A 72089-nucleotide genomic window follows, 5' to 3' on the forward strand; every position below is an offset into this window, starting at 1 on the left:
GGATTGGGAGTCTGGGACTAGAAGATGCAAACTATTATATATAGAATGGCTAAACAACAAGGTCTTACTCTATAGCACAGGCAATTATATTCAATAGCCTATAATAAATCATAATGGGAAAAAAACCCCAAGAATATTCCTAATTCAGAAAGAGGTCAAAATATCAACATTAATAGGAACTTGGAAGAAGCTGACTCCAGCTCTCCTGGAGGACTTTGAGGGGTTCAAGGCTTCAGTAGACGAAGTGCGTGCAGGTGTGGTGGAAGTAGCAAAAGAACGGGCACTAGACGCAGAGCCTGAAGATGTGACGGAACTGTTGCAATCTCACACTAAAATGGCAACAAAGGATTTAGAATATTACGTAAACTTACTAGATAATGCAACAGCAGGGTTTGAGATGACTGACCCCAATTTTGAAAGAAACTCTCCTGTGGGTTAAATACTACCAAACAGCACTGCATGCTACAGATAAGGTGTTCATGAAGGGAAGAGCTGACCCATGCGGCAAACCTCACTGTTGCCTTATTTTAAGAAACTGCCACAGCCGTTCTAGCTTTCAGAAAGTACTCCCCTGATCCATCAGCAGCCATTAACACCGAGGCAAGACTCCCCACCACCCAAAATATTAGGATACGAAGAAGGCTTGAATGATGATTAGCATCTTTTAGTAATAAAGTACTTTAACATGAGGTTTGTAGGTTTTTTTTTCCTTAAGATACGTTGTTGTACACTTAGTACACTACAGTACAGTACAATTTTTACATGCATTGGGAAACTAAATAACCCGTTGACTTCCATTACTGCAATATTCACTTTATTGCAATGGTCTGAATTAAACCTGCCAGTAACTCTGAAGTGCGCCTGTAGCTGCTGCAGACATACATGGACCTGATACTAAGATGGTATTTCCAAAACTATCCTATCATTTCCTTAGATCAGTAGCTAATTCCCCACCAAGTAGTATATGAAGAGACAAATATAAATTATGATACATCTAGAGAATGAATTACTGCTGGTCTATGAATGTGAGAGTTGGACTATAAAGAAAGCTGAGTGCTGAAGAATTGATGCTTCTGAACTGTGGTGCTGGAGAAGATTCTAAGAGTCCCCTGGACTGCAAAGAGATCCAACCAGTCCATCCTAAAGGAGATCAGTCCTGGGTGTTCACTGGAAGAACTGATGTTGAAGCTGAAACTCCAATACTTTGGCCACCTGATGCGAAGAGCGGACTCATTTGAAAAGACCCTGATGCTGGGAAAGATTGAGGGCAGGAGGAGAAGGGGATGACAGAGGATGAGATGGTTGGATGGCATCACCGACTCAATGGGCATGGGTTTGGGTGGACTCCCACAGTTGGTGATGGACAGGGAAGCCTGGCGTGCTGCAGTTCATGGGGTTGCAAAGAGTCACATGACTGAGTGACTGAACTGAACAGTGCCAAGACAAATAGTGGGGTCACAGTCTTACTATTTTGCCATCGAAGATGCTGTATTCTCTGGCTATAGAAGGCTATTTGCTGCCTTCTCTGCCCTTATCTTTTTAAGAGCAATCCTTTGCTCTCCAATCCTTCTCTTCCCCACCCCATTTAGACCAGGTTTTCTTGTATTTCTCTATACTTACTCCTTATAATTTCATTCACTATGGTTTCAGTTGCCTCTTGTACACCAATGACTTCAAAGTCTGTTAAAATCATCTCTCCTCATAAGATACTCTTTAATTAAAAACATCTCACTTAAACTTGGTCATACCAAAAAGTTCTTTACTCATGCACTAAAAACAGAAATTCCTTGCTGGCTTCTGTATTTTATCACCATTGATGTTCATCTCCTCGAAACCGGCTAATATAATCCACTATGTCTGTCTTTCCTTCAGCCCCCACACCTAAGCCACTAACCAATTCTCCAATTATTCCTTTTAAAAACTTTTTGGGCTCCCTTTCTCACCACAGCTCCAGCGAATCACTTCATGCTTACAGATTCAAGCAGCATACACACTGGGTGGGTTGGCCCCAGCTCTAACATCACACTTCCTGAGCTATCTTTCACACAGCTGTCAAAATTTGTTCTTTAACCTAGATGTCCATTATCACGCAGACAGATAAAGGAACTGTAGTACATATACACAGTGGAATATTACTCAGCCATTAAAAAGGAATCCATGAGTCAGTTCTAATGATACGGATGAACCCAGAATCCATTATAGAGTGAAGTCAGTCAGAAAGAGCAATATTGCATAGGAACCTGGAATGTTAGGTCCATGAATCAAGGAAAATTGGAAGTGATCAAACAGGAGATGGCAAATTTTAGCAATCAGTGAACTAAAATAGACTGGAATGGGTGAATTTAACTTAGAGGACCATTATATCTACTACTGTGGGCAAGAATCCCTTAGAAGAAATGGAGTAGCCATCAGAGTTAACAAGAGTCTGAAATGCAGTACTTGGATGCAATCTCAAAAACGAGAGAACTCTGTTCGTTTACAACGCAAACCATTCACTATCACAGAAATCCAAGTCTATGCCCTGAGCAGTAATGCTAAAGAACCTGAATGGTTCTACAAAGACCTACAAGACCTTCTAGAACTAACACTCCAAAATGATGTCCTTTTCACTTTAAGGGACTGGAATGCAAAAGTAGGGAGTTAAGAAATACCTGGAGTAACAGGCAAATTTGGCCTTGGAGTACAGAATAAAGCAGGGCAAAGGCTAATACAGTTTTGCCAAGAGAACGCACTGGTCATAACAAACACCCTCTTCCAACAACACAAGAGAAGATTCTACACATGGACATCACTAGATGATCAATACCGAAATAAGATTGATTATATCCTTTGCACCCAAAGATGGAGCAGCTCTATACAGTCAGCAAAAGCAAGACCGGGAGCTGACTGTGGCTCAGATTATGAACTCCTTATTGCCAAATTCAGACTTAAATTGAAGAAAGTACGGAAAAATCACTAGATCATTGTTATGATGTAAATCAAATCCTTTATGATTATACAGTGGAAGTGACAAATAGATTCAAGGGATTAGATCTGATAGAGTATCTGAAGAACTATGGATGGAAGTTCGTGACATTGTACAGGAGACCATCCCCAAAAAAAGAAATGCAAAAAGCCAAAATGGTTGTCTGAGGAGGCCTTACAAATAGCTGAGAAAAGAGAGAAGTGAAAGGCAAAGGAGAAGAGGAAAGATATACCCATTTGAAAGCAGAGTTCCAAAGAACAGCAAAGAAGATAAAGCCTTCCTCAGTGATCAATGCAAAGAAATAAAGGAAAACAATAGAATGGGAAACTCTAGAGATCTCTTCAAGAAAATTAGAGATACCACAGGAACTCTTCATGCAAAGACAGGCACAATAAAGGATAGAAACGGTATGGACCTAACAGAAGCAGAAGATATTATGAAGAGGTGGCAAGAATACACAGAAGAACCATAAAAATAGATCTTCATGACCCAGATAATCACGATGGTGTGATCACTCACCTAGAGCCAGACATCTTGGAATGCAAAGTCAAGTGGGCTTTGGAAAACATTACTACAAAGCTAGTGGAGGTGATGGAATTCCAGTTGAGCTATTTCAAATCCTAAAAGATGATGCTGTGCAAGTGCTGCACTCAACATGCCAGCAAATCTGGAAAACTCAGCAGTGGCCACAGGACCGCAAAGGTCAGTTTTCATTCCAACCTCAAAGAAAGGCAATGCCAAAGAATGCTCAAACTACCACACAATTGCACTCATCTCACAAGTTAGTAAAATAATACTTAAAATTCCTCCGAGCCAGGCTTCAACAGTACGTGAACCGTGAACTCCCTGATGTTCAAGCTGGATTAAGAAAAGGCAGAGGAACCAGAGATCAAATTGCCAACATCCGCTGGCTCATCGAAAAAGAGAGCTCCAGAAAAATATTTACTTCTAATTTATTGACTATGCCAAAGCCTTTGACTGTGTGGACAACAAACTGTGGAAAATTCTTTGAGAGATGGGACTACCAGATGACCTGACCTGCCTCCTGAGAAACCTGTATGCAGGTCAGGAAGTAACAGTTAGAACTGGACATGAAACAACAGACTGGTTCCAAATTGGGAAAGGAGTACAACAAGGCTGTATGTTGTCACCATGCTTATTTAACTTATATGCAGAGTACATCATGAGAAACGCTGGGCTGGATGAAGCACAAGCTGGAATCAAGAATTCTGCAAGAAATATTAATAACCTCAGAAATGCAGATGACACCACCCTTATGACAGAAAAGCGAAGAAGAACTAACTAGTCTCTTGATGAAAGTGAAAGAGAGTGAAAAAGTTGGCTTAAAAGTCAACATTCAGGAAACTAAGATCATGACATCTGATCCCATCACTTCATGGCAAATACATGGGGAAGCACTGGCAAAAGTGACACTTTATTTTCCTGGGCTCCAAAATCACTGCAGATGGTCACTGCAGCCATGAAATTAAGACGCTTGCTCCTTGGAAGAAAAGTTATGACCAACCCAGACAGCATATTAAAAAGCAGAGACATTACTTTGCCAACAAAGGTCCGTCTAGTCAAGGCTATGGTTTTTCCAGTGGTCATGTATGGATGTGAGAGTTTGACTATAGGGAAAACCGAGCGCCAAAGAACCGATGCTTTTGAACTGTGGTGTTGGAGAAGACTCTTGAGAGTCCCAAGGACTGCAAGGAGATCCAACCAGCCAATCATAAAGGAAGTCAGTCCTGAATATTCATTGGAAGGACTTATGCTGAAGCGGAAACTCCAATATGTTGGCCATCTAATGTGAAGAACTGACTCAGTCAGGCCCTGATGCAGGGCAAGACTGAAGGCGGGAAGAGAAGGGGACGACAGAGGATGAGATGGTTGGGTGGCATCACCGACTCAATGGACATGAGCTTGAATAAACTCTGGGAGTTGGTGATGGACAGGGAGGCCTCATGTGCTGCAGCCCATGGGGTCACAAAGAGTCGGACACGACTGAGTGACTGAACTGAACTGAGTCAGAATGAGAAAAACAAATATTGTGTATTAATGTATATATATAGAATCTGCAAAGATGGTACTGGTGAACCTATTTACAGGGCAAAAATGGCAATGCAGACATAGAGAACAGACTTACGGACATGAGCTAGCAGAAGGGTGGGCTGAATGAAGAGAGTAATGGAAGGATATATACCACCATGTGTAAAACAGATAACCAATGAGACTCTGCTGTACGACTCAGGGATTCAAACCAGGACTCTCAAAACCTAGAAGGGTAAGACATGGGAGGGACATTAAAAAGGGAGAGGACATATACACCTATGGCTGACTCATGTTGATATACGGCAAAGGCCAACACAATATTAATACTGTGAGGTGATTTTCCTTCAATTAAGTTTGAAAAAAGATACACTGCTTTCCTTTACTCCCATTTAGAACAGCAGAGCAGCTCTCTAGTAACTACCCACTCTGTACTGTACCTACTTTATCTCTCCCATTTCCAGTATGTAAAGACACTTATTTCTGTCTAGTTTTCCATCACTGGTTGATCTGCTCTGAGAATCTAATTAACACTGACCTGAATAAAAGAGAAATATAAATCAACAGTCCATACATTTTAAAGCAAAATATAATTTTTTTTTACTGTTAGTCACTTGGATTAGTATGGATAATGGAGCATGAACTCTGTGGTTAGAAGTGAGGTACTGGATTTTTGCTTATTCTGACTGGCCTTCCCCACCACTGAAACATTAAGAACCTTGGCAACAGGGACTGGGTTTATTCTCTCATTTACTTTTTGCTACTCCACTCTCCTCCAAGCACAGTACCTTTCTTATTCAGAAGTTTGACAGTAACAGAATTTCCCATTATGAACTTAGTTCTCCCAGGGGACATAATAACACACTATAAATAGAAATTTGAATGAATAATAATGACAGATGACAAAAACACTGAAGGCTTTTGAAAACTCCTGTAACCTTTTGATGTAACTGAATACATTATTCATATTCAAATTTTGTAGAATCTACATTATTTAGTTTTCAGGAAAAAAACCTGTGTTCTGACTCAAAACACTAAATATGGATAATTTTGCATTGAAGACATTGCATAAGGAAGATCAGGTTAAACTAAGTTTAACCTGCTTTTGTAAGGTGAAAAATCAGATTTACTGTTTTGTAACACAACAAAAGAACAGTAAAAATTCCATACCCTTTCAGACAATTCTGCCAATAAATAATAAAACCTTTATACATATTAAATGATACTACACTTTCCTAAATCATTCAATTGTCCCAAATGAAAGTTCTGAGATAGTTTAACAGATTACCAACTGACCTTTGCTCATTTGATGACTCCCCCTCCCCCAGCAGAATCTAGGCTCTGTGAGGGCAGAACATCCCTGCTCTATCCACGCTAGCATAGTAAACCGTGCTTGGAACATAGTAAATATACCAAATGTGTTTGTTGATGCTTTTGATACAAAATTTGCATAGATAGCCCTAATTTTGGAAAAAACAAATCATTTGTAAGGTCAGTAATCTATAGGTGACCCAAAGGGTTTTAAGGGACCAAGTTCAGAGTATGTGCAATATATGGAATGCTTCTGCAGCATTTAGAAAACTGACCTGTTTAGCAGTATTTTATTTCTACCTTTCAAAGATAAACTAATGTTAAGCCTACAAACTTAGTTGTTCCATTAACAAGTTTAGAGTTTTGACAATTATCATCAATATCATAACAAGGACTCATACATTCTTCTTTTAATGGTCAGTTAAAGGAACAGAAGTTTAGTTCTGTTTTCAATTTATTTCACTTCTCTCATGCAGTCGTAAAATACCAGATGTATGGATGCACTGTAACAAATCACAGAATAGATTAAAATTTTTTGAGTCTTATAAGTCACAATTTAAGGCTCATTGTTAGTTTGAGAGATAAAACTGCAAATACTGGTTTCCAAGACAAGGTCATAGGAGTATTTATAAAATACTAACAAACTCTACACTTCATGATTTTAAAGAGGCAGAATAATAGATGAGGATTAAATTCAATGAAAACAGATAAACTAGAATAAAAAATGTTGCAGTAAAAAGTACTGATTCTAAGTTTGCTGCCCCACATCTAAAGATGAGATGACTTTAAAAAAGGAAACATTTTCATAAATAGAGACTTTAAAACTTCCTACTCATAATATCCACATGTGGTAAAGACTATACATTTAAGAAAAAGAACTGAATCAACATGAGAGTTAAAACAGGGTTTTTACACTTTTCAGAAAAAAGTAAAATACCACTGTTTTCTCTAAAAACTTAAACCTTTCTCCAAGTATCCTTGGGGACATGAAAAAGAACTCAAATTTTTTGACTTATTTTAGTAACCCCGCCCCTCCGCTACACACCATTTAAGCACCAGAAAAGTCCATGATTTGCATTCCTAAGCTGCAGTTATTTTGTATGGGAGACAAATGGTGCATTTGCCAAACCCCAGCCCTATTTCTGTTAGCAAGATGCAAAATAAGAAACAACACAAATACTGACTTGGAGGATGACACTGGCCAAGTACTTCACTCTCTCTGTGCACGCATGCTAAGTTGCCTCAGTTGTGTCCGACTGTGAACCCATGGACTGTGGCCCACCAGGCTCCTCTGTCCATGGCTTTCTCCAGGTAAGAATACTGGAGTCGGTTGCCATGTCCTTCTCCAGGGGATCTTCCCAACCCAGGGATCGAACCCGCATCTCTTATGTTGCAGGGTTTTTACCACTAGCACCACCTGGGAAGCCCCTTTAAAGCCTATGAAATAGATGTTACTAACATTCTGTTTTACAGATAAAGCAACTGAGGAACCTACCCAGGCTTACATGCTAGGAGGTGGCAGAGCAGGGATTAGAAATCCAGGAAATATGGTTCCAGAGCCCATGTTCTTATTCACTACAGTAAACTGTCCACTCTGTATCCCTAATCCTTATCTATAATTAATGTACTGGTTCCCATCAGATCGACAGTTCTCAACTGGGGCAATCTTGCCCTTCAATACCCCTCTCCCTCTTCCCTGAATCTAACTTAAGGACACCTGGCAATATCTGGAGATAATTCTGATTGTTGTCAACTTGGGGGTGGTATTACATTCAGTGGGTAGAGTCTAGAGATGGTGCTAAAAATCCCATAATATGAGAGGAAAACTCATTATCTAGCACACAACATTTAGAGTGCTGAGGCTGAAAAACCCTAAATGGAGTATAAATTCTAGGAGGGCAGGGTTCTAAGTTGATCTTGGTTGCTGTTCTATCATCAGATATAGAAATTACTTAAGTTTATCTGTTGACTATTTATCTGTTTTTAAGAGCCTAGAATTCAGCCTGGCACATAGCTGGTAGGCAACAAACATTTATTAAGGTACCTGAATTAATGGTGGTGCCCCCCAAAAGGACCAAAGAGATATAACAGGACATAACAAATTGAAGTGATTTCAATGCTCCACAATGCCACTTTTTTCAGATTTAATTTTCTCCCAACGACTATAAATAAAAACAATTCTGCCAAAACAAGTGGGTTAAGTGGGATTTCTGAGAGAACAACATTTTTTTCTTTAGATACATTGAACCTTTAAATACATGGAACTCTGCGAGTTAAATAGGTAAGGAATAAGATTTCTTTCTTTTTAAAATAAAAGCTTCTAAATGTCTCATTCAAATACCAAGTATCTAAGGGATTAACAGACATCCCTAAATTAGATGGTATTACTAATTAACTGCTGATATTCTCCAGCGGCTGGAAAATATTTTGAGAAAGTTTAAGATTCATTTACAGATTTCAAAAAAGAACGGAAATTACAGCACATCTGAGACAAAGACCCATTATATAAAAAGTAGTACTTGAGTCCACTTGATTAAAAGACTTTTATGACCGTAAGTGTAACTGCATCCTCTAGTTTAAAAAAATCTGTTAAGTGTAACACCTGCTGAACTATTTTCAATTCTTCCTCCTATACCTCAAAGAGCTACTGAACACTACCCAGAAGGCATACGTTCGTAAGTAATATTGCTTGATTTACAGAACTCTTTCCAAAGGAAAAATTCAAAAGATGGTTATTGGATATTCAAACAATACTAAGAAAAATACCTGACATTTTTCTCTCATCATTTCTGTAATTAATAAATGAGTCTGGCTTGCCCAAACGTTAAATTATGAAACCACACTATGCAAAACGCACCTATCACATTTAAAAAGAAGTTAAACCCATATTTATTTAACTAGCACTGTTAAACATTACACAAAACACATTCAAGTGGCAAGTAATTATAATGCAAGCCCTTGCATGGCAATCCAAATTTATTGAACTACTGATGCTAAGTTATACAAAATTGCACCACTTTAATTAAGGCTTTTAGTTTACATTTGGCCACCTCAGAAGTAGTTGTAACATTAGGTTGGTCAATTTAAATACTGTGGCTCCCTGTTGGATAGACACACAATCTTTACACCCAAACGTTAATGCATACAAAGCAACAAGGCATTGTTAAATAAAACAGCAATAGTTACTGCAACTTAGGCCTTGTGACCAATTACACATGATTAAAATTACTTCCCACATTCACATCCACAGTACTCTTCCACCATTTAACATCTCAACCAAAACGTTACACATGGGAAACAATCACTAACAGGCAAAAATACTAAACCTGTATATTTGGTATTGCAAATACACTTATGCATGAGCAAGCAGGGGATTCACAGTGAGAATCTACAGCTGCAGAAGCCTGAAAATGATTTACAAAAATTGTTAAATCATTAAAAAATTGTTTGAAAATATACACTTCTTGTTGTAGACCCCCACTGTACACACAACTATAAACATTGTTCCCTATGTAAACAAAAAAGGAAACATATAATAAAAGATTTGAAAAGTCTGGACATTTCCTTCCCAACAGATATTAAAGGCAACGTCTTTAATCTAAGACATTATACCGAAAGGACTATCATATTTTAAAGACAAGATCACTGTCTCCACAGGTTTTTTAAAAATTAAAAAACTATATAGCTGTGTTAATCAAAGCGCTTATTTGTACAATACAATGATAATGACCTTGAATTTCTTAAAAAAATTACAATAAGCTACAAGTATCAAAGAAGCAAAGTTATCTGGAGTAGTCTATATAGGAGCTCTTTGGACTTTCTTTTATTATGCTAAAATAGTGGTGCTTTTAGGATTTACATTATTGTACTCTCCAATACAAAGTATGGGGTGTGTTAAAGTATACAGTACACCATTTTCATACATGTACAACATTGGTGGATGAAAAATGTCTCTTAGCAGTAATACTGGATTGTAGCCTCTGGTTTTACCAGCTGCATACTCTAGGACTATTATATAAGTAAAAATCTCTCTGTGATACTGGAAAGTGATTAGAATGTGCAAACTGATGTAGTAGGTTTCATCCGCCTCTTACAGGGTACCACCACAGAAAGTCCATTTAAGATGTTGGTAGGTTTAACAAAGTTGGAATGCTGGCACTGTTGAATTGGGCAACAGTTCTTCAGACCTGTCAAAAGGAGAAAATTAATTGAAAACACAGGTTGTAAACAGCACACTAAAGATCAAAACGACATATTAATACAACAGTGCTAAAGTATCAGAAATAAATATAATACAGGTTCCTATCCTCATCATTACATTATGACCATGTACTATGATTCACAGCAAAGCACGGGCAGACATATTCTGCTGCCTTCCTGAAAGGCACTCAAGTGAAAGCTGAATGTACTTAAATGCAAATTTCTTTGTATTACCTCCCAAAGATTAAAAGCAGGAAAACTAAAAACAAAACCAAAACCCCATATTAAAATTTTACATCAAGTCGACTTGACTAGAATCAAACAGGCAGCAATACTACCAACATGGCTGGCCTATGAGAGTGTTTATAATCCCAGAATTACATCGTTGAGTACAGAATGCACATCTGACCAAGCTTTCCAAGACTTCTCTTTCCTACTCTTCCAGCAAGTGGCTAAAAAGCTGGTGTAGAGAAGTCAATAAAACAAATTTATTTCATGAAGGCTCTCTACAGTTGACAGTTATATAGATTTTTAATTCTATAAAACAGATCCTACTTACTTTAAGAGAAATGTCAGAAAAGGCTGTTATTACACTAAAATCTTATCTAAACTTAAAAGGGTAAAATCAGAATTCATCAGTCTGTCATTTATTTATTTACTTTGGATGATTTTCTGTACATACGCCTGGGCTAAAAAAATACTTCCTTTTTATATTGGTTTTCTGGGAATCAGACTTGCTCCAGAATGTTCATATAGATATGGCTGATGAAATAATTTCCTCAAATGCTTTGAACTTTAAGCCCTCGTTTACAGACTGAACGAGTTTCCTAAGTTTTCTAAATCTTAGCAGACTGAATGGAGCAAACTGGAAAGGACAGATGGCAGAGTGAGCTCAGGCACAAGTGTGCTGTTAAGAATGGCCAAGTGGTTGGAAAGGAGAGGATATAAAAAATGAGAAGTTGTATCTCTAAGCACTAAGTCGTAAGTGGAGAGTAGGGACAAAACTCTAGAAAACTACAGAATCAGAGTACTATGGTTGTACAGGGTCATTTAACATGGGAAGAAGCAGAGCTAGTCCAAAGTTCCCAACGGTAAGAATACAGTAGAAAAATATGGCTTAATGATACTTGGCAAACAGCAGCTAACAGATGAGGGTTTACCATGTGCCAGGTACTGAACTAACTGCTTTGAAAGTATTAACTCATTTGACATAACTGTTTCAAAAACTATGTTATAGTGATGTCTGCTCAATTTTCCTTTGTGGTCTCATCTCAAGATTGCATCCATGGTTCTCTCTGCCCAGGAACTCTTTACCCTCTAATTTCTACTTATCCATCAGATTTCAACTTAGATGCTCTCACTCTGAGACTTTCTCTGAATCCATAGTTCACATCTGACTGGTTTGGTGCCCCAATTAAATACTCTTGATAGTACCCATAACAGCATAGTGACTAATTATGGACTTTGGCAATCAGTTCAGAGTTCAAATTCTGAGCCATGTACTCAGATCATTAGATTCAATTCTGACTCTGCTATTCACTAACTATAGGGATTGAACAATCTTTCTGTGCTTCAGTTCACTCATCTGTAATATGGGAATTATAATAATTCTGCCACACAGAATTGTTCTGAGAATTCAACTAACATATAGGCAGTACTTTGTCTGCTACATGATGTCAGGGGTTTTAATTATCAGTATCATGCTGCATTTATTCCGCCAACAGCATTTATAATATTTTGCAATGGTTTGTTTGACTTTTACACTAGACCTTTATTAGCTTAAGGCAACAAAGAAGAGAGCAGAGAATATTGATTTTGATCATCACTATGTTGCCAGCACAAACCAGTGACCCACTGAGACGTGAGTGTATACTGGATAAACTCATTTAGAATACTTAAGTGGAATACCTTACTTCTCATGATCATATATAAGTGAAATAATTATTTCAATTACTAGGATATCATATTAACTCGTAAGAAGTAACCATTTGTTTTCTACAACAGAAAACTCTATACTTGCTTTTTTGACCTTTAATAAAGTTGAGGTTAAAAATTAGAGGAAACAAACAGAACAGAAGAAAGGATAAATTAACATACCTGGCTCAGAGCTACAATGCATTTAGTATATTAAAGCAGCTGACATGACGACTTTTTGCGGGCCTTCCCAGGCACTGGAGTTTTTCTGTTAATTTGTCGCACTAGGTCATAAAAGATCTGCAAACATTTATTAGTTTTTTATTTTAAATTGCAGGGAAACCACCCCCCCCCACCCAAACTACAAGTGAAAGAGTACAATGAAAAAATTGAACTTTCCATAACTCTTCTCCAGAAAGCAAATATTCTGTTCATTTAAGGAACGAGAGTAAAGCCAGGTATTCTTATAATTGTCAAGTGCTTTTCTGTTTATTTTTTGGGAGGGCTAACATCATCCTCCTTAAAGTAAATATTGAGTAGCTACAGAAACCTTAGTTTAGTCAGAACATTTATCATCATCCAGAGAGAACAATCCTTTACTCTTCTTTGACTCTATGTATTCTTATTCTACAACATAATTTTAAGTTCCTCTTGAATTTGTCATCTTTTATGTAACATTGTTCATACATCTGAGGATTAAATCTGTCTTCCCCACCCCTATTCTTTTCCATCTAATTTCCATCTTCATTTTATGGTAAATTCTACTGTACCACCAGTGTTTAATAAAAGAGGCTCAAATAGTATTATTGCTTGTTAGCATGCTAATTAACATATTTAATTAACTTGGGGTTGTGTTAATACACACTCATTATTTTCCATTAATTCTGAAAGCTAAATTCCAAATCAAGAGTTCTATTATACCATACCTCATTAACATTTATTTTTGATTTTGCAGAGGATTCTAAGAATGCACAGTTGTTCCACTGTCGTGCTAGATTTTGACCTTGTTCCTTTCCTACAACTCTTTCATCTTCCAAGTCACACTTATTACCAACCAGAATCATTGGAACCTAAACGGGTAAAAACAAATAAGTAAATAAATATGCTACATAAATTCAAATCAAAATTCTAAGAGTCAACCATAAGGATTAGTTTTTATTTTATGCCAGAGAAAAACACTAAATTAATAAGGTGTGCTAAAACTGACAGTTAAATATAAAAGCATTAGCAATTAACTTAAGAACTTGTCACATAAATTTTTTAAAAAACTAGCTATGATCTACTTATAAAAGAGGGAGGAAAAACCATGAAAATTGTATCAAAACAGACTTTTATTTTAGGCATCCTGAGCAGCATGCAGGATCTTAGCTCCCTGATCAGGGACTGAAGCCATGCCCTTGCAGTGGAAGCACAGACATAATCACTGGACTGCCAGGGAAGTTCCTCATAATGAACTAATTATAGCTTATAGTAAGAAAACACAAAACCTTTTTAAAAAGAAAATGCAAAAGGAAATTTCATAAAAAGTCAACATATTCCAAAATTTTAAAGTGTTTCTCCAAGGGACATAAATAAATTTCAGATTTTCTGGTTTCTTAACAAGTATTTATCAAATAAGTCATTCTCAATTTCATAACACAAAAAAGGAGAAATTTAGAAGGTAGATAAAATTTAAGGTAGAATTTTTAGCTTTTCATATAGTCTATGTTAAAAACCAAAAATTAAAATCATCTTAATTTACTAAACATCTAGACCATATGAAGCATGTTTTTGGACACTACAGGAAAAATAATCCTTATTCTGTAAAACTCCTACTAATCCTTTAGAGATTGGCTCTCTAAAGAAGTTTTGGAAAAAATCCAAACTAGAAAATCAAGATTTGTGGCTTTTTAAGGAACAGATATATAGTATTATATTAGTAAATACCTGTTTAATGTAACTGATCGAAAACCTACAGTAGTTACCAGAGACACTGGTAAACAGCTTTACCAACTAAAGCTGCTAAACTAAAGTATGTTAAAGAAAGAAAATGAAGTCTCTTAGTCGTACCCAACTCTTTGCAATCCCATGAACACTAGCCTGCATCAAGCTCCTCTGTCCATGGGATTTTCCAGGCAAGAGTACTGGAGTGGATTGCCATACCCTTCTCCAGGGAATCTTCCCGACCCAGGGATCGAACCCAAGTCTCCCGCATTGTAGATAGACGCTTTACCGTCTGAGCCACCAGGGAAGCCCTAAGTATGTTAAGGTCCCCCCAAAGGCGTCCTGCTTCAGAAGGCGAGGAAATGAGGATATTTCTAATTGGTGCTCTCAAGCTCTTGAAATAGTTGCTATAATTAAACTATACATAGTACAGTGCTTCTTAAAAGTATGATGCCCAGACCAGCAGCACCAATACCATCTGGAAATATGTTACAAATGCAAATTTCTGAGCCCTATTCCAGACCTACTGAATCAGAAACTCTCAGAGTGGGACCTGGCAATCTGTTTTAACTAGCTTTACAGGTGATTCTGATGCAAGATGAATTTATATACATAGCGTGACGAGGAATTTAAAAAATCCTTTTGTAGTTTCCTACAGGGTTAAACTCCATTATGGTGTACTTGGAAGGGGCGTGTTACTTAACATTAGAATTGAATATATTTGTTGGCTTTCTTGCTTCTTCTGTCATAATTGCTTGAGATGTGTTCATGTGTTGTTCTGATTCCTATTAAAAAGGCTCTTAAATCTACCAGAACGTCATCTGCTCTATTAGTAATATTTGCCACCGACACCTCTCCCCCTTCTCCACCAAACACAAGATTCAAAAATATGAAGGGAAAAAAACAGGAAGGGTATAAATTTTATTTTACACAGGAGGAAGATATTTCTCACTTTTTACATTTTATACAGTGTTAAAGGTATGTTTTTCGGTTTCAAAGAAAAAGCTTTTGAAAAACAAACTCCTCAAAATAGATGAAGTTTAAATTGGATTTAAATTCAAACTTTTAAATCGGATATCAGCACAATAAGTGTTTGAAAGAAAATGTAGTTATTATGAAGCCAGCTTACATCATCCGTGTCTTTAACTCGAAGAATCTGTTCTCTCAGATCTTGTAAATCATTAAATGTGGACTGTGCTGTGATGGAATAAACTAATGCAAAGCCTTGTCCATTTTTCATGTACAAATCCCTCATTGCTGTGAATTGTTCCTACAGTTGAAAGAAAGAATCATTAAAAAAAAAATAATGTTTTGACAGTTAATTTGACAATTTTCAAAGTCTATATTTAGAGCTCAAAGAAGAATGTAGTAGTGTTATGTAACATCTCTTAAAACTGTAGTCCGTGGCTATTTGAAAAATTGGTATTTCAAGAAATAAGTGTTTTATTTAAAAATAATACACCAGAGCAGGCTTATGTGCAGTAAATGCACTGAAGTGGAAATGTCCCATCTTCAAATGCTGCTTGAAGGCAGCTTTTCAAGCCACCATATGGAAGGCACCCAATCGAATCACCATTACTCACAGCTAGCTCACAATGCTCCAGCTCTCCGAGGTCCACCAGCAAGTTACCTACATGGTGCCATTTTCCCACACTTCCTCCTTCACTAGACTGTAAGCTTTTGAGTGTAAGAATACAAGCCACGACACATATCAGGTACTCAAACATTAGATGAATGAATACCACACATCCAGAGTAAATCTTCCCTTCACCTTCAGATACCATCAGATCTAGCTGTTCTGTAAATATATTGAAGGATGAAAGGTACTATTCAAAATACTTCACACAGTCACTGAGGAATCTCAGGTATTTCCCACATAATTTAATATATGGATATATAGCCTAACTTTCTTTAAAAGTACTAGTGAAGCTATGAAAATTTTCATACAAATTTTCTACTTATTTCTTCAGTAAATAACCCATGCACACAAGAAAATAATTCAAGGGGATAAGGAAGACAGCTTTAAGACTTAATGCAAGCCTTACTGTTAAATAATGTTTATCTGTAAGTATACCAGCATTTATAAGGCCAACACTGCACAAGCTGTGCATACACTTGGGTAGTGCTTTACATACCGTTCCTGCAGTATCCAAGATTTCAAGCATACACTGCTGTGCATCTACTTCAACTTGCTAGGGGGGAAATTAAGGTAGATCTTCATTTTTTTTCCTGTATATAAGACTACTTTAATATGTATAATATTAATATGATATTTAAAACAGACACAGATTACAGCAACTTTGATACTAATCTCAAGTAATACATGCTCTAACGAAACAGGAGAAAAAAATAGCTGGATAACTAACGTTTACTGACCCTCAAACTGCACTTAGTGTAAAAACCATGAGTTCTCAATTTAATATAAAGATATCTACAAGATATACAAGCTCCAATCTCAATGTGAATCACTCAGCACTTAATTCTGCAGAGGAAGTAATTTCAAATCAGCTCAAAAAATTTTTATTTAATGCAGTAATAGTTCCAATAATGTCAGAAGTAACCATCTTTATCAATTCTGCCATACTTTAGATATACTTTCCTTTTGCTTATAACTACATCCCCTTCACTATATTGGAACAAAATTTTTGGTAGCAAGGAAGAAGAGCTATCAAATAAATTATATATCCCTGTACCCTTTAAACCTAACATTTCCTAGGAAAAAAAGATACAGATGCAGAAAAAAGAGTAATGCTGCCTCAGAGCTGGGGTCCAGAAAGGGTTCCTAGTTTTGGCAGACTGTGGACACAGAAGAGGAATGGAAACAGTGTCTGCACCGCAGCAAGGGCCAGGCTGGCTGCTTTAAGGCGGCGGGTAATTCTCTCCCTTGTAAATTAAAAATGTCTGCATATTAAGTTTTATTGTCACGTGTTACAGAAATGAACAATAAACTTTTCTACTATTATGAGCAGTGGAATTTTCTCAAGGAGTTGTAAATAGGAAGGTTAGGGAGACTTTTGTACTTACATCTTTATATAAAAAGCAGGGAGCCTGAGAGTCATTCAGTCTTTGGTGGGCAGAAAGAGGGGAGAAACATGGAACTACCCACCTGAAGTGGATGTCTCAACTCTAAAGTCAAATTGTAACAAATTACAACTTGGGGGTCAGTGTAAACTTAAAATTCTTTGTGAGCAAGAAAGAAAGATAAAGCAAGAGTGATTAAGATTCTTGTAAGATGGTAAACATGCAATGCCAGGAAATAATCAGATGTGAGTTCTCCCCACTAATTTTATAAATTAACTCTGCTCCTCATCCTATACTCTATAGACAACATTTAATATTTATTAAGCTAAAAACAATAATTTATGTTTACAGTAAAATTGAAAGCAAAAGCCTTCTAAAGTAACATACCTTCCTATAAGAATCTTCTATCGTAGGATCATATTTTTCAACAAAAATTCCTTGAACAAACTGTACAGTCTGAAAAAAATTAACATACCATTATACTCCCTCAAAAAGAAAAATCCAAGTCTGCACATTCAAAAATATTAATTTCACATAAGTAGTTATACCACTGATAAAAAAAAAAATAACCACAACTACCTTCGAACATAAGTATTTGGTGGGAAAATTACCTCAGAAAGCTTTAAATATTAATAATCATAACGTTCCTTATTGGGTAGGTCTAAATTTAGAGCTCACATATTTAAAAATTGTTAAATGGTTCCTATTTCAGTTTTAGGGCTTCAATGTGAATTTTAGTTAGAAAGTGGCTAATTATTTGGTGAACACACATATGTGCACACTCACAATGCCTCTCCATCACTTTGAATATGTTTACAAATGAAAACACAGTTCATACTCCACTGTACACACTTCTCTGTTTGGTCCAAGCAAGTCAAATTCTGTGCTGGGTGTTTATGTGACAAACACGTGGCAAAGTAAGATGGTCAGTCTATCTTGAGGTGGGGCTTTGCTAAACTCTGAACCATTCACCAAGTTATTTCCCCTAAGTTTCTCCCCTTCCTACCTACCATTGTCAAGTTGTGTCTTCTTTCTTACTTTACTATTTTTTGATATAAAAAACATGGTGGGACAGTCAAAGGTAAACTTCGAAAAAAGTTTTAAAAATATAGTTATTTAATTTTTATAACATAAAACTTATATTTTTTAAGCCAACTCACAATGAAATGGACCAAAATTTATTTCTATCTTGCTCTGAAATGCAGACGGACATAGACTTGTATGTGCTCAAGTCCAAACTGGGCTTAAGTCCAAACTGTATTCTGGTCTGGAACCCATGTTCCAGAGAGAATATGATCTCCCCAGATACAACTAAAAGTTGTCTAAATTACAAGAAAAAATATCATATTACTTCTAAAATCAATGAGATTTCACCTTAACAAAAAAATAAGCAAAACCTAACACTCAACAGAAAAAGAACATGTCTTAAGTGTGAATAGCTTGGGTACAGTGAGAATGTCTTACCAGAGCAGATTTTCCAACGCCTCCCGAGCCAAGAACGACTAGCTTATACTCACGCATGGTGCAAACTTGTAAAAGCTAGTACCTTATTAAGAAAAAAAAAAAAGAAAGAATTCTTAAATAATATCTTTGCATTCATGTGCTTCTTATATAAATAAAACATTCAAGCATTTATTTAAAATGACTACTATACCATACTAAGATGAAGCATTTCATAAACAAACTTAGTAAATAATGTTACTGGTAGGGCTCTTTATAAAACATCAGAAGAAGGAAATTGCAGAATTCTAGACATGATTCTTAGTCCTACTCTGTATTCAGTTACTATAAAATACTCTGTCAAGAAAAACGGGGGTAGGGGGGAGAGGACTGAAAAACTGCATTAAGGGGCATTCTATTGGCTAAAAGATGGCAGTGATATACATGTTATCTCCTTTTCTGAACCACTTGTAATCCTGAATCACAAGTAGTTGAGGTCTACTAAGTACAAGGATATCCCCAATGAACAGCAAATAAAATTCCTGCCCTCAACTGAGCTAACTTTCTGGTAAAGATGAACAGTATAGAGGAGGGATTTGCAAACAAATCCAACTCCCTGTTTTTGCACATAAAGCTTCACTGAAATACAGCCACATCCATTCATTTGTATTGTCTGTGGCTGCTGTCTTGTAATGGCAGAGTTAAGTCCTTATACCAGAAGCTATCTGGTCCACAGAGTCTAAAATAGTTACTATTAATATGAAGCATTCATAGAAAAAACTTGCTGGCCTCTGAGATACATAAATGGTAAATGAGTTAGTGGAGAAAGCTGACCAAGTATCTATTACTGAAGTTTGTGTGTCTGTGTGTCTGAGAGAAGGTTGAGGGTGGTGTTTGGATGGGGTGGCAAAGAGACCAAAAACGGTCAGGAATCAAAAGTAAATCTCAAGAACATGAGTGTCCAGACTGATAAAAGTCTACTGAGTATTCAGTATGATGAAACAGGGAAAATCAAATAAACATAAAACCCCAAAGAAACAACCCATACCAAGGCTCATCATTTTAAAATTTTAGCTTACTACTGAGAGGGAAAGAAGATCCTGCAAGTTTCCAGGATGGGGAATAACGTGAGAATACAAAGCTCCCACATTTCTAGAAAAAAAAAAATAATAATTTGCTAGTGGCTATGGTACAAAAGTAGCCACCAGACCAGGCTTTAAATCCTCTTCAATGAAGAGATGACAGTTCTTTACTTATAGTAACACAATACCAGGACTGGTCTGAACACATTTAACCCACCAATAACTATTTACTTTAGTAAATACACTTCTGTGACCAGCCTTTTATTGATACCTGCTTCCCTGGTGGCTCAGATGGTAAAGCGTCTGCCTGCAATGAGGGAGACCCAGGTTCGATTCCTGGGTCGGGAAGATCCCCTGGAGAAGGAAATGGCAATCCACTCCAGCACTCTTGCCTGGAAAATCCCATGGACGGAGGAGTCTGGTAGGCTACAGACCATGGGGTTGCAAAGAGTCGGAGTTCTTTATTTATAGTAACACAATACCAGGACTGGTCTGAACACATTTAACCCACCAATAACCAGTTACTTTAGTGAATATGCTTCTGTGACCAGCCTTTTATTGATAGCCTCTTACTTCTCAGTCAATTAAGAATGGACTCACTTTGACATATTTCTTTGTATTAAACCTCTTTATATGTTCTTTCTTTCTGGTCCATACTCTTGGAAGAAATCCTGTGTTTTATTTATCTGGTAGCTCAGACGGTAAAAGAATCTCCCAGCAATGCAGGAGACTTGGGTTCGATACCCTGGAGACGGAAGTGGCAACCCACTCCAGTATTCTTGCCTGGAGAATTTCATGGACAGAGGAGCCTGGAACACGGCTACAGTCCATGGGGTTGCCAAAGGGTCGGACACGACTGAGCAACTAACACTACTACTATACGCCATCCTTTGATTTCTCCTTCGGATGCCGTGTTTAATACCAAGGATGACTTTTCAAAAATTTCTCCTTCACTTGTGCCTTTAAATACATGGATCACTTACTGTATTTTTCTCCATTCCTTAACTGGGCTGGGGGGGGGGGGGGCGGTAGGGGGCCCTGGAAGAGACCAAATTTAAAAAATACCAAAAAAGTCAGTTGCTAACTTTCCCACTTACCAGTTCCTATATTTTATTTCTAAACTTAGTGAACTTATCATTTCCATAGACTTCTCTCCAGTACTGGAACACTCCTTAACTTTCGTGAACTGCACAGTTCTTACCAGATATTTCATGAAAAAAGATATAAATAAAAGCTGAACCACCTTTCTCTTTAAAGAATATCCCACATGGTAGTGTGCATTTAATTTATGACAAATAAGTTGTTTTCTGTAAATGTGTAACTGGTCAGGTTTATTTCTTTTAATGTAAAGTCATTTAAAAATAGGATTACTTAGGTGGTAATTCTATTCAGCTCCATGTAGACATTATCCAACCACCCAGACCTACATTAATATTTGAGAAATATTTAAAAATAAACTTAGGACTCTAATGAAAGACATCTTCAAATCTGTGTTTCTGCACCCAGCTAGACGGAACATGGTAACTTTGGGGTCAATAATTTATTAAACAGCATCCCAAAGAGCAAATCAACTAACTTTAACACAAACAGACTTATTTCCCTGAATCTTTTATCCTTTAGGCAGCTGGGCTGTGCCACTTATTGATTCACTTCTTTGCAAGTGTCATAACTTAAAAAAAGAGAGAGAGACTTCAGTGAACACCCAGAAAAATGCCAACAATCAGCAACTGTCTACCTTAACTGATGCTGCTTTTACAGTTGATAATTAATTCATTCCTGCCTTTGAAAGTTTGTGTATCTTTGGACTTTGAAATTCCCTAAAGACTCTGTAAGACTAGTAGTCTGCTCTGATCAGGGCAGGCAATATGAGACCAGGGTAGCGTTTCCTTAATTAATCAATAACTTCAGCTATTGAATGGTATTGCTCATTCTTTGATTGTCCACTTAAGATCCTCCTCTGGCATCATTCCAAATGATGCCCTCAGACAAACAAGCGTACTGAATGGGCTGCCTGTGTCCAACTTGTTTGTTCTTAGATTTTCCTATCACATGAGTCAGTAACAACAATGATGGGTGCTCCAATAAGTTCCTTGAGCTCACACTGTTAAATCTGTTATTCTAGGATTTGTACCAAGTAGGTTTTTGTGTAAGGCAATTTAGGCTTTTGATTTTGGCCTGGAGCGTACTATTTAATATGTATTTTTGCCATTAGTTCATAATTCTTCAGCTACTTGCTTTGCTTTTTGTTAGTCTACTTGTGCAAAATTTTGTCTCATGTTCTGTTTTGTCCTCATTCACTGTATAAGGGAGAGCTGTTTGGAATGGATGGACACACAGGTCTGAAAAGCCTCCAGTGAAATTCTAACTGGCCCCAAGCACTAAAGGTTGAAGATGAGTACAATCAGTGACCAATTCAGGCAAAGGTGAGTGATGGGCCAAACTTCACTGTGGGTCACTCACTTTCATGACAGCATTACAGGGTCATGAACTGTGAGGCTGATTATGGGGCACCTTCCTAACTTCTGCTTGGTCAAGAGACCTGAAGATCTGTTTGTAAGAATACATTTGTTAAAAAGAAATTTTTAAACTCTTTCTGTGCTGCTATCATGGTGCACACGGAAGTCCCAGCTGATGCTCTCAAGAGCATCAATAATGCTGAAAGGAGAGGCAAGTATCAGGTTCTTACTAGGCTTGCTCCAGTCAGTTTCTGTGATAATATGATAATGAAGCATGATTACACTAGTGAATTTGAAATCAATGATTGCAGAGTTGAGAAAACTACTATGAACCTCACAGGCAGGTCAAACAAGTGTGGAGTGATCAGGCCCTAGATCTGAGGTGCCACTGAAAGATCTAGAAAAATGGCAGAATAATATGCTCCTAACCCGTCAGTATGGTTTCACTGAACTGACAACTTCAGCTGGCATCACAGACAATGAAGAAGCAAGATAAAAACACAGGAGAGAAATTCCTGGGATCCTTTTTCTAGGGATAATACAAATATGAACATGCCTCAATGGAAAAAAAAAATTAAAGCACACTTAGATCGTATCATATTCCCTCATAGCTCAGTTGGTAAAGATCCGCCTGCAATGCAGGAAACCCCTTCTGCTTGATTCCTGGGTTAGGAAGATACCCTGGAGAAGGTACAGGCTACCCACTCCAGTATTCTTGGGCTTCCCTTATGGCTCAGCTGGTAAAGAATCCACCTGCAATGCAGGAGACCTGGGTTCGATCCCTGGGTTGGGAAGATCCCTTGGAGAAGGGAAAGGCTACCCACTCCAGTATTCTGGCCTGGAGAGTTCCATGGACTGTATCGTCCACGGGGTCGCAAAGAGTCAGACATGACTGAACAACCTTTACTTTCATTTTCACTTTATATCATATTGAGGAATAATTTACATTCAGTAAACAAGCAGATCTTAAGCACACAGTTAAACGAATTTTGGCATATGGCAATACCCTCCAACCTCAAACACAACTCTCATTAACATTTAAAACACTTCCATTATCCAAACAGTTCCCAATGTATCTCTTTCCAGTTAATTACCCCAACACCATTTTTTTTTTTACTCTAGTGATCTCTCTCTTATTTGTCAAGGCCATACCTTTTCTAGGAAAAACTTCTGTGTCTTTTATAGACTTCCAATATAATCTTGACTCTTGCACTTTCATCGCTAAATTACAAAAATGGGGACTTTGACAACTACAGAGTAACAACAGGACTTACGGCCAACTTTTAAAATGTAAAAATTAACCCTTTCAGAGGAATTATAAACATAGAATAATTATGAGAAAAAAATAACATTCAATAATCAACTCCTCTAATTGGTATTCCAAAGATTCAAAATAAGATGACTAAGACAGCCTTCCTTTACTCCCCTGCTCAAACCTTTGGAAACCTACCCTCCCTGAACCACTGTCTCTTTACACTTCCCAAAATGCCTTTCTATTCCACTTACTCCTTGACCATACCACTGAAATGCACTACTTTTCTTGACAGTTTCTTAGCAAAGAAATCTCTCAAATTGCTAGAGTAGAAGTCAGAGTTGTAGAAACTGAATTTAAAAACTGGTCTAGAATTTAGTTGGAGTTACGTTTAAAGATTTTTCTAAATCTCAGGTAGACGAACAGAAATTTGTTGTAGAATCCCAACTGAATTACTAAGTACTTAATTTTATCATAGAAGAAAGAGATTAACAGGAGGAGGACAGTAAAGACCAGATTCAAACAGTCCAGCATATTTAAAAAGAAAACTGGCCTTGGGAGCAGAAAAATTTAGGAAATATACTATTTCAGGGGTAGACTGCTCAACATTTAACACTGTAAACAAAATGAACACAGGAAACAAAATATATTAACTTCAGGAAATTTTAAAGAGAGACATGTTCTTTCTGTAAATGGTCTAAAGACCTGAACAGGAAACTGAAAATGAAAAATTAGAAAATCTACAATAGTTAAGCATTTTCAGAGATCCTCACAAAGTAAACAAGCCAGAAAGAAAAACTAAACCAAAAGGTTTTTGTTTTCTAAGAAATGGGAAGCTGTGAACGAGGACACTTGTATATACTATAAAACGTAAACATTTCTGGGAATTACATTTCTTAATGAGATGACTAGGGTCCTTCTTTCTTCCCAGTTGCTTCATTTATCCAAAGTATTACTTATTGCTAGGATGAGACAGGTTCACCCATATTACTGCTTTATTAGTAATTTGTTCCTTCTATTTATTATTGATAAAAAGCATAGTATGGATATAGGTAATATTTTCTTTATCCATTCACCAGCTCATGGATATTTTGGTTTGTTTCCAGCTTGTGGAAATTATAAATAACACTTATCAGTTTAATTTTAGTAACACAAACAAGAATTTTAACTGTAGAGCCCTAAATTAACAAGAAATTGAAAACTTTTCAAATCTTCAAGTAGGAAATATGAAAATCATCAACAGACTTTCGAATACAAAAACAGTGACAAAACAAATTTAACTTACCAATAAGCAGCTTTCTAACAAGGAACACTGATAAGAAGGAACCACAAATGAAGTAAGTCATTCTCTTTCATTAATTTTTTTGCCAATATTTCCTTATATGGACAAAAAAGCAAAATATTCTTATTTAAATCCTACTAAATACCAACTCTTGGGATAGTATTTTCCTTAATAATAATTAAAAAAAGCCAAGATTGGAACTAATACCTATTTTTTAAATTTGTGCCTTCTACTACACCAGCTCTGAAAAACTGTTTACAGATTCTAAGCCAAAGATAAAAAGAGGATTTCATTATGAATGCCAACTCCGAATGGTTGGCAATGGCCATTAGTTCAGTTTTTAAAATTTCATGCATAATTTTAAGATAGGTAGAGTTATATCAGAATTTCAAAGGGGTTATGATAATTGTTGTTTGAGTCACTGAAAACAATTGTTCTCATTCACTGAACCCCAAAGAGGGACAATTTTGACAGCACAGCAGAGTGGTTCACAGCATCTACATTTTAAAACCTGATTTTGTATAATCTTTGGCAAGTCATGAAACCTTTTAGAGCTTCACTTTCCTTACAGGGAAAATGGAAACAGTAATGCCTATACGGTAAGGTTGTGAGATGGATATACAAGAACGTAAACTCCACAAAAATGACAATGTTTGTCTTTTCTTAATTCCCCAGAACCTCAAACAGTGACTGGCATATGAAATGTGGTAATTTCCCTCAAGAGTCCTTGCACATAGTAATAATCAGTAAAAGATAGCTTTAAAAATAATTGTAATAGCAATGGTCTGGGCTACTGCTCAATACATGTAGCAGAACTGATTGATGCTCCCTCATCTGAGAATCACTGCTCTACCCTTTTACCTACTAGTTTAACAAAACACTAAGAAAGGAGGAGGACTACTGCTATTCAGTGTTTGTCTAGTTTATTAATAGAAAGTTTCTTCTAGGTAGGTAAAAAGATACAATGCATAGCCTTAAACTATTTTCCAATCATATGTGGGTTTCCATCCTTAATTTAGTCCTATTACTACAACCAGTTTAGAATATGTTAAAGACTAACTGAATTATATTATAAATTTAGCTATACTTACTATATTCCACGGAAATCTAAGAGGCATTTTTAAAATATATTTTAACATCTCTGAAACTGGAATGTATCTTATAGGAAACTCCCGCTGTTAATACAAAATGTAATATATATATTAATATATACTAATCTATCAGTATTTTGAATTATTTTAAAATGTAGTTTTTTTTCTGAGAGTTTTATTACTAATAAGCAGTAAATTTATAATACACAAATGAAAATTAAAGCCAGAAGGTGAAAGAGGAGTCATGGAGTTGTCTTGTAATTATAGCATGTTATTATAACTTAAAAATGGTGAAATCTATTAGAATTATAAAAAAAGGGGGGGAGTATACAAAGGCAGTCAGAAGGTATAAACCTGCAGTTATAAGTACATACTAAGGATATAATGTACAACAGGATAAAACTAACACTGCTTATGTTATATAAAAGTTCTTAACAGAGTAAATCTTAAGAGTTCTCATTACAAGGACAAATACTTTTTTCTACTTTAATTTTCTATGTGTATAAGACAATGGATGTTCACTAACTTGTGGTAATCATTTCACAGTGTATCTAAGTCAATTTATTATGCTGAACACCTGAAACTTTTACAGCGCTGTACATCAATTTTATCTCAATAAAATCAGAAAAAAAAAGGTGGCCAAGTTTAGCCAATCACTCAACTCACAATGAATAATAATTATAAAATATTGATAAAAATATTTACTATTCTGTATTACGTATAATGGGCTTCCCACATGGTGCAGTGGTAAAGAACCCACCTACCTATCAATGCAGGAGACGCAAGAGATATGGGTTTGATCCCTGGGTCAGGAAGATACCCTGGAGTAGGAAATGCCAACCCACTCCACTACTCTTGCCTGGAAAAGTCTAAGGACAGAGGAGCCTGGTGAGTAACAGTCCATGGGGTGGCAGAGTCAGACATGACTGAGACTGCGCGCATGTGTGTGCATATGCACACATACTGCATACAATATCCTACATTGACAAGACCCAGGACACACCCAAGGTCAGACATTACTGCCCCTAACTAAGAACTACAAGCTTATACATCTAAAAATCACTGGGGAGGGAATTCCCTGGTGGTGCAGTGGTTAGAGTCTGTCTCGCAGTGCAGGGAACATGGGTTTGATCCCTGGTGGGGGAACTAAGATCCCAGATGCCATGGAGCAACTAAGCCTACACACCACAGCCAGAGAGCCCGCTCGCAGAAACTACTGAGCCCGCGCACCCCAACTATAGAGCCCACGTACCCCAACAAAAGATCCCGCGAGACAACCAGGATCTCATGCACCACAACTGAGGCCTGATGCAGTCAAACAAACAAACCGAGGAAACTTTAAACACCATTACAAAATGAAAAACAGATGCAGTAAAAAACCTCTTGGCTCTTTGGTTCATGTTGACATTTACTGAAGACCCACTCTAAACCAAGAATTGTGCTAAAACCTGAGAATTAAAAAAGAAAATCTAAGAAATGACACCCTCTATCAAGATTACTGTATTATAGCACTCAATATTCAAAAGGCATATATGAGTACCTTCTACATGTTAGGCTTTGTTCCAGGAAAACAGAATAAAGCAGTGAATAAAATACCTTGCCCCCCAAATTTACAGTTGGGGGGGGTGGGTTGAGACAAATAAAATCAACATAAAACATGGTAATTTGACAAGTACTATGGAGAAAAAAGTATAAAACTAGTTAAGGGAGATAGCAAGGAATGGAGAGATTATGTTAATCAGGGTGGTAATGAAGGACTTGAAGTCAAAGTACTATTTAGCTCAGTACTCAGTCATTTCAACAAACTGTTATCAAATCCTATTTTCAACAAAAGATTCTATCATCAGGCTTTGTTCTGCTCAGTATTTTTGAATCAACATCTTTGGTGGGATGATGTTCCATTAATTTGCGGCTGAACTTAAATACGAATTTGAGATAGTTATAGACATTTGTTTGGGATCCACAAGAGAGCTCAAGACTTCAATGTCCCTCCTTCCTTTGCTAATTGGGATATAAATGGGATTTCTGGTGGCTCAGACGGTAAAGCATCTGTCTGCAATGCAGGAGACCTGGGTTCGATCCTTGGGTTGGGAAGGTCCCCTGGAGAAGGAAATGTCAGCCCACTACAGTATTCTTGCCTGAAAAATCGCATGGACAGCGGAGCCTGATGGGCTACCATCCATGGGGTCGCAAAGAGTCGGACACAACTGAGCAACTTCACTTTCACTTTTCAAACATAGCTGGTCTTATGAGGTAGCATTATTCAATATGTACAAAATGCCCCTTGGTGATTTCCTTTGCTAACTGTATATAGGAGAATATTCATTATCCTTCACGGTAGAAGAAAATAACACAGGGATCAGGACAGAATGTTCTTGACTCACAAATACTTGGGATGCAGTCCTTAGGAGGGTAATGTCAGAAACATCTGAAGTATTTTCACACTATCTCAGCCCATAGTGACTGTTCCTCTTTCTGACAGGCTGCATCAAATACTTTCATTTCAGTTCAGTCGCTCAGTCGTGTCTGACTCTCTGAGACTCCATGAATCGCAGCACGCCAGGCCTCCCTGTCCATCACCATCTCCCGGAGTTCACTCAGACTCACGTCCATCGAGTCAGTGATGCCATCCAGCCATCTCATCCTCTGTCATCCCCTTCTCCTCCTGCCCCCAATCCCTCCCAGCATCAAAGTCTTTTCCAATGAGTCAACTCTTCGCATGAGGTGGCCAAAGGACTGAAGTTTCAGCTTTAGCATCATTCCTTCCAAAGAAATCCCAGGGTTGATCTCCTTCAGAATGGACTGGTTGGATCTCCTTGCAGTCCAAGGGACTCTCAGGAGTCTTCTCCAACACCACAGTTCAAAAGCATCAATTCTTCGGCGCTCAGCCTTCTTCACAGTCCAATTCTCACATCCATACATGACCATAGGAAAAACCATAGCCTTGACTAGACGGACCTTAGCCGGCAAATTAATGTCTCTGCTTTTGAATATACTATCTAGGTTGGTCATAACTTTTCTTCCAAGGAGTAAGTGTCTTTTAATTTCATGGCTGCAGTCACCATCTGCAGTGATTTTGGAGCCCAAAAAAATAACGTCTGACACGGTTTCCACTGTTTCCCCATCTATTTTCCATGAAGTGATGGGACCGGATGCCATGATCTTCGTTTTCTGAATGTTGAGCTTTAAGCCAACTTTTTCACTCTCCTCTTTCACTTTCACAAGGAGGCTTTTTAGCTCCTCTTCACTTTCTGCCATAAGGGTGGTGTCATCTGCATATCTGAGGTTATTGATATTTCTGCCGGAATCTTGATTCCAGCTTGTGCTTCTTCCATCCCAGCATTTCTCATGATGTACTCTGCACAGAAGTTAAATAAGCAGGGTGACAATATATAGCCTTGACGTACTCCTTTTCCTATTTGGAACCAGTTTGTTGTTCCATGTCCAGTTCTAACTGTTGCCTCCTGACCTGCATACAGATTTCTCAAGAGGCAGGTTAGGTGGTCTGGTATTCCCATCTCTTTCAGAATTTTCCACAGTTTATGCTGATCCACACAGTCAAAGGCTTTGGCATAGTCAATGAAGCAGAAATAGATGTTTTTCTGGAACTCTCTTGCTTTTTCCATGATCCAGAGGATGTTGGCAATTTGATCTCTGGTTCCTCTGCCTTTTCTAAAACCAACTTGAACATCAGGGAGGTCACGGTTCACGTATTGCTGAAGCCTGGCTTGGAGAATTTTGAGCATTACTTTACTAGCATATGAGATGAGTGCAATTGTGCGGTAGTTTGAGCATTCTTTGGCATTGCCTTTCTTTGGGATTGGAATGAAAACTGACCTTTTCCAGTCCTGTGGCCACTGCTGAGTTTTCCAAATTTGCTGGCATATTGAGTGCAGCACTTTCACAACATCATCTTTCAGGATTTGAAACAGCTCAACTGGAATTCCATCACCTTCACTAGCTTTGTTCATAGTGATGCTTTCTAAGACCCACTTGACTTCACTTTCCAAGATGTCTGGCTCTAGATTAGTGATCACATCACCATGATTATCTGGGTCGTGAAGATCGTTTTTGTACAGTTCTTCCGTGTATTCTTGCCACCTCTTAATATCTTCTGCTTCTGTTAGGTCAGGACTTGATTATACACTCTTGTTTTGCTTTCTAAGAGGAAACAAAAGGTTGTAGAAGGCAATATTATCTTGTGATTGAAGAGGCTTGGCTCTATTTTAGAAGCTGTAGGTATGTAAACGCCTCCAGCAGCAAGGTGTTACTATTAGGGAATAGTGTGGATTATGGCCAAATAAAGTGAACACTTATACAGCTAAAGTCATTCCAAATCTAAAAACTGTGACTTAGTGAAAACCAACACACTTATTTGAGTTATGGAGATTTTTACTCTGGGCCACCAGTTTCTTTACTTCTGGACTAGATGAACTCTAAGGTCCCTTTCAATTCCAAAATATTGTTACATCAAGTTTTGAAGAATTATAAAGAGAAACAATTTTTTAAAAGTATTCTATAGTTATACTCCTTCTTAATTAGTATAAAATGATATATTGCTGTCCACTGAACAACATGGGTTTGAACCATGTGGGGTCCACTTATTTAAAAAAATAAATTTGTATCACACAATTGGAGGTGGGCTGACTCCTTAGGTGCTGAGGGCTGACTGTAAAGTTACACTTGAATTTTTGTCTGAACCTTCACATTATTCAAGGGCCAACTGTGAAATTCTGTTTTGGTAATAAAATTTAATGATAATGTAAATTTTTTTTCCTAACTACATAATGGAGGCTTAATATTATAGACATTTTAGAATTATCTTTCAAATATAATACAGATAAAGCTAAATAAAAAGGCTTGAAACAATAAGGACAATCTTTCTGTTCATTCGCTGTCCTATCTGTCAACACTACTGGGCACACAACCAAGGCAAGATGCAAAAGCCTTCTACATTTTCTTCTCCCTTCTGGCATGCTAGTCCAAAGCGTTTTGTGAGGTCAATCGAGGGTTCTTTCAAACTAATGTAAGATTAGGGCCTAGGCATGAGTTTCTCCCTCAGGAAATATACTTCAACTATCAACCCAAATGAAGAGGTTGGTTGTACAGGATTATACATATTGATTACAAGGATTAAGACTGGGAAGTAAACTATAAAAAGAAGCAAAAGGTCATTGCAAGAGAAAAGTATGCATATAAAATATGCAAAAATGTGGACTGGGGACCAAATGTCACAGGGCTGACAGATAAAACCCTGAATAAAGGATTCTAATTAAAGATTGCTTTAATTCTATTCTGGATAAAATACAATACACCATCAAACCAAAGGAACTTGGTATATTAATCCAGTAACAAAATTTGTTTCCATAAAGTTACCATGAAAATGCTCGAAATCAAGATTATCTTAAAAAGCAAACACATATTCTTTTTTTTTTTAATGATGGACCTATGTTTTAATAAACAAAACAACCCTATATTTTAAGAAGGTGAAACCAAACAAGTACTCAACTGACATTTTTAGAAACTTTCCTTAGCCAAGTATGGCCAATTCAGTTATCAATAAGGAAGTCATTTAGATAAGTTTGAGGACCAAAGTTAACTTCTCCTTATACCATAAAAGTAAAAACTATACTACCTTTGCAGTCCAGGGTTGTAAAACATGGATTCCAGAAATAAGATCTAGAAAACTGGCTATTAATTCAATTTACCAGTGAGTTTTCACTGATTTCTAGGCTTGTGTTTTATCTATAAAACAGTGATTCCAATTTTCACAGAGTTAGTAGGCAGGTTAAATAAGAACACATAATGTCTATAAAAGCCTTAAATGTTAGTCATTACCATTTTTATTTTGGTGTTCTCTATTTGGTTCAGAAATGTTTGTCAAATTAAAGGATGACTTAAAGACTAATAATTCATTTCAGCAAAGGAAAGAATATTTAAAAATTTTTAAAGGCCACTAACAAGTTAACTATTTTTAGGTAAAATGCCATGTAAGTTAATTAGTTGTTGACAGATTATCATGAATTCCAATGGAAAATGAATTATACAAATCCTAACATTAAACACAAATTAAGGGTCTTCCCTGGTGGTCCAGTGAACACTCTGTGCTTCCACTGCAGGGGACACGGGCTCAATCCTTGGTTGGGGAACCAAAATCCTGATGCCATGCAGTGCAGCTAAAAAAATACATACATACATGAGATGCTCTGGGCATATATCCCAAAAAGTTCAATTAAAAAAAAATTAGTTTTTTATACTTGCCCTGTAGGAACTGTAACTTCGGTCGAAAAGAAAATGCTCTACAGCAGAACAGTATGAAAACCAACAACTTTTGGGTTCCAGACACTTCAGTTCAGTTCAGTTCAGTCACTCAGTCATGTCTGACTCTTTGCGACCCCATGAACTGCAGCACGCCAGGCCTCCCTGTCCATCACCAACTCCCGGAGTTCATTCAGATTCACATCCATCGAGTCAGTGATGCCATCCAGCCATCTCATCCTCTGTCGTCCCCTTCTCCTCCTGCCCCCAATCCCTCCCAGCATCAGTCTTTTCCAATGAGTCAACTCTTCGCAACTTACCTGCTCTTAACTCTATAATCTTATTCTTTAAATCAGTCTCATTAATACATGTAGAAAGTAGGTTATAGGAAAGTGAAAGAAAGAAAGTGAAGTTGCTCAGTCGTGTCCGACTCTTTGCGACCCCACGGACTGTAGCCTATCAGGATCCTCTGTCCTTGGGATTTTCCAGGCAAGAGTACTGGAGTGGGTTGCCATTTCCTTCTTCAGGGGATCTTCCCGACCCAGGGATCTAACCCAGGTCTCCCACATAAGCAGATGCTTTACCGTCTGAGTCACCAGGGAAGTCAGTTTATAAGAATCAATACTTTAAAAGTGATAGCAACATTTTATAATTCATTTCCATTAAAATATTAAGTCAAAAGGATCTCCAAATAGCTACAGTCAAATTAAAATTCCCTCGAAATTGCTGTGTGACACGGGGAGCTCAACCCAATGTTCTGTGACAGCCCAGAGGGGTGGTAGAGGATGGGACAGAGGTTCAAGAGGGAGGGGACATATCTATACCTGTCGTTGATTCATGCTCATCTAAGGCAGAAACAAACACAACATTGTAAAACAATTACCCTCCAATTAAAAATAAATAAAAGTCTACTAAAACATTGGTAATTCAAGCGATTTTCCTATCCTCAAGGTGTTTAGCTACAACCCTCCCTACATACCCCTATCCCACTCCCATTTGAAATTCTGTGATCTTAAACTATAAAGGGCTAAGTAAAAACACTTAACTACTGGTTCCTAAAGTCAAGTGACACTACCTCTCCCACTGAACACTTTCTGGAAGAGATATTTGATTTCTCCTTTCTGCCTCCTACTCCCAAAGTAGTATTTTAGTAGCTAAAGAGGATTACTGTGCCCTCTTCTCATTCTTAAATAAAATTAACTAATTCAAATGTTGAAAGAATCTGGACTAATCTTTTAGACACAATGTTAGAATTAAAAACTCCTGATTAGAATAAAAAAATTTTTAGAGGAAAAATTAAGATGTCCAACCACTAGCTCATACCCTCTCTTAAAAATAAAACATCTGGAGCTTCTGGAACTAAAAGGTCCAGTGTGCAGGGGCACGGGTTTGATTCCTGGTAGGGGAACTAAGATCCTACATGTCTCACAACACAGCCAAAAAAACAAAACACCCTCCCAAACAAACAAAACCAAACAACTACTAACAGGGAACTGCAAAATAAACAGTAACTTAAAAATGAATACCACTGACATGAGAGGACAAATGGAAAATGTCTGCAATCTTACTAATTTTATACTCCAAGAAAAAGGCCTTTTTTGTAAACTAGATTTCTAAATCTACTCAAGCACAGAATTTGCAGACCATCAAACTGTTCATAGCATTTTCTCTAGCCTGACCGTATTTATAACACTTCACAGAGGAAAAAAATTCTTCCTTTCACACTTTTCATGGATTAATATTGTCTGTAAATGAAGCTTATTCCAACATACACTATGATGTGCAATTTAAGCAGTTTCCAGTTTTATTATTGAACTTTTTACTGCAGTTACCTTTCAATTCAGTACTTGATGACATCTCTGAGAGAATATACTAACTAGAGTATAACTATTAGTAATCTGACAACTGCAGAAGAACCACATAAAGAAATCTTAATAGATTTCTTGTCAATACATGAGCAGGGCAGTTAAGTGAACCAAAAAAAAAAAAAAAAAATCACAAAAAAGGAGATCCCAACAATGTTTCAAAAGCAGGCAAGAATAAATTAATGGGGGCTCAAGATCACCTTATTAGTTTCTACCAGCTGGATTTGTGTCCCCCCTGGTCCCCCAGGTCCTCGGACATGTCCTAAAAATTACCTGTCAGCTTTTTCCCTCTTGCCAGATCTAGCTGTAAATTGTAAATTCTATAGGCATACATAATGACTCAAAGATCTGCTGTGCTTGCCGAACTGAATGTAGGTAATGCAGTGTGGACACTGGCTTTATTATTTGCTACATATCTTAGAATTCCATACATACACATAACTAAGAGGCCTTAGCTAACTATATTTTAAATTGGAAAAAAAAAAACCAAAGGTAAAATAGGAAAATATAACAACAGTTAAAGAGCACAGATTTTAGATCAGATTACCCAGGTTAGAATGTTGGTTCTAACACATATTATTAGCTAAATGATCTTGGTCATGTTATTTAATCTCTCTGTGCCTCATTTCCTCATCTGAAAATGGGAAAAAATAGTACTTCTTTAAGCTAAAAAAATTCAAATAAAGTAACTTATTCCACGTAAAATGCTTAACACAATGGTACTTAAAATTTTTTTATACTATCTAGCTGTCTAGAGCGCTTAAAACCTGAAGCACCTGAAAGGCTTCAAAAGCACACTATAGTATACCAGAAAACCGTATACCCCAGGGAGTTGTCATTTGTCTCTCTTTTTCACCCCATTACCAAGTCTGATCCATTCTACCTTGATGTCTCTGAAATCAATTCCATTCTCTCCACTCCATTACCTCATAAGGGCTCTCATTATTTCTCATGTGGAAAAAGGGGGATACAGGATGCAAATATGAAGGGAAAACATTAATTTATTACACACTTGAATGTTCATGACCAGATGAGAGATGTTAGCTTTAATTGCAAAGATAAAGAGGCAGGGCATTCTAGAAACTTGAGAAAAAACAAATATGACAGCTATATTTCAGTAGCTTTTATATCCTAGAAGATGCTTTGTAAGTTTAGAACTTTAAAATGTTTATAGCATTTGTACTGTGTTAGCTCACAACCAAGTAGAATTTACAGAACAAAACACTATTGCACAGAAGAGAATTGACTGCCTATAAGGATATGCTTAGTCGTGTCCGACACTTTGTGACCCCATAGACTGCAGCCCATGAACCTCCTTGTCCAAGGAATTCCCCAAGCAATAATACTGGAGTGGGTAGACATTCCCTTTCCCTGGGTATCTTCCAGATCCAGGGACCAAACCCACGTCTTCCACTTGCAATGCAAGAGACCTGAGTTCAATTCCTGGGTTGGGAAGATCCCCTGGAAAAGGGGATGGCAACCCACTCTAGTCTTCTTGCCTGGGAAATCCCACAGACAGGGAAGCTTGGCGGAATACAGTCCATAGGGTTTTAAGAGTCGGTCATGAATTGCGAGACTAAACCACCACCAAGGATATGCTAGGCAAGGTTTCCCTAAATGGATACTTAATCCAGACCAGTGGATAGTTTAAGAAACAGGCAGATTCACGGGGAGATGAGGGCATTCTGGGGAAAAAAAGATTAGCATGAGAATTCATTACATCATGAGTACATGGGAAAGGGTGGCAGGTCAAAGAGGATGGGGACTCCTGACCTGTACTCCGTAAGAAACTGAGAAACAAAGAGTTTCCAAGTTGGGAATGAACATATGTGTTTTAAAAGAAAACAGAAAAAGAGTATTAGTTTTCTCAACTCTAGGAAGGAGTTTAGTACAGGTAAAAGATCACAACTTAAGTCAAGATAGTGACAGAAGGAATAAAGAGAATGGATACTTGAGAAATGTCTAAGTCAGAATCAAGAGAACATGGGGACAGACTAGAATGGGTGAGGAAAGGGAAATGAGATGTAGCATGATCAAACAAATGGACACAGAGGAACTAAAGAGCCTCTTGATGAAGGTGAAAGAGGAGAGTAAAAGCTGGCTTAGAACTCAACATTCAAAAACAAGATCATGGCATCTGGTCCCATCACTTCATGACAAATAAATGGTGAAAAATGGAAACAGAAAGAGACTTTATTTTCTTGGGCTCCAAAGTCACAGCAGAGAGTGACTGCAGCCATGAAATTAAAAGATACTTGTTCCTTGGGAGGACAAACCTAGACAGCATACTAAAAAGCAGAGATATCACATTGCCAACTAAGGTCCATACAGTCAAAGCTATGGTTTTTCCAGTAGTCATGTATGGATATGAGACTTGAACCATAAAGAAGGCTAAGCACTGAAGAATTGATGCTTTCAAACTGTGATGCTGGAGAACACTCTTGAGAGTCCCTTGGACAGAAAAGAGATCAAACTAGTCAATCCTAAAGGAAATCAACCCTGAAGATTCACTGGAAGGACTGATGCTGAAGCTCTAATAATTTGGCCATCTGATGCAAAGAACTGACTCACTGAAAAAGATCCTGATGCTGGGAAAGACTAAGGGCAGGAGGAGAAGGGGGCAATAGAATGAGATGGTTGGAAGGCATCAGCGACTCAAAGGACACGAGTTTGTGAGATAGGGAAGGACTCTGTCAAATAGTGAAGACAAGGAAGCCTGGTGTGCTGCAATCCATGGGGTCACAAAGAGTCAGATGCAACTTAACAACAACAAATCTCAATTTTAAGGTTTTATAATTTTAGTTGTAAACCTTTATCAAATGAACTCTGATAGAGTCTTTTGCCTGTTTATGAGAAACAGAAATATGAACAGAAAAAAATGCTGTACAAAACCAAAAACCATTCTAGGCTTAATGAGTTTCTCAGTATAAAACACGCAAGTGACTAGCTTGTATTGTACAACCAACCATAACATATAAAAATTATTTGCCTACACTGTGTCTTTGGACTTTGTCTTTTTCCTCTTTATCTTTTAGATGGGAGATTAAGCACCTTACATCCTATTTCTGATTTCTCTAGGAACAGATACAACTGCTATAGTGACACTATTGCCAGTGTTTATAGTGTTTATTCCATTTTTTTTTAAAGAAAGTCTAGCTTAAAAATAAAATGTATCTATTAAAAATCAACAAAAAACTACTATAAGCAAAACAGGGCAGATTTCTCTCTCATGTGAAAGGATATAGCTCTTCTCAACTTGTAAATGTTCCTGTTTTCTTGTCTTCTCAAGTTTTTTCAACATCCAGATCCCTCTTTACATTTCTACAGAAGATTTAATGTTGGATACACTTGTTTTAAGGGAACAAGTAATTTTTCTACAGCAATGTAGCCCAGGACATAAGCCTGCAAGTCTCACAAGGTGGCAAAAAGAACCATAAAAAGCTAAAATACCAAATGGAGTCTATTCACATTCTTAAAACAAGAAAAATAACAAAAGAATAATAACCAAAAAAACCATCCCAGAAGGGCCTATTTTAGCCCTCAAATTAAGGACACTATTTAGTGCGTGTCCCAGAATAGTTTCTGTCCCACAATGGCTTAACTGCTGACAAAATTTCTAAGGATTTTTAGGAGCCACTTTAAGTTATACACCTGCTATTAAAGATATTCTCAGCCAAACTCTGATTTACATAACATGAACAGACACAAAAGCTAATTCCAGCACAGGAATGCCTATGCACACATTACCCTAGATGTTTCCTTACAAACACAGTCTCTGTTAATCCATGGTCCAAGCTTCAATCACTTGAAGAGGTAAATTTCAAGCTGCCTTGGACTTTGCTGTATCTTGTTAAAAAGTACATTTAAATAAAGCATTAACCATGTGACAGATGTTAAAAAATTTAGCACTATGTTCTGATAAAGGTACTACATCATACACATATTCCTAAATAGATAGTCAAATGCGTTTTTATTTGAACATTAAAGAATGTCTGTCCAAAATAAGTAATATTCAGAAACTTAACAAAAGCCCAAGTGTCCCAACACCCCTCTCCTCCTAAGACAATCACCTAGTTACCAGGGATTTATTAAACTGTCCTAACAGTTATAGGGCTTTCGAGGAGGCTTAGTGGTCAACAATCTGCCTGCCAATGCAGGAGACATGGGTTGGATCCCTGGGTCAGGAAGACCCCCTGGAGAAAGAAATGGCAACTCACTCTAGCCTTCTTGCCTGGGAAATCCTGTGGAAAGAGGAGACTGTAACCCCGGCAGGCTACAGTCCACGGGTTTGCAAAGAGTTGGACACAGCTTAGCGACCGAACAACAACAGTTACAAGCAAAAAAGACAGCTGCATCATAAAGGGGACTCAGGGTGACCAACAGTCTTGGTTTTAGCATTCCAAGTCTTGTGTCCCAGGAACTTCTCAGTCCAAGCAAAACAAGGTGGCTGCCCACCTTTGCTAGAACACATACTGATAGGAATTTTCTTCCTCTCATGTTTCATAGTTTTAAAGATGTGAAATTGTGGAAGCTTAGAAAAAATCTTGCAAATGTACTACAAAGCTTATCTTTTTTCACTATCATTTTTTTCTCTGAAACAAAACATGGAAATTAAAAGCAAACTGTGCCTAGCAGCACTTGTATGAGCCAAGTTTGAGTGTTTATGGTAACAAACAGTATTTGTACAGCCTTTACAATTTACAATGTATTTTGACATGACTTTTCTCATTTGGATAAAAATCCAAGGAATTTGTCATGAAGGAACAGTGTCCCTTGCTTAAGTAGGAAATTACAGCTTTCATCGAATTAGTATCTGAATACATATTTAGTGCAAATGATCATGAGGATTACAAAGATGAATAAAACATGTTTGTTCTCAAGAAGCTTACAATTTTCTAAGAAAGATGAGACAAAAATCATGGAAACTGTGAGAAACACAACAATACTATGGAAACTGAGGAAAAGGTCAGGAACAGATTTATGAAGAAGATAGCAAATGAGTAAAAGTTTTGGCACTAAGGAAAACATACCAGAGTAAAGTGAAAGCAAAGGCACAGAAGTCAGCAAAATGTAGGAATATGATTAGACTATAAGAGAAAGCACGGTCTGAGTGGATCTCAAGGTAAAAAAGAACAAGACAGTAAAAACAGCGAGAGAGTCTACATACAGTTAAGCTAAAATGAAGATCTGAGTACTGGTCAAGAGATCTGACTCCTTTTGTAATCAACTGTAGTGGATATTTTGAAGAAAACTATACCAATATGGAGAAAATTAAAGGCACTTCCCTGTTTTAAAATGTATTAATTTTTAATTGAAGGATAACTGCTTTATGCTTTACAGTACTGTGTTGTCTGCCATACCTCAGCATGATTCAGCCATGCATGTGTGCGCCCAGTCACTTGCGTCGTGTCCAACTCTTCATGACCCCATGGACTGTAGCCCCACCAGGCTCCTCTGTCCCTGGGACTCTCCAGGCAAGAATACTGGAGTGGGTTGCCATGCCCTCCTCCAGGTGATCATCCCAACCCAGGGATCAAACCCAGGTCTCCTGCATCTTCCACACTGCAGGCAGTTTCTTTAGCACTAAGCCCCAGGGAAGTCCCATACATACATCCCCTCCCTCTTGAAGCTCCCTCTCACCCCCACCCCATCCCACCTCTGTTGTCACAAAGCCCTGGTTTGAGTTCTCTGAGTCACCCATCTGGTTTACATGCAGTGTTGTGCACGTCTCCATGCTGCTCTCTCCATTCGCCCCACCCTCTCCTCCCGCCCCCATTGTCCACGGGTCTGTTCTCTATGTCTGTCTCAACTGCCGCCCTGCAAATTGGCTCAACAGTATTGTTTTTCTTGATTCCATATATATATACTTTTTAAATGAATAAAAGGAGTTCTAACAGAAACCAGGATAATACATATAGAAAAGTTCAGCATTTTTTAAAATATGATTAATATATGGCCTACTTTTAAAATGCATGAATTGATCTGTAAGATAAAATCTATTAACCAACATGTTGAAAATCAAAATTAAGAGGTTAGAAGCAATATGCTGCCTAGAGGAAAGAAACTGCAAGAGACTGACAGAAGACACTTAAGACATTTCAGTTTTATTCCACAAGACCGTATGAATACGAAGCAGCTATTACATTCAGACAGAGAAGATACTAGACCCAGGCATCCTAGGCTTCCCCATCCTTTTTACAAGATGCTAACTTTCACACTTCACCATCTGGTATCCAAAGCATCCTGAGATTACTGTTAATAACACTACCATAGAACATGGCACTTAGGGTACTTGCCTAAGATCGCATCTGTACTGACAAACGAGGCAAATATATGGGGCAGGCCATATTTTTTGGACTTCCCTGAAGCTCAAACAGTAAAGAATCTGCCTCCAATGCAGGAGACCTGGGTTCAATCCCTGGGTCAGGAAGATTCCTCTGGAGAAGGGAATGGCAATCCACTCCAATATTCTTGCTTAGAAAATCCCATAGACAGAAAAGCCTGGAGAGCTACAGTTCATGGGGTCGCAAACAGCCGGATACGTCTGAGCAACTAACACTTATTTCTTACATTTTTCCTCAAGCTGCTTTGAGTATACCTAAAGCATTAAAGGGCTTCCCTGGTGGCTCAGATGGTAAAGAATCTGCCTGCAATGCAAGAGACCTGGGTTTGATCCCTGGGTTGGGAAGATCTGCTGAAGAAGGGCATGGCCACCCACTCCAGTATTCTTGCCTGGAGAATCCCTAAGAACAGAGCAGCCTGGTGGGCTACAAGCTGTGGGGTCAAGAAGAGTTGGATATGACTGAGTGACTAAGCACATAGAAAGCATTAAAAAAATAATCAGTTAAGGCTTAAATACCTCATGGCCAGAGATCTATATATAATGTTAATTGCCCTATAACCCACACTTAACACAGTGCCTGGAATACAAAGGCAATTATTTGTTGAATGAATCAAAACCAGTTTCCAGCCCTAGAGCACAGGTTGGCTAACTCCAGCCCACAGGCCAAATTTTACCATGTCTGTCTTAGGTAAATAATGTTTTCTTGGAACACGGCCATGCAATTGCGTACTGTCTACAGTTACTCATACTAAATCAGCAGAGTTGAGTGGTTGTGACAGAGACTATATGGTCCACAAAGCCCAAGACATTTATTAACTGGCCCTTTACAGAAAGTTTGCTGATATTGTCCTGGAAGAGCTAAAGATAGATCTTGTCTATTAATTCACTGTTGGCAAAAAGGCTTTAGTTCACACAGCTACTCAAACTATTAATGGCTACCAGGAGTGCAGTTGTTAATAATGATTTGGGACACAAAGGGAAAAGAGTACAGTTCTCAATAATCAATGTCTGTTATGGTTTAGGAAAAGGAGAAACAGGATTGTAAATAAAAAACCTTTGAAAACTTCTGCTATAGAATATTTCATATTGTCTGATAGTTTCACAAAGATGAGTTAGCTGCAAAATAATATGCAAAAACCTCAACAGAAAACCCCAAAAGGAATCGAGAATGGTCCGTGTAAATGCTTAGGATTGTCTCACAAACAACAATTTTGGTTCTGGTATGGTTGATGTTGCTCTATTTTACAACATTCAAGAGGCACCTTATTCACTTGGTCCACAGATTCAGTTGTTTATTTGTAAGGATGAAAAAAAGTATTATTAGGAGAACCTGAAGTAAGACTCCAACATATCCCAAAACTCCATCATGTTTTACATATAAAACTGAAAAGGGTATCTTGGGTAAAGTATATTCTTTACATGTGAAGCTAAATTTGATTTACTAAATCTTCTCACTTTGATTATGAAGTAGCTAATATAATAAACAGCCTAACATTAAAGTATTCATGCCACTAGGGCTCTGCAAAGTTTTCTTTCATTTTATTTTTAAAAGTTCTTTGTTTCTTGGGCCTATGTCAAGTACTTGTGCCCCAGCTACCAAGGGAGTCTTCAAAACCTAGTACTTGGCATTTTCAGATTGTCCACCAAGACTCATTTAGGTCTGCGTGTTTTCAGATACTGAGTCTCTCTAAAGATAATGTGAACACCCACATCTGTATGTTCATATATGACATTTATAGTCAGATATTATGTTTCTGTCAGATGCAGCCTGGCCAAGGTATTGGCCATACCCTGGTGGGATAGAAAGTAAAGAGCCATGCATTCGATATTTAAGTGGCAAGGCACTGATGGGAATGGTTGGATGGGATGTCACAAGGTCAGATCAAATTTAAATCTTAAAGCCCCTAAAGTCTAGGAGAATTAAGTGATATTAGACCAGTGGTTATCAGTAACCTCTCTCAATATCATAGGAATTGGATATGTGTGTGTTTTTAAAAGTACTGATAATACCTCCTTTCCTCAAGATCCAAAGACCTATATCCCTTTTTTTTTGCTTCCAATTAAGTGTTCAAAATTTAGTACAGAAAGGTCTTTGTGTTCCTGAGGCCTCCAGAATATTTTAAACAGTTCTTAGTCATTCAAATAATCCATTCTTAACAGCTTAGCTTCCACACATCACACGAAAGAAGACACCACCACTCCAAAGGGATGACTATTTGGAGGAGTAAGAAGGTTAACAAGATATTTTACTATGTTCCTAGTGAAGCCATATTTTCTCCAAGCCTCCTGAATTTGTGAGTCCAGAATTTAACACTTACACCAAAGGTGCTCAATACTGTTTGCTGAACAGGTTGCAGGATGAAATGATTACATCAACTACAAAGATATCCTCATTAGTTAGGGAAAGTATTTGTTTTCACGCATCTCGAGAAATCAGAAGTGAAGCTCTTTACTACCAGCAGACAGATTAGAATTCAAGTTAAGGGTAATGATTCCGGAACAAATCACATTCATTTCTATGAATGGAAAAATGTCACATTTATTTTAACATAGATATTTAGATTTTATAATACACTACCCCCCACAAGGATAGGAGAACACTTTTTAAATAGAACTTTACAGTCCGTTTCAATTTAAGGCTGAATTCAGAAATAAACCGAATTAGTCTTCTATGAGACAAGGGACAAATGACTACACAAATTTTTATTTCATTTTAGTGTTACCTTCCTGAGATTTTAATGACAAAGCTTAACATGACTGCCCCCAAATGCACTTGAAACCATAATAAGAATGCCATAATTTTAGACTGTGGGTTTATATAATTTGCATTATATTCTAAGTGAAATTTCAAGACCAGGGCACTACTAATGGAAAATTTCCTAATAAATGTGCCACAAATTCAGAGGAGAAAAATTAACCAACTAGCAAAAGACAGTGGAAGCACAGGTACTTAACATAGTTTTCTCTAATAATGTCATTTTCTTAATCTAAGCAGCAGTTTATGTTAGCTAATGCCCACAATGGTGTATGTAGCTAGCTGTCTAATTTAATAGTTCTTCTTGTTACACTCTAGCCTCCTCAGTTTATTTACAGATGCACTTAGTACCCAGTAAAATAAAGAGCACTTAGACAAATAAAAGGCATGCCACATTTGGAAGCTATAAACAATGCTTACATTTGGCTTTTTCATATATTATTCCACTTACTAGTATAATTATTAGGTCAATAAGCACTTTTTAAAATTAAGTAGCTTTGAAACATGCCTGTCTTGGCAATTATGGATACAAGTCAATATCTAAAAATAGCACACATGTTTGCATTCTTGGACATTAACATACACCAAATAAATGGATAAAGGCAATGAGGACTGAAGTTAGAGGTAATTAGGCTGCTAGAATAAGGTGAGCATACGTGGAAAACACAAAAAGTGGGCAGGTACTTCTTATGATCAATCCTGAGTTTCAAAGTAGGATCTTCAGATTTCTAAAATTCTTTCCTTGTCAATACCAAGTAATTCCACCAAAGATGTTACAACAGAGATTATGTTAGTCCTACAATATGCCTATTCTAACTTTCTCTTGTGCTCTTAGCTCACAATTAAATGTATTATATAATTCTTAGAAATCTATCAATTGGGAGACAAACTGCAGGGTATAAGACTTTCAAAATCAAAGAAGAAACCTTAGCTAAAATATGAGCTCTCAAGCATTACATTAAAAAAAAAAAAAAAAAACTACCACTTTCCAGGCACTAATATATACCCATGAATCTCTACTACTTTCAAACATTTAACTGGACTCAAATTAGGTGGTTCTCCCATACCTTTAAAGACTTTCACACCCTCAGCAGTGCCTTCCACCCTAAGTCTGTGTCAAAATGAACTCCTTGGCAGAGACTGTTTCTATACTAACTGCTTCAAAGTAACATTTTCAGACCCTGACGTCCTCACCAAAGACACAAAGTAATAAATAAAGCCTTTCCAACTATTTAAGACCCATTTCTCACAAAATTTGAAATCAGAAAATCTCTGAAACCTAAAGTTTAATTTAGTGGCAAAACCTGACCTATAGAAAATTTTTATACAGCAAGATTTTACCTAAGCACTGATGTGAAGCTATTTACAGTTTTTATTTATCCCATTTACTGTAATTATTCATGCTTCACTTTAGAAATATTAAGTGCTTGATTACTCTTACTAAAATTCTAAACAAACTTTCCCCAAAGTTCTGAATTCCTAATTACCTGGCACCTAATCTCCTTCTGGAGAAGGGAATGGCAATCCACTCCAGTATTCTTGCCTGGAGAATTCCATGGACAGAGAAGCCTGGTGGGCTACACAGTCTGTGGGGTTGCAAAGAGTCGGACATGACTGAGTGACTAACACAAGGGTTATAGGTAAAGTATTATGGACCTATAATCCATTTCATAAACATCTACTACAGCAAAATACTCCTGAACATACTTTTCACTTTTCTAATTTCTGTGTTGTCTACCTGGGGTTCACTGTTAGTCTAAAACTAACCCCTTCAATGTCATGTACACTCTCACCTCACTTTCAAGGTCATCTTGGACTACTAAAGTCTAAGAGTTTTCACTTCTTCCTTTGATTCTATAAGCACTCATCTATATCACTCATGTGGGTATTATCTGGAACTTCCATTTACATTTTGTGATGATTAAATTTTCATGTCTTTGCTAAGAATCTTTTGTGCATAATAACGCAATTTAATCATAACATACAGTAACTGAGAACAACTAGCTCTCAATTACAGGCAGTCAGATGAATGAGTCCTCAAGAGACAGATGCCCTAAATAATGAGGGATTATAGCTGGAAATAAATGTAACACTTAAAAAAATTCAGTGTAAGAAATAGCCTATGATGGGAATTGATAAGGACAAACCATTGAACACTGTATTCTCTCAACTAAAATTATACAATTTGTCAGACCAGCCATCATCAAAAATCTACAAACAATAAACGCTGGAGAGGGTGTGGAGAAAAGGGAACCCTATTGCACAGTTAGTGGAAATGTAAACTGGTACAGCCACTACGGAGAACAATATGGAGATTCCTTAAAAAACTAGGAATAAAATTACCAAATGACCCAATAACCCCACTACTGGGCATATACCCTAAGAAAACCATAACTGAAAAAGACACATGTACCCCAATGTTCACTGCAGCACTACTTACAACAGCTAGGGCGTGGAAGCGACCTAGATGTCCACTGACAGACGAACAGATAAAGAAGCTGTAGTACATACACACAGTGGAATATTACTCAGCCATAGAAGGAAATGCGTTTGAGTCAGTTCTAGTGAGGTGAATGAACCTAGAGCCTGTTATACAGAGTGAAGTCAGTCAGAAAGAGAAAAACGAATGCCGTATATTAACACACATATATATACAGAATCGAGAAATATGGTACTGATGAACCTATCTGCAGGGCAGGAATAGAGATGCAGACATAGAAAACAGACTTTGCACACAGCAGGGGAAGGAGGGGGGACAAAGAGAGTAAACATAGCAAAAGTACTCTCAACTCACACACATAGTGATCAAACTTTTACTCTAAAACCATAATTTCTAACTGATAGATAATATTGATTATCCTCTACAGAGGACCCTCTGGTGGACAAGATATATCAGTCACTAAAGCACCATATTGCTTTTCAAAGTGGAGTTTACCACTTTTGCTCAATAGCAGCCCTGCTCCTTAGAAAGAGAACTTCTTAATCACCATTCTCATTCTTTTTCTGTTTTACTTCCTGCCCTTTCACCTCTTAATTGCCTATTATCATTACTTTCATGTAAACAATGCTCTTTTGTATTTAAAAGCTTGCAAATCTAATCTTTTCTTTGTTGGTGGTGGTGGTTTAGTTGCCACGTCATGTCCGACTCTTGCGATCTCATGGACTGTAGCCTGTGGTCCTCTGTCCATGGGATTCTCCAGGCAAGAGTACTGGAGTGGGTCGCCATTTTCTTCTCCAGGGGATCTTCCCGACCCAGGAATCGAACCCAGGTCTCCTGCATTGCAGGCAGATGATTTACCAACTGAGCTATGAGGGAAGCCCTTTCTTTGTTGAAGGATGACCAAATACGAGACAGAGCTCTCAAAAAAAAGAGCTTAAGTATAAAAAAGCCTAAAATAGAGGGAATTTCAAACATTTGTTTAGTTAGCAAATAGAACTATATAAGCAATTGCAAGTGGCAACTTTGTGACTCGTTTGCATGTCCAGGACATAAAATATGATCTTCGTATGTTCTCTAATTCAGAACAGCCAGAATGGCTGACCAGTTAATTATTTAATATAGGGCATGAAAGCTTCCTATTAAACTCCCCTACCTTACTGCAGGATTAGCTCATGGAAGCAGAAATTCTAAATACCTAATCCCTGAAACTATTCTGAAGTTATTACCTTTTTACACTTCTCTAAACCACATCATATCCTCTCTCTGATACACACCCTGTTCTTTCAAGTAGTGATGTTCAGACTCAATACTCTGTTTCTTCACAGAACGTACCCATTATTTCCAGGGAAATAACTGGCACTAAATTTCCAAGAAACTAGGTACACTACAGACTATAATTTATGTATCTTACTTCTTTCATAATCTGAAATTACTTGAACTGCATGCAGGTTAGCTTAAAAATCCTTTAAAATTTGGAACAACTCTAAGACACGACTTTTATAAAAATGGTTGTTTAATGAGGTTTGTTCCTAAACAAACATAAAAAAGAAACAACTTTCTTCTAGAAGGTAAAAACATCATTTGTTTTGGAGAACTATCACGTCAAATTCTCAGGTCAAGGAGACATTACTAAGCTCGAAAGGGAAAAAAATACATAGCTTCACTGTATGAAAGCTACTGTGCTGTGCTTAGTCGCTCAGTCGTGTCCGACTCTTTGCAACCCCATGGACTGTAGCCCACCAGGCTCCTCTGTCCTGGGGATTCTCCAGGCAAGAATACTGGAGTGGGTGGCCATACCTCCTCCAGGGAATCTTCCCAACCCAGGGGTCAAACCCAGGTCTCCCACATTGAAGGCAGATTCTTTATTGTCTGAGTCACCAGATGAAAGCTACTACATATCCTAAAATTGTGAAAGACAACTATTAAAAATATATTCAAGGTTATGCCAAAACTTGAATACAGTAACCTATGCATGGTTAAGTCATCAGATGTACAAAACAAGTATTAAAACCAGAAAGTGGCTTAAAAAATTACATAATCTATTACTGTGATCAAGAATTGAATGAGAAGAATTCCCTGTTGGTCCAGGAAACCTGGCAGTTCAATGCCTGGCCCGGGAACTAAAATTCTGCAAGCAGTGAGATGTGGCCCCCCTCCCCCACAAATGTTGAATAGACTGCTCAACAGGAAAAAAAAAAACAAAAAAGAAACTAAACTTGCTTCACAGTGTTCATCTATGGTTCCTATTCTTCTCTTCCCCTACAACAAAAATCTGTTCAATATATTGTAAAGCATGGAAAAATGAATAATAACACACAAAAAAGTAATAACCAGACAAACAGATGGGAATATCTTAACAGCCTTTCAAATAAATGTTGATATTCTCTTTTGATGCTATACCAACCTCTATTAGCTGCAATATACTGGAATCTATAAATAAATCAATAAACCAATAAACCTTTTCAGTAAACCTTGTGTTCTCTTTAAGACTCAGTGGTCTAGCTAGAACTTTTGAAGGATTTCTTATCCCTGCATGATTTTCATGCACTGGTGACTTGGAATATACTTGCTTATAGAGTCATGTCGATCTTCAAATATTGACATATTTTATTACATAGTATTTTAAAAACCATGTTCATTAACATCACCAATATCATCAGAAAACCTTTTTTAAGATATTGAGAAACTGGGAAGCGCCGAGAGTCGTCCGCGGGGGACAGGACGTCTTGGTCCTCATGTCTAACCACGGAGACGTGAGCCTCCCACCCAAAGACCAGGCTCTGTCCCACAGGGGCAGCGCTGTGGAGATAAATTAAATGCTGGAGAGGGTGTGGAGAAAAGGGAACCCTCCTACACTGTTGGTGGGAATGCAAACTAGTACAGCCACTATGGAGAACAGTGTGGAGATTCCTTAAAAATTGCAAACAGAACTACCTTATGACCCAGCAAGCCCACCGCTGGGCATACACACCGAGGAAACCAGAATGGAAAGAGACACATGTACCCCAATGTTCATCGCAGCACTGTTTATAATAGCCAGGACATGGAAGCAACCTAGATGTCCATCAGCAGATGAATGGATAAGAAAGCTGTGGTACATATACACAATGGAGTATTACTCAGCCGTTAAAAAGAATTCATTTGAATCAGTTCTGATGAGATGGATGAAACTGGAGCCGATTATACAGAGTGAAGTAAGCCAGAAAGAAAAACACCAATACAGTATACTAACACATATATATGGAATTTAGAAAGATGGCAAAGATGACCCTGTATGCAAGACAGGAAAAAAGACACAGATGTGTATAACGGACTTTTGGACTCAGAGGGAGAGGGAGAGGGTGGGATGATTTGGGAGAATGGCATTCTAACATGTGTACTATCATGTAAGAATCGAATCGCCAGTCTATGTCTGACGCAGGATACAGCATGCTTGGGGCTGGTGCATGGGGATGACCCAGAGAGATGTTATGGGGAGGGAGGTGGGAGGGGGGTTCATGTTTGGGAATGCATGTAAGAATTAAAGATTTTAAAATTAAAAAAAAAAAAAAGATATTGAGAAACTGTGAAGAGCACAGTTGCTAACTAACACAAATTTTACAAAATTTTAATTTTCACTTGAAAATTAGAACTTTAACCATTGCTTATAAATACTGTCAATCTTTTCCTTTTAAAGCAACAGGTTCACTTTAGAGAAAATGTAATACCCAAGTCTGAAAAACTTCTTCAGTCTGTCAAGCATTCTTTTAAATAAAAACAGAGTTCATTAAAAAAGTGGCTGATTCAGCTTGCAACTCAAATAATCACACAAATGCTTTCCATAGAGACAACCATTATACTTCCGTAAGGAGTGAAAAAAAAAAAAAATTTTAAGCATACTTTCTATTTAGTCATAGTATACTAAAATGATGTGTATAAAGCTGATTCTTTTTTTAACTTCTTCATCAAGTGTGTTTAGGTTTTCTTTTTTCTTTTTTAAAGTGTGGGTATATGGCAATGAAGAATACAGACAATGACTGCTAATACAGTGTGGTACTCTGACCTGATTTAAGATGTCAAGCTTTATCGACTTTTGGTTTTGTACATTGGTACAGCTATCAATACAGTGAAAACGCAAAGGACATCTCAGTATTACTGTAAAAAGTTTTCTACTTGTAGACTCCCTGCAAATGTTGAGGCAATCCCCAGGATTCCTTCGACCATTCTTAGAAAACCACTGAGATAGACAATTTATTTGTTCACAATCACAATTTTCTTCCTTAGTTCTCATTCACACCTTAGTAGGAATCTTAAAAATTAAGTAACCTAATCTTTACTTGGCACTAGCAATGCTAAAGGTGAAGAGAAGCTTTATCATAAAGAACAAAAATACTACCCGTTAGTGTATTTTATAAACATTTATGAATAATACTGCACTGAATCCTCCATATCTCTAAGTAGTATATGCCATCTTTCCCACCAAGGAAGCAAAGAGGTTAGGAAAACTTTAGAAAAGAAGTACAAATTTTGCCTTAAAATTCACTGCACTGGTAAAAATTACAAGTGATATTAATTTTCTTCATTATACTTATCTGTATTCAAAGCACTTTACTGTAATATCTCAAGTTCAACAATTTCAAGAGCAGCACAATAATACACATGTTTATATACCTCATTATTATCTTTTGTTATTATCTGTACAGTACAGAAGTCAGGATTCCTGAGGGATTCCCCAGTTTTGCTATAGATACTGAAGAGCTTAACGATAACTACAAATTTTAGAAACAGCAGATGTAACTATGCAGGCATAATGTAGTCTCACTACAACCTTAAAGCACGAGGTAAAAGTTGGATGCAACATGCACACCACTTTGACACCAAGAAACTATTAATTAAACAAAAAGAGCTTTTATTTATAGTCCTTATTCCCAGTATCTAAGAACTTTTAGAAACTCCATTTTTTTTTTTTAGAACACAGTGACTTGAAAAATATATTCTAATAAGGAAAAATTATAGAAAATACAGATAATTAGAATTTTGAGTAACATTTTCCATTTCCTCTTTGGAAGCTTTTGCCAAAAACTGCTATTAAATGGACAAAACAGATTTTCTTTCATCTTTGTTTCTTTCCCAGAAGGCAAAGAAGAGGAAAGCAACAGGTAGAAGTGATCCACCAATAGGGCAATTAGTCCACTGTATACTCTGAAAATAAAGTTACTTAGCAAAATGCTAAGTTTTAAATACAGGAAAGAAAACTGTTTTATCAAAAGTACTATTTACTGAAATAAATACTCAAAGCAACTACTGAAAAACTCAAGAAGCAGCTCTATCATGTAGTAAAAGTGATGATTTCAAGAAATCAGTAGTGATCAAAATTATGTACAAGTGATCAAAATTATGTGTAACTGGTTTAAATGGATGCTCTCTTCCTTTAATATCTTTAAGTCTACCTGCTCAAGTTAAAACCTCTCACCATCCACCACTGGACAAGACCACCTAGTGCACGCACAACTGCAAAATTACAAAACAGTCAGGAACCAGTCCAATATGAAATACAAAATCAGAACATTAGATAATTATTCTGTAAGTTTTTAATAGACTAAGATTCTTAACTTAAATGTGAACATATTTCTAGTACTTGAGCACCTCATATACAATTTTAGACTTAGTAATATCCCAGAATATTGTTCTACACAGTAAATTCCAGATGGAAATTCTTCAGTTCATATGGCAAATATACACCCTTTTTCTTTTTTAGCCTCAGGGTATCTTGTGGGATCTTAGTTTCCTGACCAGGGACTGAACCCAGGCCCTGTGCAGTTAAAGTGTGGAGTTCTAGCCGCTGGACCGCCAGGGAATTCCCCCAGTATTTTTCCTTTTGGTAAGTAATTTAAATATTATTTAAAACCCTGATACATTTCCTCAAATTGTCATGTCTTTCTTTAATAAGTTTTAAGGCTGGCTCCTTTAAAAAAGTTTAAATATCTTGATCCATTATTGATACAATGAAAAATTCTTTAAGACATTACTGAAATAATAATCAGTTGCTATGTAGCCTTTATTTGACTAATATCGGTAATAAAGACACCAGTATTAGGAAGTATGGAGAACTGTATTTCTTTTTGTTAGTGGTGTACTTTAAAAAGTGATTTTAATTTTTTTAAGGCAGCAAAAAGTTCCTGGTAACTTTTCTTCTATAATATAAGATTAAAGGGACTGGTCTTAGAATCCAGTGATCAAATAGGTTCAAACAAACTACAAGATTAAACATCAAGCCAGTCTTCACTGCAAATAGATAATTTCATTCTATTCCTTGTACCTACTGCTTCCATTGTATTCATAAAATTTCCAAAGGACTAATAAATGACTTAAAAGTCTTTTCACCACTTTTAAGTTCTCAAAAGGTAATAATTAGTACCTTTTAGTACTACTGCAAAATATTTTAAGAACACTGAAAAACATTAGGTTTTCAGCACAAGGGCAAGTCATTTGCAGATGTCTAATGTTACAATGAATCATTGCATCAGCCAAAATGTTTCTTAACTTTTTCTAAAAGAAATCCAATTTGAAAAGGGCAACTCTTATTAAGAGTCTTCAAAACTGATAGAAGAAAAAAAAAATCAAGGCATAAATTTAGTTACAACCTTATATGGTCTTACAAAGTTTACAACCAATCTTTATCAAGATTTTCTATAGACTGAACATGTTACATCACTGCCATAATAGAAGACAGCTTTTGACTATTCAGTTCATAAATACTAAACTACTCCCCAGGTCGGTCAAATCTAAACACTACAGATCAATAACCACTCCCTCTTTACCAATACATAGCCAAAAAACACATTAAGTCTTTGGGAAAATGACACATTCATACCAATAAGATCCTGATATTCAATAATAAAACTGTCTACTTACACTTTTGGAAGAAAAATAAATGACATCTTTGAAAAATTAACCAAATTCTATTTGTATGAGGTCTATTCCCTATTTAATTTCACTGCCTTAATAAACACTGATCAAATACCTACAACAAAAGTCAAAGAAAACTGAACATGGATAATTTCTCACCCAAAGCTTAGACTTTATATTTAAAACAACATGTATAACTAGTTACTATGTTATCAATCTCCGCATCAGCCTTCTACCAATATTGAATTATATCAGAGGACACACTTGATAACACCCTCCTTACATGGCAGCTCCTTACCATGGGGACTCTTTCACTTTATACAGCTAAGAGAAAATACTGAAATGCCACAGTACAAGATTGCTTTGAGGATAAAAATCAACCTGTAAAAATTAAAATGGCTCCAAAGCCAATGTGGAAATGTTTCTTTTTGAAGGAATACAAAGATCTCTTCAAATATCATCTCTTTTAAATATTCATTAGTTAATATCTAAATATAAATGCTAAACACTATGCACAGGCAAGGTTCTAGGAATGAAGATACAGTAGAGAATAAAACGGGTCAAGTTCCTACCCTCGTGGTACTTACATTTAACAAACCGGTATTATCTCTACGTTAAGATACTATGCCTGTGTTTCAGGGCATACAAACAATACATGGAGTTTATAATTTAGTGGGATAACAAAAAACAGGTAAAATAACAGACGGGAGGAAGCGATACTTGTCATAGAAGACACGATACTATTTTCATAGGGTGGGGGAGGGTAGGGGTTAGGGGGCAGAAGGAACAACACTGTCATGAACCCACACCACATTTTAAAATAAAGTCAGTTTATTATTGGGTTCTTCAGTTGTATTCCCATACCTGGAACATTAAAACCAAACTGGATACAGGTGTTTCAAAGATTTACTTTCTGGCTTCTTCAGATAAGGGAGTCTCAGAATTTATTATGAATGACAGAAAGAAAATGCAAGTGAAACCACCTTCACAACAATGAAGAGACCAAAAGTATGGATGGGCTCAAATAAGACTATCATCCACGGCTCTGTGTTCTTAAAGTTATTTAATCATTCTGAACATCAACTTCCTCTCTTAAAATCTGGTAATGAAACTACCCAAAGGGTTCTTCTACACTGACTAAGGTACTTGATGGGACGTCTATCCTCTACAAAATGTAATAATTCACCATAAAAACGTCGTATTTTTTCCTCCAGATAGACTGCTGCTGCTAAGTCGCTTCAGTCATGTCCGACTCTATGTGACCCCATAGACGGCAGCCCACCAGGCTCCGCCGTCCCTGGGATTCTCCAGGCAAGAACACTGGGGTGGGTTGCCATTTACTGTCCTTCAAGTCAGCAGGGCCACTGACTAGTTATCTTATCCTTCTAGGCCTCAGTTTCCTCCACCGTAAGTTCAGAGGGTGGGAGTGGATGATCTAAATAGCCCTTTCCGGCCCTAAAAAGTCCCATGACTACATTATGACTCAAATACTATTCAAGGTTCAGTTTTCACGAGTGATACCAGCTTTAAGTTAAATTAACGTCTCCCCTTTTTAAGTTACCTCTTGCTAAGATTTTGTTGAGCAAGTCCAAATAGCATTCTAATTACAAAGAGGATAAAAAAACGAATCTTCGAGTTGAAAGCTTTAAGTTTTATAAGAATTATAAATTATATTTTAGATGTTTATATAGTAGATGCTATGCTACTAGCAAAACAAAAATACAATCAGCTTGAATTTTAAAATATTAAAATCACAATCCTCATTCAGTGTCAACTTTCTACCCCGTTAAAACGTGATTTCCCATTACAGTAACACACAACTGCTCATCTTCACTCCGAACAAGAGCTGCAGGGCAAAAATGTTGTTCTAAACTAGTAAGAGGGAGCAAGCGAAGAGGAAGCAAATGGTCAGCTTAAACTCAGCAAGGACAGTCTTTTCTCCAAAAGCTATCGGTGTTTTCAGAAGGAAAACTAGGATGGTTAGATTCAATGGGGGTAGTTTTAAACAATATTCATGGCGCTGACAGTGTTAGGATTAGACACACAGAGATGTCCGAAAAAGAGAAGACGACAAACTTCCTGGATTTTCTTTCCCTCTGTAAGAGAAAGATTTCCTCTTCCTGACGATTGGAAAGGCCCCTTTAACAGTTTTTTCTCTTCGCGGTGGCTGCTGCCAGATTAGGTGGGGCTCCCTCCGCTGCCTTCCTCCTGCCACTTCCCGCAACAAATGGAGCAAACCAGCCCGGTTTCAGGCAAACTTTTCCCCTGTCAGGCTCGAGCCCGCAAGGCGCCGGGGAGTGGTTTCCCCCGAAAGCTCTCCGCCCCTGCTCGGGACTGGGGGAAGCTGAGTCTCCGCAAAAGACAACTTTCTGGTTTCCGTTCTAACTTCCACTCACACCCGGGAAGGAACCGAGGCGGCCGGCAAGGGGGCTCCGGGGCGGGGAGATGAGTCTTCCGGCGAGGGACGGCGGGCAGCTGAGAGGCAGCGGCGGCCGCGGCCAGAAAAGAGCAGGCGGGTGGGGGGGTCCTCGGGCTCTCACTTCCTCCGCCATATTTCAGACATTTGACCCCTTCCGCAAAGCGCGCTGTTCCCCCGCGGCGGCGGCTCGTCCCCGCCGGCCTGGGAGGCAGCGCGCTCGCCGCACCGGCGCCGGGCCCCAGCACCACCTGCCGCGCTGCAAGGCCGCCGTCGCCGTCGCCGCCGCCGCCGCCCCGGCCCCCTGACCGTCGCGCGCGCCCCGCCCGGCCCGCGCCGCACCCCATCAGCTCCCCTCCGCAGGCGCCCGGCCCCCGCCCCGCGCGGCCGCCGCCGCCGCTCCCCTCAGTGGCCACGCACGCACTCTGCCAACCTCTCGCGCTGTCACCGGGTGCCCGCAGCCAGCGTCGCCTCACGCTCCCTCCGGGTCGCTGCTCCCGGCGCCACGGCGGTGCTGCCGCTGCCGCTGCCGCTGCCGCCGCCGCCGCCGCCGCCGCCGCTCCGGCTGGTTTACACGCCTGACTCTGGGCGAGGTTTGGCGGTGTCGCCTTGACGTCAGGCGTTCAGCCTCGCTCTCGCTTCCGTCCGCGGGCGGGGCGCGCGGGTGCGCGGCCCGGGAAGGGGCGGCACCGAAGGGCGGGGCGAGAGAGTCGAGGGGCGGGGCCACTCTTGCCGACGCCGGGTTCCTTTCGCCGCGTTTCGTCCTCGGTGTTTCTCTTCCTTCTCCACCTTGCCCTTTCGGCCTCGCCTTGACTTCTGAGACCTTAGTGGGTTTACGCTGGTGCCAAGGGCTTAGAAACCGTCCGAAACTCAAAAGATGCCTTTAGTGCAAACTGTAGTTTAATCACCGACGCCACCAAACAGTTGGTGCTCGCGTATTCCTTTGTGTTGGGGAAAATGGCCCGAGAAGTAACAGCGCTGTTTCCACACCTAGAGCTCCCGTGAAGGTGCCTAGGCCAGGGCACAGTCTTTTTCATTCTTGAAATGGTTTCTCCTGAAAGGTCAGGTGTCTTAATCTATTACAATTCTTTCCAAATTACGCCGTCAAACTCAGTTAATCAATACATAATCCCAAACAACTTTGTACCTAAATCAACTATATGAGTGAAATAAAGCGTGTATTTAAATGCATGACTCGAGCACTCTAAAAGAATTACCTATAGGGGTCCTTATGATGTGACTACTGGGCAACAGAAAGCACTTTCTCTTCCAAAATGCCTCGTTTCAAAAAGGGTGGGGACTTAACAGTGGAATTTACCACTATTAGAGAAAAGGCTAAAATACAACTACCCTTTACACAAGATGTTAGCTGTTATAAAATGGAGTTTTGGTGGACAAAAGTATTCAAACAGCAAAGTGCAGGGAGAATTTGGGATTGGGAGGTCATTAAAGATTTATTTTTGCTTAGTCCATAGTTTAACTGGACCCTGTTATAAAGCATTCTTGAAATAAATCTTTATGAATTTTTATAAATTTGGAAGATTAGCGAAAATATGATTACTTTTACTCTTTTTAAGAATACTAGTAATTGAAAACTAAGTTAAAGGAATAGATAAGAATGAACTATAATTATCCTTGGTTTTTTTGTATGTAAGTGCTTTCTAGATTTTTCATGATTTAGGTTGATGGAATATGTTACGTATTTTGGTTATTTGTTTCCTTAGAAAATCCTTTTAAAATGGAGATTTCAAAGGCAAGTGTCAGAGCAGTCTGTAGGAATTATTGTAAATTCTGAATGAATGAATCACCAATAAACTTAAATTTATTGACCTTTCAATTATTGCAGAAAACTTTGAAAAGTCTGAAAGCCTGAAACTGAGTTCATGGGAGCAATGTTACTTGGCTATACTGCTTTTTCCTTTCTCTCTCTCTTTTTAAACTCTTCGACCTTTGGGCAATTGATTTTCTTTTTTCCCCAGAAAGAGTAGGTTTTAGAAGATTGGAGCTAGAGTTATTTCGAGTTTGAGAGAATATGTAAAATAGTTTAATTAAAATATATTTGTAAGAAAAGAAAAGAAAAACATTGGTTTTCTTCTGTTAGACTGGAAATCCAGGCAAAGATCTTTTAAGCACTGAATTCATTTTTGGGTTTGAGTTCTTGAAAGCTCCTGTCACCTTAAAACCTGCAACATGATATTCCACTGGCAGCTTTAATAAGTCATGCGGGCAAACTGAACTCATCACCTTTGTCACCAAACAAGTTTCTTCTCCTTTGTTAATTATATCATCTTTTAAATTACCTTAAATTGTCTAATTTAAATTAGACTAAATTATCAGTCTTAAATCCTGATACTCCTTTTTCTGCCTTTCCTGAAGCCATCAGTCAATTGGCAGGTCTATCAGATAGTAATTCATTTCTCCCGAGACCGTGCTGTTTGGCTTGGCGTTTCTTCTCAACTCTTGGACTCTGGGGGCACCTTCCTGCCTTGCCTGTGGCCTCCTCTCTATTCCTACTGTCATCCTTTCTACACATTGTTGCCAGATATTACCTTAAAGCTTACTAAGCAAGCCACTCTCTTCCTAAGAGAGTATTCAGTTACTCCCCTGTCCTACTAAAATTAAAATCCTTGTATCTTATTTTTCCCTTCCACTTAAAAATGGCTTACAGTCAGAGTAGACTTCTCATCTTGCCCAGCCGTAGTGCTTCCCCACCTCTCCGGTGTACAGAGGTGATTTCCTCTGCTTGGAATGCCCCTTCCTACCTCTGCCCTTCATTCAAGGTCCATTTACTTTCTCCAAGAAAGAGCATCTTTTCTGATCGTTCCAATTTAATGTGGTCTCTTCTCTACTGAATCCCCGTAACACTACTGCTCCCTTTTTTTGTCACTTATTTTCTACCTTCCTACTAGGGCAGTGGCTTGCAAACTTTTTATATAAAGCCAGATAGAAAATATTTAAGTTTTTGTGGGCCAGTTTTACAGCTACTCAACTCTGCCTTTGTTGTGCAAACAGCCATAGGATACATAAAGAATGAGTGTGACTATTTCTAATAAAACTTTATTTATGGATACTAATTTGAATTTCATACAATTCAAATATTTTTCTTTTTAAAAGTATCATTAAACATGTGAAAATTATTCTTAGCTCATGGCTGTAACAAAAACAGATGGTGGGCTGCCATTGTTTGCCTGGCTGTACTCAGGGCCAGCTTTGCAGGCATGTGATAGGGCTCTGTGCTTAGAAAGTCCCCATAATTGTTTCAGTGAGCTCTGATGTCATCATCTTGAAATTTTTAATGATATTTGAACAAAGAGGTCTGCATTGTCATTTTGTACTAGGTCCCTCAAATCATCTAGTGGGTCCTACTGGTACTGGGAGATAAAGTCTATAAGATAAGGATATATATTTCTCATGTTTGGCATGGTGGTTTTCCTCTAATAGGCAGTGATGGATTTTCGGTTCCTTAAGTACTGTGAAACAGTGGAGAACACCAGAGTCAGAGTTCAGCTCCACCCCTTACTAGCTGCATGTGATGGTGGTGCTCAATCATTCAGTCATGTCTGAATCTTTGTGACCCTATGGACTATAGCCCCCCAGGCTCCTTTGTCCATGGAATTTTCCAGGCAAGAATACTGGAGAGGGTTGCCATTTCCTACTCCAAGGGATCTTCCTAACCCAGGGATTGAACCACATCTCTTGCTATGGCAGGTAGATTCTTTACCACTGTGCCATCTGGGAAGCCAATTAGCAGCATAGTCTTGGGCAAATTCCTTAATTCTATCCAGGCATAGTTTTCTCATCTGCAACATGGGGATACATAACCTCTGCCTTACAAAACTGTTGTCAGATAGAGAAAATAACCATATCTTAGCTCCTGCGACTAGACGAAGAACCTCAAAATTAGGTTTCCCCTTTTTAGGGGAAGTGAATTAATAGTGTGCTCACCCATAATTCTTGCTGTATTAAACCTGATATTATATTTCTGATTTTCTATATACTTGCTCTCTTAAATGTTGTACTTCAAATACCATTTATACCTCATTAGTTTCATTTCAATGGTCCACATAAGTAAAGGTCTTATTGCAAATGCAAAATTAAATTTTAAAGAACCTTCACATTTACAACTTTCCTAATTAACAATTAATGATTATTCGCATTAACAAGAGTCATGCTGTTTAACTTCCAATTAAGCATGGTTATCAGTAGCATTGAGAATCATTAATGTTAAATATTATTATATTATTTCATTCACAAATTGATAATATTAAAATCTGATCCTTTCAAGACACTTTGTTACAAGTTTTTCTATTGTGTAAGTGTGTACGTGTGTGTGTGTGTGTGTGTGTGTAATATATGATTATATAAATGCAGTTCTGTTTCTTTGCAACACCCTGCATAGCTGGGGTTGCAGGTTGAGAAGGATAAGAAGGCTGTTTGTTGATACAATAGAGGAAAAACAATGACTTAAATCCCAGGTTAGTTTTGTTCTGTTTTCTTGGTTCATGATTGTGTTTCAAACTCTATGCACTTATTTTAGAAATTCTAGCATTTAATCATGTGAGAGAACAGGCAAGCATATTAGACCATTGCTATTATAGGAAAACAACTTAGGACTCATACTCTCCTAGGGTAGTTTGTGTTTCTCTAAGATTTCTGGTTTGGGGAAACCTCATACTCATATATCGGAGAAGGCAATGGCACCCCACTCCAGTACTCTTGCCTGGAAAATCCCATGGGCGGAGGAGCCGGGTACGCTGCAGTCCATGGGGTCGCGAAGAGTCGGATACGACTGAGCGACTTCACTTTCACTTTTCGCTGTCGTGCATTGGAGAGGGAAATGGCAACCCACTCCAGTGTTCAGAATCCCAGGGACGGGGGAGCCTGGTGGGCTGCCATCTATGGGGTCGCACAGAGTTGGACATGACTGAATCGACTTAGCAGCAGCAGTAGCAGCATACTTATATATAAGAAAAATGAGGTAGTTTGGCATGGTTTTACTCTAATAGCTATAACCACTTATTTGTCTCAAGATAGGTTTCAAATTCTGTCTGTACTCTATTTCAGTAGTTGTAGGCTCGACCACCAGGTCTGCCTACACCACGTCAAATAACTCTTAACAGTTCTATAATTTTGTCATTGATAATGTCTATAGTGTAAGGAACAGATTATACTTCAATTTTGTCCCCTTTCTTAAGCTATAGCTGAGAAAAACCGTACAAATGAAAATGACATTCCCAGAGCCACCATGTAAATGAATGTTGAAGCAGAAAACCACTGGAAGAGCCAGCTTCACAAAATTCCCCTTGTTGTGAAACTTTCGAAAGAAATTCAGAAAATCTTCAAAAACCACATAAAAGTACTTTCAGAATCTGGGCTTTCTCCAAATCAAACATCTAATAAAAGTATGCCAAAGATGCCCAAAAGTTAGGTGTCCTCTCAGACGATCATTATGACAGTCCTGGCTTCTATTCTCAATCACTCCCAAGTCCGGTGTATGAATCACATACTTAAGTAATGATGACCAATTCCAGGAGGTTGGTTTGAATAATAATCCATTATATAGATGAGACGGCCAAAGCTTAGAAAGGCAAAGTGACCAAGGCTATATATAAAAATGTGGGTAAAGTTGAAATGTATATCTTAGTTTGCCTACCTTCATCTGGCACCATGCTGCTGAGGCTGCTGCTAAGTCGCTTCAGTCGTGTCCGACTCTGTGTAACTCCATAGTCGGCAGCCCACCAGGCTCCACCGTCCCTGGGATTCTCCAGGCAAGAGTACTGGAGTGGGGTTTGGCACCATACTGTCCTGTTATTCCTTTATTAAGGCTGTTCTTTCAGCCAGAAAATCTCTTCTGTCTCTTTTGTAATTTTCTAAATCTTAGTCATCATTCAAGACCTTGTGGTTTCTTGCTTCTTTGAATTTCCTTAATAATTATTGTTTTTAACACTCATTTGGTACTTATCAAACATTGCCTTACTTAAATTGCTTTTGTCTTCTCTCCGTCCTGAGATCTTTGAGAACCCAAACATATCTTAATATTTCTTTGTACTTACCAAACTGCTTGGCATCACATATTAGAAATAAAAATGTAGTTTGAGGGGACATCAATCTTGCCAATCTTGGTTGGATTCTCCAAGCTGATCAAAGTGGATTTGTGACCTCTGGCAGTTATTTAACCTTTCAGAGTTTCTTACTAGTAATCTTTAAAATGTACATAAAAGTATTTAAAATATAGTTTTGATATTTTAAAATAAGGGATCCTGTATAAAAATGGAAGTAATATAGAGTAACAATTAAGTGGATTGGTGCTGGAATCAGATTACAAGTTCAAATGGAGTTTCCATTCATCTTAGGGAACTTATTTCTGGTTCCTGTTTTCTCATTTGTAAAAGGAGTACACCAATAGAACCTATGTTATGGTTTTATTGTGAGGATTGAAAGAGTTAACAATGCAAATAGAATAGTACCCACCACAAACTAAGCACTCTATAAATGTTGGCTACGTCATCATGAAAAGATTCTCAATAAATGCTGGTTCGTACTGCATCCTCTGGCACAATAAAACTTTGTACAAACAGTAAGAGTTCAACAAATGCTTGTTAAACTTTCCTTTTGCTCTTTTTATGACAGTCGGACATGACTTAGTGACTGAACAATGTGACAGTCCTCAGTGAAGGATTGGTTGTGTTCTAAACTTTCTTCACATCAACAGTTTGTAACTTGAAAATATTTATGGAATGGAAACAATGCTATGAAGTTTATAGTGTGGCTACCTTAAAATGTGACTTGATTATTAGAAAAGGTGAGAAAAAAAAAGGCTGTTTTAATCCATTGACACTGAAAAACACAGTTCCAAAAGTACTATTTCAGCTGCTACTAATCAGCATTTATAACACTTTCCCCTTAATTTTCAAGGCACCTTATTCTCATGGTTTTTTCTCTCCAGCTTTCTCATCTTCCCCTTTCTATTGCTATCCCTTCTTCCTCCTGACCTTTAAGGGTTGGAGTCCCCAGGGCTTGATCCCGGGCCCTTTTCTTCGTGGATACTTTCCTCTGGGCACTTCTAGTTTTTCCTATGACTTTGTATGCCACTTAAGTGCCAGTGGCTCATAGGTCTATATCTGCAGTTCAAACTTCTTTGCTGAGCTCTACATGCATAGAACCAATGGCCTCCACGAAACCTTTCCTTGGCTGACCTGCCCAAACATTCTCTTCCTCCAGGAATCCTCCTATCAACCAATGGTATCAGCTCCCTACAACTGAGAACTATCACTTCCCTTTGCCTTACTCCACAAATCAAATTCTTTACCAAGTCCTGTTGATTTTACAGTTGACCCTCGAATAATATGGGGGTTAGAGCCACTGACCCTCCACTCAGTCCAAAATCTGAGTATAATTTGTAGTTGGATCTCCTTATGAGTTGGGAGGGTCCTCTAGATCCTTGTTCCTCATGGGCAGATTCACCCAACCTTAGGTACTATAGAGCTGTAGTTTTTACTCTAGGAAAAATATCTATATATAAGTGGCTCAGCACAGTTCAAACCCATGTTGTTCAAGGATCAGCTGTACTTCCTAAACCACTAAAATATGACCACTTTTCTCCATTTTCATTGTCTGGTTCAGTTATGTACTTTTGCCCTTCCTTCCATCCATTCACTCTTAGTTTTTTAAGGAAACTTTTTATAATGGAAAATTTCAGTTACACATAGAAGAATTAATGAGCCTCCATGTACACATCTTTCAATTCCAACATTTATCCTAATTTTTGCCACTCTTGTTTCATCTGTCCCCTCTTTTTTTTTTCTGGTTGGAGTAGTTTAAGGAAAATCCTATAAATAATTTAGTATGTATTTCCCACAGATAGGAACATTTAAAAAATATAACCACAATGTCAGTATCATACCTAATAAACTTTTAAAAGATTCCTTAACAAAATATGATCCCCAGGCCAAATTTAAAATTTTCTGATTGTATTCAGGATGGCTCCTTACTGTTGATTTGTTCCATTTGTCATCCAAGCAAGTTCAAACACAATATTTAATTGAATATTATCTTAAATGTTAAATATTATCTTAAATCCTTTTTAATCTCTAATAGCTCTCTTCCTTTTGTTGAATGGATAACCATTTGTGTTTTGTTGTGTGTGATGTGCCTTTTTTTTTTCATCTTTCAACTTCTGTATAAATAATATGACTTTTGGTGGATAACTGTGGCAAAATCCTATAGCTTTAGAAAAAAATCCTATAGCTTTGATATCACACATATTTATCTACAAATGCTAGACTGAGAATATAAGGATCTTCCTTTCACATATTTACATTATGTCAAAAAATATGGAAGATGGATCAAAAACTATTTATCTCAAAATCCAGATAAGTGAATATACTGCATACTAGAACTTATCTCATTTGCTCCTTTAAAAAATCCTTTGAGTTGGATATTTTTATCCCTGTCTTCAGGTTAAGAAACAGATTGAGAGAGGCTAAGTAAAAAATATGGGACTATGCCTCAGTCTGAAACAGGGTCAGAATCGAAGCCCCAGACCGTTTCCCAGAGGCTCATGGTCTCTCCATCCAGCCACACTGCTATAGTAATAAAGCAATGAAAGGTGGTTTCAATAGGGAAAAACTATCAAAAGACAATTCTGGTAGATTCTTCACCCAGCTTTAGAAAAAATAATAAAAGAGTCCAAGTCCTACTTGAGTGTATATCAGGGGGAGTAGATTATTTTGATATAAGGTGAATGTATATGAGAAAGTAACTACTCAGTGTAATCCCAATGAAAATTGGTAAAAGTCTGATAAAAGTCGAACAGTGACAGAAACAGCCTCCTACGGGCATTTATCTCTCAGTGCCCTCTTGCTCTTGCTGATTCTGTCCATTTCTTTTTTCTTTTTAAATTATATCCTTTTGCCTTTTTAAGACGGACTTTAACTTCGTTAATATGCTTATACATTTCCTTCCTGCTTTTCTGTAGACCTCAGAACCACAGCTTCTTTTCACTAGGATCCCTTGCCCCTCCTAACTGTCTGTAAATTCTTCAGTGGCTTGTCATGTCCTTAATGCCTAAGAAGGCATGTCAAAGGGCTATGTTAGCCAAGGGAGAGAAATTATGTTTAAAATGTATTTGGCTTGAAAAATTCTGTTTCACCAGTGTGCCTGCATGTTCCTGCATTTACTCCAGCTGCGAGCTAGCCTGGCCTCCTCCTGCTTTTCTCCATGCTACTAGCTTAAGATGACACAAGAATTGCCCTGAAAAATCACACATTTATAATTGCTTCATGAATAGAGACATCCACAAACAACAAACAAAAAGCAAAGAATAACTGACCTATAGCCAAGAGAAGGAAAGTATTTACAATGTCTTGGTTAATGGGTATATTTCCCAAAGAACTGAAGTGTCAGGGAGAATAGATTATTTTGTTTTTAGAAGCATTGCTCACAATAGCCAAAAGGTGGAAGCAACTCAAATGTCCACTGACATATAGATGGAGAAACAAAATGTGGTGTGTACATACAATGGAATATTATTCAGCCTTAAAGGAAATTCTGAAACATATCATAGGTGAACCTTGAAGACAGTATTATGCAAAAGGAAATAAACCAGCCACCAAAAGACAAATTTGCATGAGTCCACTTATATTCGGTACCTAGAGTAGTCAAATTCATAGGGACAGAAAGTAAAATGGTGATTGTCAGAGGCTAGTGTTTAATGGGTACAGAGTTTTAATTTGGGAAGATGAAATTGTTCTAGAGATGGATGGTGGTGAAGGGTGCAGAGCAGTGTAAAGGTATTTAATGCCATGAAACTGCACACATAAAGGTGGTTAAACTGGTAGATTTTAGGTTACCCAAATTTTACTACGATTAAAAAAAAACTGTTAAGAAACTGGACTCTGGATCAGAAAACCTGTGTTCAAATTATGACTCCTTCACTTCACTTAGCTTTGAGAATCCACACTATTTCTACATCTTGAGTTTGATTTGCTTCACCTAAAATCTGGATGAAGAAGAGTACATACTTAAATATATGATGGGGAGAGCAACAATTCCTAACTAAACCTGTTTCCTCTCTAAACAAACAAGCAAAGGCTTGTGAGAATTAAATATTTCTCTCTAATATCATTTATATTAATAAGTTGCTTTGCACATAGCACTCAATCAATGTTAGACACTGTAATTTTATGACCATTTATTTACATTTAGCTCACTTTTAAAGATTCTACTACTTCATCGCTCAGTCATGTCAAACTCTTTGTGACCCCATGGACTATATAGCCCATGGAATTCTCCAGGCCAGAATACTGGAGTGGTTAGCCTTTCCCTTCTCCAGGGGATCTTCCCAAACCCAGGGATCAAACCAAGGTCTCCCACATTGCAGGTGGATTCTTTACCCGCTGAGCCACAAGGAAAGCCCAAGTTAGATGGGTAGATTTTCCTATGGGTTTTGGAAATTTACTCCAGATTTAGATCTCTTAATTATGTGGATCCAGGAAGGTGATTCAGGATCTAGATCAGCTGCAAAGGTAGCTGATCCAGAGATACTGACGAACAGCATGACATTTTGATGAGTTTGCAAAGTTTGGTGGAAAAAACAAAGATTTTGGAATTGTGTTAAAAGTATCCCCTTTATGTTTGGGAAATGAAATTTTCAGCCACTTTCTCTCAGCAAGGAAATAAGTAGCAAGGAAAATAATGTTGATTTTTGAATAATCTGAAACTTGAGATAGTTTTTCAACAGTTTTGTGGCATTTGCTGCATAATCCAAGAGATACTCTCCAAGTTGCAACCATGGGGAAATTTCCTCCAGCCTGGATCATGGCTCTCTGGAAAGCTGGCACTGAGGATACATCTGCTAACTTGAATAATTACAGAACTATAATTGTGAAATGTCTCAGTTTTACACTCAGAATTATGATCTCTGTGAATCATTTTTCATCTGTGTGCGTGTGTGTATAGAATAAACAGTAGAAAAAGCTGTGACGTTGCTGCTTTTGGAAAAGGGTAAACCTGAATAATACAAAGGAGAAAGCGTGCCATGCTTTTTGCAAACAAATCCTCAACACTTTAATGTGACCACTGTCATCATTGCATTTTTAAAATTCTTTTTAAAGTTTTATTTATTTATTAAAAAACTTTTTTTTTTTTTTTTTTTTTTGGCCATCACTGCATTTTAAAGATGAGGAAACAGGCTCGGAACTTGCCTGTGTGAGCAGTGAACTGGAATTTAAAGGCAGATTGGCGCCAATGCTGTGTTCTTTCTCTCAAACCACATTCTCCAAGCCAGAACTTCTTGCCGCTTGTTACTGTCATTGGAGTTAGTGTGACTAATGGAGCTGCTCAGGTTCTGAAATCATCTTCTGGAGACAACCACTGTCCCTGGATGATTGTGATGGTGGCTCTGCTTGCCAACCCACCCTCTGCTAAGGCGGGGAGCTGCCACGCAGAGGAAGTGAACCAAAGGGCACAATAAAGCCCCTCTCGCCCTGAAATATTTCTTCACCTCCTTCTTGACCTGAAATAGCCACTATTAAAGCCACTCAGTTTGGAAAACAAAAGGGCACTTGTCTTCAGAAAGCCCTAGTTAGAGTATATACCTGGGAGTCAGAAGCAGGCACTTCCAGTGCTTGCTCTCTCTCATTAGCACAGTTTATGACGTAAACTTGTCTCCTGGAAAGCCTAGAAAGACTACTTCTGGGAAAACACACTTGACAAGCAAGTGTCACCAGTGCTCCAGGAGCCCGGCAGGTCTGGGTAGGGATCCTGAAACCCACATAGTGATGGGGCCGACTGCGGACCCTGGGACAGTGTGGGCCTCAGTCACGGCTGCCTGGGATAATGATGGTCTGTTGGTTGTAAGTAGCAGATACCAGCCTGAGGTACCTTAAGCAGAAAGGGAGCAGATTAGAAGAATAGGGAGGTATCTCCGGGAATCCTAGAATTAAGGGGCAACCAAGTCTCAGGAAATTCCCTTGTGGCTCAGATGGTAAAGAATCTTGCCTGTAATGCAGGACACCCAGGTTCAATCCCTGGGTTGGGAAGATCCCCTGGAGAAGGGCATGGCAACCCACTCCAGTATCCTTGCCTGAAAGTCTCACGGACAGAGGAGCCTAGTCCATGGGGTTGCAAAGAGTCGGACACGACTTAGCAGCTAAACCACTACAGACCTCAGGAAAAGAGGAACCAAGGAAGGTTCTGAGATGACAGTGGTAGTTGGTAGACGTCCCAGCCTATAGTAATCAGCGACTTTACTTGGCTCCTGATTCCAGTATATCCTGAGCCTCAAGTTAGAGTGAGAATACTGTGTTCAGCTTAGGTGATTGTTCACAGTTGACTTGATCAGCACTGGCTGTGGGGGCAGGAAGGGGCAGGGATCCATACAGTGACAAGTTCACACAACAGAAACAGGAACCCTCCCCGTGGGCAGTTTCCAGAGAAGAGGGGCTGGGCTAACACTGTATTAGAGAACTACCACATATTCCTACAGTCGCAGATCTTCTTTGGGGAGTCATTCTGTATAGGGAGTTGCTTAGACAGAACAGTGTGAGGTGGTCAAGAGCGCTGGCTCTGGCGCTGTATTGCCTGAACTTGAATACCAGCACCATCACTACCTGGGCAACTCGCTTAAGTATTCTGTGTGTCTGTTTGCTTTTCTCTAGAGTGATGATAGTAACAGTTTTTACTACATGAGAACATTAGGATTAAATGAGCTAATACCAACAAAGAGCTTAAAACAGTGCCTGGCACACAATAAGCCCTGGATAAATCACTATTATTATCCAGCTTTTGAGGCATCATAATATTCATTGAAATTATCAAATGGGCTCTCCTCACTTTAAAAATACACAGTGGGGCTCTTTTAATATGTGACTTTAAGAAAGAAAGAGGAACACAATCAGATAAACACTTCATTATGAAATATCTATTTGGCTGAAATACCTATTTGGGGACTCAGGCATAAATACAGATGCAACAATATCAGATATCAAGAAAAGAAGTAAAACAAAGAAAAAAAACAATAAAAGAAAAAATATGGATGAAACATCAAAAGCACAATCCACAAAGAAAAGAATTAATAAATTGGGCTTTACCAAAATTAAAAACTTAGGCTCTTTAAAAGGTGTCATTAACTGATTCATCATGTTCGACAGAAAACTACACAATTCTGTAAAGCAATTATCCTTCAGTTAAGAAGTAAATAAATTAAAAAAAGAAAAAAAGAAAGTAGGCTAAAATGGTAAAAAAAAAAAAAAAAGGTGCCATTAAAAGAAGGGACAAGCCAAATACTTCTAGAAATATTTGTAAATCATATATCTAATGAAGAACTTGAGTCCAGAAGAAACGAGCACTTAAAATTCAATAATAATAATAGTAAGACAAACTGACTAATTGAAAAATGGGCAGAAGATTTGAAAGGTATTTCACCAGAAGCTATCTGAATGGCTAATACACACATGAAAAGATGCTTGAAATCCTTGTTTTGGGAAATGCAGATTAAAAATCACAGTAAGATACCAATATTAAACTCTTTGGAATGACAGTGATGAAGGGTGACTTTATCAAGTATAGGAGGTGTGGGGAAACTGGAATGCATTCACAGTACTGGTGAGAATATAAAACAATACATCCACTTTGGCAAATAGTTTGGCAATGTCTTAAACAGTAAAACATAAATTTAGCATATGAACCAGCCATTCCTTTCCTAGGTACATGCCTAAGAGAAATAAATAACGTGTTCACACAAAGACTTGTCTAAAAATGCTCACACAATCATTGTTCATAATAGCTAAAAAATGGATCAGGTGGCACTAGTGGTAAAGAACCCGCCTGCCAGTGCAGGAGACATAAGTGATGCAGGTTCAATCCCTGGATCAGGAAGATCCCCTGGAGAAGGAAATGGCAACCCACTCCAGAATTCTTGCCTGGAGAAGCCTATGGAAAAAGGAGCCTGGTGGGCTACAGTCCATAGCATTGCAAAGAGTCTAACACGACTAAAATGACTTAGCATGCTCACATGCATTGGCTCTTGGCAAAATATGGATACAATCTGAATGTCCATTGACTGGTTAAATTGAATGTGGTATTATTATATAATATTATTTAGCAATAAGAAGAAACGTATTATTGATATGTGCACAACATAGGTGAATCTCAAACCTACCATGCAAAGTGAAAGAAGAAAGACACAAAAGATTATATATTGCATGATCCTATTTATATAAAATTTCTGGAAATGGTAAAGCTACAGAGACATATAAACAGAACAGTAATTGCCTGGGCTGGGCATGGGAGTGAGGATTAACTACAAATGGGAATGACAGAAATTTTGAAGGTGATAGAAAATGTTCTTAAGCTCAATTGCTGTGGTGGTTGTACAAATGCATGGATTTACCAAAATCATTGAAACATACACTTGTTAAAGGATGAATTTTATGGTGCGTAGTTATATCTCAACAAAGCTTCTTCTCTCTTCTATTCAGTCATTTTGACTGAGTTACCAGTAAAACCTATAGATAAAAATAATTAAGAAAGAAGAAATCTCTATTTTAGTCCAGCATTATTTGCTGAACCTCGTTTGGGCTTCATAATGTTTTATGCCCAGTCCCATTCCATCCCCTCACTGATCCACCCTAGTGTACTGGATTTCTCTTATCAGGACTGGTGACTCATAGACAGTGGAGTCTAAGCATTGAACACTAAGCATTGAAACTTTGGGAGGGAGTCTTTTAAGAACTATATTTACACAGCTCTAGCTATTCCCATTCTTATTTGCTATTGTACAGATTCAGGTATTACTGGGGTACAAGAAATCATTCTCCATGGAAAATGCTGATTTCTAGAGTTGCCTGCGAATACTCTGAAATTTTTCTGTCTCTTCAGTGTGTCATACTGCAGTAAGGGTGACAGGAAGAAAACAACTTTCAGATTGAGTACGACATCAAAAAGGCTTCTCCTGATACTTAAAAAAAAAAAAAATCATCTGCTTGATAGCTATTTCCTGTGTCAAACTAAAACTACCAAATGTTTCTGCAGCCATCTGGGGGTTTGTTGTTTATTTCATGCCGATGCCAACACGTTAACACAAAGGACTGGAAGGGAGCAACATTCACTCATCCTCCCATCCATCCATCCATCCTCCCCCCATTCATTCATCCTTCCATCCATCATCTACACATTCAATAATGATTTCTTGAGTTCCAGCTGTGTATCATACACTCTGCTACCAAAGTTTCAAAAATGAGTAAGAAAGACATGGTCTTCACCCTCGCAGAGCTTAAAGTCTTTTTTGGATGACAGCTAAAGGCCAGCATAAAGACATTTTTCCACTTTCCAGGTTTTCTTGGGCTGGTCTTGGTTCCTTCATTGCCTGCACAAGTGGCATTTGTGGTGACTTGGTGACTAGGCAGTACCTCTGACAGTGAATGCAAGGAGACCCCTGTTGCTTGTAATGGTTTTTTACGCATTGGCAGTGGTCACTTTGATGGGCTTTGAAAGGACAGGCTTTGAAGCAGTCTGCTTGTTAATGGCAAGTGCAAAAGTCTTAGGGGTGATCACAAGAGGTCTTTAGGTGGTAGCTGTGGCCTCCAGCACCTCTGCAAATTACATGGAAGTCAAATGAAAGTAAGGATATTTTTAAGTGAAAATATGCCTTCTGTACTTACTTGGAAGTGTATTAGATCTGAAGGTAGTGATGAGAATTATTTATTTCTCAAATACTTCATATTTCCGTGAATATGTAGTAAATCGAGATCACTCTACAACTCTGGCAGCATTTTCAGTTTAGTGGTGTGAGGTAGTACCCAATGTCATTATATAACATTGTTTTTAGAAGGGGAAATTAAAAACAGTGTGTTCAGTTGGGGCTCTCCAGAGAAAAAGACAGTAAGTAATCACCCAGTTTATAACTAGGACCAAGAGGTAGAGTTCCAACGTTTACTCTGGAAGGAAACAATAAGAAAAAAACATAAAAATGGGACAGTGCTTCAGATAATGTTAGTTAAAACCTCATAAGAACATTGTATTTGCTGGATAGCATTTCTGGTCTAAACTGATTCTGCGTATGGTAAAGTCTGAGGCTTCTTGAATGAAATAATTTGCAGAAAGCCATGGAGTCTGATCTAGTTAAATACTCAGTCACATGGAACTGCTATGATAGTTCCTTTTCTCCTGCATCTCTGGAGATTCCCTCTATTGAAAGTACTTCCTTGTGGTCCGGGATGACCAACATATGGCAGACATGCCCACGCCCAGAGTACCGACTCACTATCACAGTCCTCTCCACTACTGAGCCTAGGTATGTCCTTAGCACCCCGACAAGCCCAGCATCCCAGTCCCCACTAACCAACCAGCTGGAATTAACATGTGAGATGAAACCTACTTGTCATCCTTGGACTAGAGACTGAGAACAGTGGCCTTAACTTTAAAAGGTTATAGTAGGATGAAAATGTGTCTCCTGGAAAGAAAGAGATTGCCTTGACCAGGAGTAAGAGCTTCATTTGGAGAGGGAAATGGCAACCCACTCCAGTATTCTTGCCTGGAGAATCTTATGGACAGAGGAGTCTGGCAGGCTACAGTCCACGGTGTTGCAGAGAGTCAGACACAACCAGGGCAATTTAGCACAAAAGAGCTTCTTTGCTATGAAACTAATTGCTGGTTCTGAAGAATCAGGAAAGAGAGTTTGAGTGAGGAAGACAACAATTATAGTGGCAAGGTGTGGCAGCGTGAGGGGCAGTCGTGGCCAGAAAGGCAGCACGGAGAAGAGTGGGAAATCAGAGAAAAGAGCAGCTTATTTCACAGTTCCCTGGAGTCATGATGCTCTGGCCCTGTCTCTCCTTAACACTATCCTGAGAAGTTTGGTGGAGAATGACTCAGGATGAGGGCTCTGAACAGTGAGTCACCTGCAACTTCCTGCCTTACCTGGACTTTTGGGAAGCCTTTTACTAAATAGTGGGCAGTGAGCCCAGCCCCTTCCACCTTGTGACAACTGACAGCACTCTGCTTTGAGGCAAATCTGAGCAAACAGTCTAACCTCCATGTGGCCATCATTCCAGTAAATAAAGCTTTTAGTGACCTCAGAGGTGGTGAGGTTTGTGGTTTTACTGTGAATGGCCTGAAGTCATGTGAGCACAGCCAGGCAA

At 38.1% G+C, this 72089-nt stretch overlaps 1 protein-coding gene across 8 annotated transcripts; it reads right to left on the reverse strand.

The window, feature by feature from the left end:
- Window positions 1-8452: 8452 nt before the first annotated feature.
- Window positions 8453-55548, reverse strand: RAP1B (RAP1B, member of RAS oncogene family). 8 transcript variants are annotated; one of them, XM_042246944.1, is made up of 9 exons: window positions 55385-55548; window positions 19903-19975; window positions 18848-18929; window positions 17771-17839; window positions 16498-16554; window positions 15492-15632; window positions 13366-13509; window positions 12623-12739; window positions 8453-10512 (listed from the first exon to the last, which is right to left on the reverse strand). In XM_042246944.1, exons 3-8 carry the CDS (start codon window positions 18902-18904, stop codon window positions 12653-12655), a joined length of 555 nt encoding a protein of 184 aa, XP_042102878.1. In that variant the 5' UTR covers window positions 18905-18929; window positions 19903-19975; window positions 55385-55548; the 3' UTR covers window positions 8453-10512; window positions 12623-12652. The 8 variants fall into 8 exon arrangements, with proteins under 8 accessions (XP_042102878.1, XP_060268810.1, XP_060268807.1 ...); XM_060412827.1 differs by lacking the exon at window positions 19903-19975 and adding an exon at window positions 25987-30147; XM_060412824.1 differs by lacking the exon at window positions 19903-19975 and adding an exon at window positions 20889-30147.
- Between the last annotated feature and the right edge of the window lie 16541 nt (window positions 55549-72089).

Source organism: Ovis aries, chromosome 3 (assembly GCF_016772045.2).
Source record: "Ovis aries strain OAR_USU_Benz2616 breed Rambouillet chromosome 3, ARS-UI_Ramb_v3.0, whole genome shotgun sequence".
NCBI classification, from domain to species: domain Eukaryota; kingdom Metazoa; phylum Chordata; class Mammalia; order Artiodactyla; family Bovidae; genus Ovis; species Ovis aries.

Bases quoted from the DNA above. Each gene is read 5' to 3' on its own strand.
- RAP1B (XM_015094763.3), bottom strand. From the start codon at position 18,904: ATGCGTGAGTATAAGCTAGTCGTTCTTGGCTCGGGAGGCGTTGGAAAA. The intron at 17,840-18,847 runs GTAAGACATTCT...AATTTTTTTCAG, and splicing joins GCGTTGGAAAATCTGCTCTG to ACTGTACAGTTTGTTCAAGG. The intron at 13,510-15,491 runs GTAAGCTGGCTT...TTACCCGTTTAG, and splicing joins GAGTTAAAGACACGGATGAT to GTTCCAATGATTCTGGTTGG.